Source organism: Harpegnathos saltator, unplaced genomic scaffold (assembly GCF_003227715.2).
Source record: "Harpegnathos saltator strain DR-91 unplaced genomic scaffold, Hsal_v8.6 scaffold839, whole genome shotgun sequence".
Taxonomy (NCBI): domain Eukaryota; kingdom Metazoa; phylum Arthropoda; class Insecta; order Hymenoptera; family Formicidae; genus Harpegnathos; species Harpegnathos saltator.
In genome coordinates, this window is record NW_020230692.1 from 338801 (window position 1) to 410889 (window position 72089).

General features: G+C 37.6%; 7 protein-coding genes across 14 annotated transcripts in view; 1 reads left to right on the plus strand and 6 right to left on the minus strand.

The window, feature by feature from the left end:
- LOC105185999 (myrosinase 1) overlaps positions 1-236 on the plus strand; it is an 89976-nt gene extending 89740 nt beyond the window's left edge. For all 4 annotated transcript variants that reach the window (XM_011145917.3, XM_025307207.1, XM_025307205.1 and 1 more), the window contains one exon: positions 1-236. This exon is cut by the window's left edge and continues 166 nt beyond it. The gene's annotated coding sequence lies outside the window, so the exon portion shown is untranslated.
- Positions 237-9863: 9627 nt separating this feature from the next.
- LOC105186001 (UDP-glucuronosyltransferase 3A1) lies at positions 9864-13171 on the minus strand. The gene is made up of 5 exons (XM_019842732.2): positions 12333-13171; positions 11580-11950; positions 11286-11505; positions 10963-11182; positions 9864-10409 (listed from the first exon to the last, which is right to left on the minus strand). Exons 1-5 carry the CDS (start codon positions 12820-12822, stop codon positions 10109-10111), a joined length of 1602 nt encoding a protein of 533 aa, XP_019698291.2. The 5' UTR covers positions 12823-13171; the 3' UTR covers positions 9864-10108.
- A 10344-nt stretch (positions 13172-23515) lies between these two features.
- On the minus strand, positions 23516-29034 carry LOC105186006 (UDP-glucuronosyltransferase 2B9). Of its 3 annotated transcripts, none has more exons than XM_025307222.1 (6): positions 28936-29034; positions 28196-28844; positions 27413-27783; positions 27119-27338; positions 26785-27004; positions 23516-24636 (listed from the first exon to the last, which is right to left on the minus strand). In XM_025307222.1, the coding sequence occupies exons 2-6, from the start codon at positions 28674-28676 to the stop codon at positions 24336-24338; spliced, it is 1593 nt and encodes a 530-aa protein (XP_025163007.1). In that variant the 5' UTR covers positions 28677-28844; positions 28936-29034; the 3' UTR covers positions 23516-24335. The 3 variants fall into 3 exon arrangements, with proteins under 3 accessions (XP_025163007.1, XP_025163008.1, XP_025163006.1); XM_025307223.1 differs by having other exon boundaries at positions 28196-28609; positions 28680-29034; XM_025307221.1 differs by having other exon boundaries at positions 28196-29034.
- Positions 29035-32385: 3351 nt separating this feature from the next.
- LOC105180583 (UDP-glucuronosyltransferase 2B9) lies at positions 32386-36130 on the minus strand. Its single transcript, XM_025307213.1, has 5 exons — positions 35290-36130; positions 34528-34898; positions 34234-34453; positions 33912-34131; positions 32386-33368 (listed from the first exon to the last, which is right to left on the minus strand). The coding sequence occupies exons 1-5, from the start codon at positions 35768-35770 to the stop codon at positions 33068-33070; spliced, it is 1593 nt and encodes a 530-aa protein (XP_025162998.1). The 5' UTR covers positions 35771-36130; the 3' UTR covers positions 32386-33067.
- A 1935-nt stretch (positions 36131-38065) lies between these two features.
- Positions 38066-41967, minus strand: LOC112590505 (UDP-glucuronosyltransferase 2B9-like). Of its 3 annotated transcripts, none has more exons than XM_025307210.1 (6): positions 41869-41967; positions 41129-41777; positions 40346-40716; positions 40052-40271; positions 39730-39949; positions 38066-39186 (listed from the first exon to the last, which is right to left on the minus strand). In XM_025307210.1, exons 2-6 carry the CDS (start codon positions 41607-41609, stop codon positions 38886-38888), a joined length of 1593 nt encoding a protein of 530 aa, XP_025162995.1. In that variant the 5' UTR covers positions 41610-41777; positions 41869-41967; the 3' UTR covers positions 38066-38885. The 3 variants fall into 3 exon arrangements, with proteins under 3 accessions (XP_025162995.1, XP_025162996.1, XP_025162994.1); XM_025307211.1 differs by lacking the exon at positions 41869-41967 and having other exon boundaries at positions 41129-41542; positions 41613-41858; XM_025307209.1 differs by lacking the exon at positions 41869-41967 and having other exon boundaries at positions 41129-41858.
- A 14545-nt stretch (positions 41968-56512) lies between these two features.
- LOC105186051 (UDP-glucuronosyltransferase 2B9) lies at positions 56513-60566 on the minus strand. The gene is made up of 5 exons (XM_025307212.1): positions 59768-60566; positions 58984-59354; positions 58690-58909; positions 58368-58587; positions 56513-57824 (listed from the first exon to the last, which is right to left on the minus strand). The coding sequence occupies exons 1-5, from the start codon at positions 60246-60248 to the stop codon at positions 57524-57526; spliced, it is 1593 nt and encodes a 530-aa protein (XP_025162997.1). The 5' UTR covers positions 60249-60566; the 3' UTR covers positions 56513-57523.
- A 1487-nt stretch (positions 60567-62053) lies between these two features.
- LOC112590506 (UDP-glucuronosyltransferase 2B9-like) lies at positions 62054-65854 on the minus strand. Its single transcript, XM_025307214.1, has 5 exons — positions 65069-65854; positions 64285-64655; positions 63991-64210; positions 63669-63888; positions 62054-63125 (listed from the first exon to the last, which is right to left on the minus strand). The coding sequence occupies exons 1-5, from the start codon at positions 65547-65549 to the stop codon at positions 62825-62827; spliced, it is 1593 nt and encodes a 530-aa protein (XP_025162999.1). The 5' UTR covers positions 65550-65854; the 3' UTR covers positions 62054-62824.
- Positions 65855-72089: the final 6235 nt, after the last annotated feature.

A 72089-nucleotide genomic window follows, 5' to 3' on the forward strand; every position in this document is an offset into this window, starting at 1 on the left:
GACCAGCTCGGATGTCGCTGCACGTAACGTTGTGTGATAGAGAAGTCGTTTGCGTATATATTTCCTATATTTCTGCGTATATATATTTTTCGTACAAGCTAGTGTTCCGTAACGGCAACCGCCTAAGGTATTTTCTAATTAATTATTTAAATGAGATATATTGATTTTTGCTCATGTCCTCTGATTAATATAATTGTGTCATGATTACCAAAAGAATACATTGAAATAGTATTATTGTTGTCGTTGTTATTATTATTATCATCATCATCATAATCATCACCATCATCATCATTATGTATGATCATGCAAAAACATTTTGTATATGAGCAAAAAAATTCGTTTTAATTTTTCTTATAGACACATATACTCTCTCTCCCCTTCCCACCTTCTCTCTCCTTCTCTCCTTCTCTCCCTCTCTCTCTCTCCTTCTCTCCCTCTCCCCCTCCCTCTCCCTCTCCTCCCCATCTCCCCACCCCCTCTCCCCCTATCTCCCCCTCTCTTCCCTCCATCACTACCCCTCTCTCCCTCTCTCTCCTCCCCCCTCCCCCTCTCTCTCTCTCTCTGTACATCTCCCTCTTTCTCTCGGGTAAGAAAGCTGTATTGCATTCTAATATTACAAAAGATGTGAACAAATACCAGGGTATAAAAGAGGATAAACTGTTCAAATAATATTACATCTCTGGTAATATACATGATACGTACCTATTAACATTTGCATTCGCCCAAATCACAAGGAGCATCGGGGAGTAACCGTAGCGATCGCGATTCAAGAAATAAACGAGCCGCCGGTTTGCAAAAAGGAATAATCGTATGCTATTACTCTCGGGAAATATCTTTCGCCACGTTCAAAGCGAAAACCTTGGCAAAGTAACGAGAGCGTTCCCAGCGAAACGAAGTAACTCATTATAGTATACGGGCTGCTATTTTTATTCGCGCGAGCCTTCAATCCGATGAATTATTTCAGACAAGCGCATTCCGGGCGATGCGAGAAATGGAACATTTTAAAGAGAAAGAGCAATTAAAATTAATTTATCGGATCCGGAAGTCAATATCGAATTCATGGGGGAATGAGGGCTCTTGCGTTTCCGTCAATGCACGATGCAATATATATATAAATAACGGCGATTGCAAAATGATATTTATTTCTTTCGCTATCGTTTATAACAGCGTGATATTTTTTTCCTTTTTTTTAACTGAGTGCAACAAAGATACGAATGAGCTAGTTTTTTGTTCAGTATAGCTATCGAATTTACTGAAAAGTTATGTAGTGAAATATACACACACACACATACGTATTGGACGCACTGTATAATTTGATGAAAAAACAATTCGTTCGATCACTGATAAGATTTTTCGCCATTCACAACTTCGCACCTCACATGAACGGATGATCGATACATTCCCTCGAGCTTTAGACCAGTAAACATCCAATGAATTTTTATGTAAGGCTCGCCTATAGAAAATGCGTAATTTTATTTGTACACGCTTAATAGCGCCTTGAAAATATATACCACCATAAGTTTCTATCGCCTCTCCGGATGTTCTTTCGTAGCCGGCTTTCGCCGGCTTGGAAATGTGCTGTCGGCACTGAAAATTCTATAAAGAAAATCATTAAGGCCTCTGGCGTTTCTCAGCAGCCGCTATCGCCGAGGAAACGAACTTTGGCGGCGATAAAATCTCCGATTGATTTTGCGACTTTCGCCAGTGGCGTGCACGGTGGCACATCGAGGAAAATCGAAGCTTGAGAAATTGTATTCGCTCAGCTTAGCGGGGTTAGGTCTTGCGGGTCTAACGCGTTTGCCAGATTACCTCTCGTCTCTTATAACAGACGTAAGATGCAAGGGACGGCCGGTGATGGTGGCAAACCGCAATAGAAACAGCAGCAGCAACAGTTGAGGAAGATTGCTGACCGGCAAGCAGCGTCCAGGCACGCGCAATAACTCGAGAAAAAAATACCGCTTCGTCTTCGTTTAATCCGTTGTCTTTTACTCCGCGCCGGCTTATTCGCTCCGGCCAGATCGAATAGCTAGCAGGTGAGATAAGGCGTTGAACAAAAGGGCGCAGCGGCCGGGCCGGCGAAGGGACGACGCCGCGAATGCCTCGGCACCTATCTCGTTTATACAGCTTTCTATGCGCACCGACCTACTGGCTAGCGAAAAAGGCGGCTCGGGAATAATAGTCAGCGCTTCGGCAAGCAGAATCTCGCATAATTACGCGGAGCACCGCTGCGTCACGCACACGCTTAGCATATCATATCGCGCGTTTGTCGATGCTGTTCGCGGATAATAGTGGACGCACTCGAAATGCCCCGTTCGCGACGCGACAGGTTAAAAATATATCTTCGGGCTCGCGATTAATATCGGACTTGCATTATGGGCGAGTTGCAACGCGAGATATGAAGCGAAAACACGCGCTACGCACGACTCGCACGACGCACGAGCAAAAAATTGTTAGAGCCATCCTCATGAAGCGTAAGGCCCCGATAAGGCTAAAAGTAGGATACCCTGAAAAGGGATATCTCATTATTACCACATCAGGCCGCGAGATGGATTTTTTAGGAACACCTTAGATTTTACGAAATAAGGCATTGATAGGAAAAACTGAGAAGAGCCTTAGAAGGATTTTTAAGGGATGCCTTAGAACTAATAAATAAGGCTTTGATAGAGGAAAAACTGATAAGGGTCTTGGAAGAATCCAGTAGGGATGCCTTAGATTTTACGAAATAACGCTTTAACATAAAAAACTGATGTGAGCCTTAGAAGAATCTTAAGAAAGAGAGGATTGCTCTAGATATACAAAATCAAGTTTTGTTATAGAAAATTAATAAGATCTGAAGCATATAATAAAATTGTCATTGTTTAATATTGTTTTAGCAGGTACGCTCTACCCGAGCAAAAAATTGTTAGAGTCATCCTCATGAAGCATAAGGCCCTGATAGGGCTGAAAGTAGGATGCCCTAAAAAAGGATATCTCATTATTACCACATCAGGCCCCAAGGTGGATCTTTTAGGAATATCTATAGGTTTTACGAAATAAGACTTTGGGGAAAACTGAGAAGAGTCTTAGAAGGATTTTTAGGGATGCCTTACATCTAATAAATAAGGCTTTGATAGGGAAAGCTGAGAAGGGCCTTAGAAAGATTTTTAAGGGATGCCTTAAATCTAAAAAATAAGGCTTTGGTAGCGAAAGCTGAGAAGAGCCTTAGAAGGATTTTTTTAGGGATGCCTTAGATTTTACGAAATAATGCTTTAACATGGAAAACTGCTGTGTGCCTTAGAAAGATCCTTTAAGAATACTTTAAATATACAAAATCAAGTTTTGTTATAGAAAATTAATAAGATTTGAAACGTGTAATAAAACTGTCATAGTTTAGTATTGTTAGTATTGTTAGTATTGTTAGTAAGTATGCTCTCTATCTAGTTCTTTTAAAGATTTTTCTAATTATACCGTAATTAAAAACACATTTTATTAGTTGCCATATTCATTAGTTTCTTCTAAGGATTTTTCTAGTATTGCCTTCGTTTTGAAACGCAGCAAATTTTAATAAAAACAGTAGCAGGATTTTTACGTGTAAAGAATGGTATATTTTATTGTAAAGTATGCTATATTTTTAAAATAAAAAGTTCTTGTTGTATACTAACAAGGTTATAAAGAAATAAAGAAATTACAATCTAAATTTCTCGGAATGAAAAGAATATTTTCACGAATATTTTTACTCAAGCAATAATAATATAAGGCCCTCATAATATTGCCTTATAAGGACCGTTAAACCATTTGTTACACATTTTGCAGGGCCCTTGTCTTTCTATTCCTACTGCAGGGCCCGATTAATGTTAGGGATCAATAATCAGGCTCTTACCAAAGCCCTATTAATTTTTCTACTCGGATCCCGGCAGCGCTGAAATCATCGATCTCGTTGTTGCGCGCGAATTAGTAACGATATCGGCGCGAAGCACCAGCCGATTAACATTATCGGTTATTCGTCAGCGTTCTCGAGCATCTTTGATCGTCCGATATCGGCTTTGCCGGCGTTAATCGCGATCTGGACACGATGCGCGCACCGCATCATCCCCGTGCATACAATAATTTACGCGTAATTGGTATAATTTGGATAACTCGCGCTATATCAAATTGTGCCGTGTAAACATGCGCGCGTGCGTGCGCGCACATAGTCGGTGACTCGATAATTATGTATTTGTAAGCATATATATATATATATATATTATATAAATATAAACGCGCTCGCGCGTTTCCAAGCGGATTCGACGGTTTCGACGGGGCGCGCTAAGGGACGTTTGAAGCGGGATTTCAGCGCGCGCGAGTCGCAACAACTCGGGCTGCTTGAGGATAGTTTGCATTCTAACGTAAATATTGTACGCGTACAATATACGTGCGCAGACCGGAAATCCGTGCCGCAGAATCGCACAGGTGAGATTAGTCGGGTATGCGCCACGCGGAAGAGGCCGAACAGATTTGCGGGAGCCGGCAAGGCGAGGCGAAGCGAGGGCGCGGACTTCCGCGCCGTTTTCTCACAGGTAATTTTATCGGTCTAAAATGAGTGATCGAATGGGAGATACTCGGCCGGCGGCGCTTAACAAGGGAAACGACGGGGTAATGACGGGGGATAGCTTAGGAGATAAGTGAGATTTACTTAGAAATCTCTCCGTGGGATCTATCCCTCTGCGCGGCGCGCCGGTCGGTCTTCCTTTTAATGCTCGTCCAGCTGAATTTTTTATCTCGGAAGCACAAAGATAAGGTGTCTTTGACGTGGGCCCTGAGTAAATAACCGGGATTCCGAGCGGATCATCTCGCGTTGAACGAATATCTCGGGAGGACCTGAATTTACGTCGCCGGACGAGCGACGGCGACGGCGTCGTGCGCGCGCGATTGTTAAAAGAATACTTGACAATGCGGTCGCTTAGGGTCCCTCGCGCGCATGGAGCAGGAAGAAGGTTTCCTCTTCGTCCACGGGGGGAAGGGAGACAGGTGCGGCGGGGCAGGACAATGGTCGTCTCGCGAATCGCCGATGTGTTTCCATCGCTACCGTTGAAAACAAGTGACTTCGAGCGTAATGCGTTTAATCATCAAGCAGTGCTCGACGAATCGCGCTCTCCTTCGTACGCCACTTACCATCCATTCTCACTCTCCTCTCGCGGTTACTCCTCTCCTCTCGCGCCGCTCGCGACGCCTCACGTTGATGGCGCCTCACCGAAGAACGCGGAAATATCGCGAGAACTCTGAGGAAAGTGGCGGGAATAAGGAACCGTGACTCTCTCTCTCTCTCTCTCTCTCTCTCTCTCTCCCCCCCTCCATTTTCTCCCTCACCCTCTTTCACTCTCTGTGGCTCTTTCTTCTCCACTCCTTCACCTCTCCCTCTCGTTCAGAAATCTCCCGCGAGCCCCGGACAATCCGGGTGGGTCGGTACGCCACGACGGACGGCAAGCGCTTTTGTGCCCCGGGGGAATGTCGCCCGGGAGCGGGGGAGGAGAGAGGGACCGGCGGAGCCGTGAGAGGCGAATCCGCGCAACGACGTCGGCGTAATTGTGTAACTTGGTGGTCGCGACGTACGAAACAATAACCGCCGGCAAATCGCATCAAACAATACCACGGCAGATTGCATCTTCCCGGGCGCGATGTGCTGGCGCGCGCGCACGCGTTTCCTTTTTTCGCGCTGATCTCCTTTGTCGTCGGTCCTTGAGTCGACTTTGCCGGGTCCTCCCGACAAATAACTGGGCGCCTCTATCGTGCCGCGACATCGTGATTGTCAAAGACTACCGCCCTCGGTGAATCGCGCGCCGGTGAAGCGTGCGTAGGAGAGACGGCGGGTGAAACGCGTTATCGGCTACAGAAACGATTACGTCTCTTGACGCGCGCGCGAGTCTCGAACGCGAGGGAGGGCGAAAACGGAAAGAGAGACAGCGGCAGACAGAAACAGGGGCGCGCGAAAGGGTCCTCGACGAGAGCAAAATGTCCTTTCCTATCGCTTTCTGATAACCTCTGGGGGACGCCGCCCTCGTGATAAAAAAGAAGAACGTCTTCGCGATAATAACACGAGGAGGGGGGGCCGGGGATAGGAGGCGGAAAATTCTCATATGCGCACATTCGCTGGTCACTGTGTGATCGAATTTACGTGAGCATCGTACGACATGCCGAATATCATCGACGCGAGAATAGGGATGCCGATTTTTTCTCATACAGATCGATTTAAAGATCGATTCGAATCACGGAGAAAAGAATCGATCTTTAAAAAATCGGTTTGTAAAGAATCGATTTCAGCAAATCTATTTGAATCGATATGCATGTATAGAGTGCCACCACTGATTAAGATTAAAGTATACCATCCGTCCAATTTCTCCTCTCTAAATGAGACCTCATGTAATTCATATAAAGTTTAATATGAATTAAAGAAATTAAACACATAGTACTCTTTTGGTTGTGTTGTGTGTGTGGCCAGAACAAGGTAGAAAAAGATCTTTAAATCTTCATGCTAAGGATTTAATTAGTTTGATTAAACGTCAATCAAGAGTTATTAAATAAGAAACCACATTTACTATTATATACATATGTACACAATGTATACTATTATATGGAGTGGCTGTGATTGGTTTCGTTTCGCGCGTTCCGTTCCGCTGAAAATTTTCGTTCATGTGACATCGGCCTAAAGGCAACGTAATGTGCATTGCGCAGCCATTGAGTAAGTTTAAATGTTACAACTAAAAGAATTAGAAAAAGCTATATTACTAGTAGAAACTGAAAAAATCGTTTTGGCGATTTTCAAAACTTACAGATCGATCCTTGAATCGATGCAGTCCCAGAAAATCGATTTGAAATCGATCTTCTAGGCTTTCATTAATCGATCTTCGATTAAATCGATTTAAAAGCAGCGTCTCAACCGGACGGACAATCGCGGTTATGTTTCAAAGTTCAAGCGGTCGCCCAGGTGAATTTTCCAGGTTGAAGAATCAATCCGTACGTGCCAGGTTTTGTATGCTCTCTATAAAATAGCCCTGTAATATTCAGATTATCTGCGAAGAACATACATATGCAATGTTATATATTCTGTTCGTCGAAGGTGGAAGCTACATGAATTATTCTGTCGCCGATGTCACCAGCGATTGCAATCCGTTATCGGCAGTGCGTCGCATTAGTATTACAATGATAACGCAAAATATTGTTTAACGTTATTTTGAAGGTCGGTTAGTTCTCATTGGCACGCGAAGATACACGTCGCGTGACCTTCGACTTGAAATTGACACATCGGTAGCACGCCGCTCGCATCAGTCATATTTATGCACAAGCGGCGAAATTAGTTGTGAGAAATTTCAGCAGGACAAAAATCCGCTTTAAATTGTAACCGTAGGATTGGTTGTTTTTTCTCGGCTGTATTGTAGATTTCGCTGTACGTATCGCTGTACGTAAAGCTAAATTTCAACGAATAATTTTCCTGCAAAACACGTCCCGTTTGAAGATTTGTTATCTAAGTTGCCATTTTCCATGAAGCTTTCGCGTCGTTTCTATCTTATAATCATCAAATATGTCGTTGTGCTAGACTCAGACGAGCGGTTAGCACTATAACAATACAATTATTTAACGCGACATCGCGTTTCATTCGCGACAGCCATTTTATCGGCGACAGCAGTATGAAATTAAACTTTTACGGTCTGAACGTTGCAATTGCGCGCAGTGTTACTCGTACGGCCGACGACGAGCAGCAATTTGCTATAAATTTTCCAATCCTTAATGGAACGTGCACGGGAATAACGGGGGAAGGCTAATTAATCATTAGTTTGTCAACAGTTTATTCATTGTTGCATATAAAGATCTCTTAAATATTTCAGAAAGGTTAATGAATGATAAAAAGTCGTTACAACAGTACCGATAGTATATAAACTGATGTATTTAGTTACCCGATTTCGTAGTACCACACTTGATCCGCTTAATATTTTCGTCTGACATAATACGACGTATTTTGAACGCAAAACTTTGCATTTTGTCTCGGTTGTTTCTGATAATGACAATCAGTAATAGCAATCGATGCGACACAAGTATAATATGCAACTTATTTACCACATCATAAATAAATATATTATACGCCATTCATTATACATCAGACAGAAAGGTAATTTTGAATATTCATGCTTGCAAACGTTATATTCGTTCGGCTTGATTTAAGTAAGATACAGTGGCGTGCAAAAGTTTCGAGCCATAGTGTCTTTTTAAGATACATGACAATATATTGATTTGCTCTAAAAATTAATTATATAAAATAGTTGATATAACATTCTTACAAATAAAGGTACAAAAAAGAGTACAGTTACAAAATTTCGAAATTACATAGTTTCTAATTATTTAGTTATATAATATTTACATGTGTTCAAAGGTATTGAGCCGTGTTCTTGTTGTGACTTTATGAGCCCGATTTCTTTACGTTTCTTATGAAACTCCTTCGTAAATTTGTTTTAACTAAGTTTCAGTCTATTGTCTACCGCAATGCCAAAATATACAAGCCTTCAGTTACGCAAAGCCGTGATTAATCTTTCTCAACAAGGAAAGGTTTCTCGCGAAATTGCTGATTGTTTATTAATTGATAAAAGTACTGTAAATAGGATTATTGCTAAATAATATAAGTTGACGAACTCTCTAACTGATAAACCACGAAACGGTAGACCTTGCAAAACTACAAAGCGCGTCGATAAAATGATTAAAAGAAAGTTGATAGCAGATGTTAGAAAAACTGCCATGGATATTTCTCGAGAACTACGAAAAGAAAATCTTGCTGATATTAGTCGAAGTACAATATCTCGACGTCTAAAGGAAGTAGACCTTTTAGGACGTGCTGGCCTAAAAAAACCATTAATTAGTGCAAGAAATAAGAAAACTCGATTAGATTTTGCAAGGAAATTTGAACATTGGACTGAAGTTGATTGGCGAAAAGTACTTTTCTCTGACGAGTCAAAGTTCCAGTTATTCGGAAGTGACGGCAGAAAGTATATACGACGTCCAACAGGCACAAGATATAATTCAAGATACCAAATTTCTACCGTAAAACATGGTGGAGATAACGTGATGGTTTAGGGATCATTTTCTTATAATGAAGTTGATCCATTGGTTGAGATCACGGGTACTATGGACGTTATACCATAATGTATCGAGATATATTGATACAGCATATGCTGCCATATGCAACTCGAAACATGTCACGTGGTTGGATTTTCCAACAAAATAACGATCCCAAATATTCATCAAAACTAATAAAAGAATTTTTTATCGTGAAAAAAATGCGAGTTCTTGACTGGCCCTCGCAATCGCCGGATTTGAATTCTATTGGGCACTTGTGGCAAGAATTCAAACTACGTACAGGAAATAAGAAACACTCCAATAAAGCTGAATTGTGGCAAGATTTGCAAACTCAATGGCAAAATTTACCTCAAGATCGCATTTCTAATTTAATAGTATCAATGCCTTGCCGTTGTGTTGCAGTGATTGTTTCTAAAGGCATGGCAACAAAGTATTAAGTTTAAAAAAACATTTTCTGTTATTATTTTTCAATAATATTGGGGACTTGAATAAGTTTTATATATATGTGTAAAGTTTTTAGCGCTCATTATGAAATGAATATATAATAATAATTGTGTGGCTCAAAAGTTTTGCGCGTCACTATATGTGCTCCGAAGTACAACACAATGAAATGAGATCGTAACAACAATTTCTGAGCCGAAAAACGACGTCTTATAAGCCAAATTAAATCTAACATAATAATTTATAACAGAGTTGTCTAATTAGACCAAATAATTGCGAACGCGTTACGTTTTGTGTCTTTTTTTATACGAGAGAAGATACAGAAAGAAAGAAAAAGAGAGAGAGAGAGGGAGATCAATCGCTCACGCATGTTTTATTAGATGTATAAAAGTTAAATAACTTCGTTACATATCAATAAGATATAACAAAACTGGAAATACAGGAAAAATATGAAAACAATACAGATGAAGACGAAAAATTCATACGAAATTCTAAGAAAAAAAAGATTAAAAGCGAAACATATGTTGAAGTGTTATTGAAATATTGAACGCATTCGGGCACAATTGTGATTAATTGCGCTACGTTAACGTTAAGTAGTTTTTTCCTTAATATTAATTACCTTTCTCGTGTAGAAACATTTCATTGTGATTTTTAACAGTTTATACATAAGCACCAACGAGCACACTGATATTACAAACGTAGCGATCGATAAGACTGCTATAACGTCCATGTCGTACCTCTCGTACCAAGGATCATGTTTGATACTGGTGTGAAGATGAGAAACATCCTTGTGACGAATCACATACTCGATCCACCAAATTACATGATTCAGCATGTCGTAAGGCTTATCATTGCTCAGTACCTTAACATTGAGCATTCTCTGTTTGTATCTGAAAAGAATAGACAAAAGTTGATGCGTCTTGGAAATAATTAACAGTTATTCCTTAATTGTGCCTTAACTTTGAGCACGTGAACTACTTAATATGCATGTAGGAATGGCCGTCATCGAGTCCGTATGTTACCTGTTGGTCGACATTCTATAGCCAGAAAGTTTTTGTTTTTTCAAAAAATGCGATGACTAAGAAGCGCGCGAGCGAATATGGCGTGCAGGTACAGTTGGTCGTTAGATAAGATATAGCGTACATTATTTAACGGATTATACTTTTATATTTAACCTTCTTCATTGGGAAATTACGTATGCCAGATATATTAATACTCGGGAGTCAAAATTGTTCAGCACGTCTGAGGCTTGTGATACGCGTATATATTTTTCTATTTTTTATTCTATCTAAATGCGTTTTCATTTAAATTATATTTCAATACAGAAGATTAAAATTTCTACACACACACACACACACACACACACACACACACATATATATATATATATATACATACATATATATATGTATGTATATTTCGATGATAGAGAAATGATATTACCTTTTATCTGTTAAAATATCCATTATAGATGTGTTCAGTTTCTTTACCGAAAAATTAGTAATATCCAGACTTTTTGCGACGCCAAGAGATACCATTCTATTTACATTAGAGTACTGATCGGACAACATTGGTATCCCTAAAAGTGGCACTACGTGATGGGTAGCCTCTTGCGTGCTTTGAAATCCGCCTTGATACACGAACAGTTTAATGTTCGGATGAGCTGGGAAGAACAAGAGACTGAATAAGAAATGATACGACTAGCGAACGTGGTTACGTGAAAATATGTTTGTATGATTTTTCATCACGATTGTGTCTCGACTTACCGAGAATGCTCTGTTGAGGGAGCCACGTAGCGGTGAAAATATTGTCAAATTTGTCTGGCAATTGTCCATTAAATTTCCACACTATTTTATACGGCAAACTTGCAAACACTTCGTAGAATACACGTAGCACATATGACGGAAAGGACGTCATTTTTACGTTTGTGCCTAGACTCACATAGATGAATCCATTCGGCGCGTCGTCCAGAAATTGTTGCAAATCCTGAAACAAGACGATTGTGCGGCATCTATTCTGAGAGAGAAATGCCATCGTTTGAGGCGTTGCGCAATAATTACGTTTGGCAATGGTGCGGGATTCTTCATTATATGTAAACCTCCGAATTGTATCAGATTCGGTGGTAGTGGTCTGACGAACGTGGTAATCTCCTCTTGATTGACCAACATAATACTCATATTCTTCTCCATTTCATTTACATTAGGTATACCTTTGCCCAAGTATTTTTCCGCTATTGCTTGCTGTCGCTGCATATAATGGTTAAGTACGTAATGTATATATCGCCACAGTCGAAAAAAGTTCTTTATCCTGCCCCACAATGACAGATTAAAACCTGTAGTATACTCCATTTCCCAAGTCGAAGGATGCGATGACAAAATGGGTGCACCGAGATGATAATACGATCCACTTTGCAACGGTAACGATGATATACCTACAAACGAATGCAAAAGTATAGTACAAAGAATGTGCGACTCTCGAAGCGAGGTACGCGTTTCTAAATTTGTGCAAAAACTGTTTATTTTCAGACAGAAGAGTGTATGTAAATTTGGTGGCAACTATATTCGTCATTGTGTAAAGGTTATGCTTCTTACGAGTTCTTTATATGATGCGCGTATTTAGAATGACCAAATGAAAGTACAGATAAAATTATCACAGATTTTATTTGCAGTAACATATCGTATAGAAAATGTGTCCTGCCTGACGACAGGCTTTTTTATTGTTTAGGACGACTGCGCCGAATTGTCGAACAGACTCAATATTCAATTCAATACTGATGCGCAGTGTATACAATAAATTGCCATAGCGACTCTTACCAATTAGAGGGGCATTAAATCTATGCGCCAGAGCATAGAGACCATGTGACCCTATTATTTCAGCAAGTACTACGTCGAATTTTTCGCCGCTATTCGGTGCGTACAGTTTACGTACTTTCGGATGTTTGAAGATTTCCTCTACTGTTATCTGCATATTGTGCTCTAAAATATCCTGTACTAGGCTCGGCCAATTATGGGTGAATCTTAATTTGGCAAAATCCACTTTCTTAAATATGTTTACTTGAGTGTATATATGTCGGAAATCAATCTGCGTCAAATTCGTCAAGCTCGGGTCATCGATCGGATTCGTCGTGAAGAGAACGACTTGGTGTCCTCGTCGACTGAGAGTGGCCCATATCGGATGAAACGCTATTTCGTGACTATAGGACGGCACTGCGACCATCGCCAAGATCCTCGCACCTTCCGTGAGTCTAACACCGCTCAGGAAATTCGTTAGCCAGAATCCGAGAGATATTGCAGTGAACTTCATTGCGCCCCCGATGTGATGGGTAATGTAAGCAGTTACGATGTTGATGATATCCGGGTCGAGCGTCTTTGCGGAGACGGCAAAATACAGGTCGACGATATAGAAATTATTTTATATTTTTATCGATATATTGGTTCTTCAACTATCCAAGCATCAACTGAATATTCGTATGTCTGATGACAAAGAAACGGTGTAAACTGTAAAGTAACGACACAGCTGTGCAGTGTTAAATAATACCGTGTGTCCTCACACTCTATCACTCACTGCTGCGCTTTGATTCGCGGAAGTCTAAATTTCATCGTGACTGTGGATAACGTGCGCATCACGGCGCCAACACAAGTCAACTGTCACTTTTTGCCAATATAAAGACGTTTTTCGTGTGCTTTTTTCCTCCTCGTATTATATGCGAGCTGTATATGTATATATATTTCTATGTATCTTTCTACGTGTTTTCTATATGAACATGCGATAAACACCTATTAATATTGCATAGAAATGTCGTATGCGTACTTCTTACCGATGGACTTTACGATTTAGATGCAGCGGATACCTTTCTGCACGTTAAATGCGCATTATTATATATCGTTTTACAGGGTTACAAAAGTGTGGAAACCATTAAATAATTTTTGTAAAAATGAAAATATCAAAAAACGATAAAACACATATTTTGATTTTTCAAAAAAACTACCCTATGACATGGATACCGATCATTTCTCACTTCCTAATACGTGGGAATAAAAGGGGGAAAAATGAAATTGGACTAAGGATCGAGTGGGGGCTCATTTTCAAGGTCTTTTCATAACAAACACACAATTAAAATTTTAAGTCACTACGACCCCCCTATTAATAATGGTGGCCGTTCAAATTTCGAAATTTCATGCACTTAGTGTTATCCAGTATCAACCGGCTACTTAAAATCAGTTGTTCTCACTGCTACTTAAATTCAGTTGTTCTCACGGCTACTTAAAATCAGTTCTCACATCTTAGACAGATCTTAGGCAGATTAAAAATTAAATATTTTAAGAATGGCTGGCGAATTGTCGGAACGTGAAAGAATCACTATCCTCATTATGTGTGGATAGGATGATAACGAGCGGTCGTACGTTGCTGTCGCTCAATTATTTAATGAGACGTATCCGAATCGTCGAATTAATAAGTCCACTGCCTTAAAAACAATGGAACGTTTCAGAGAAACTGATAGCGTAAACAATCGCCCTAAATCAGGGAGACCTGCCATTAACGAAGAAAAACAACTTGATGTTCTGCAGACATTTATTGAAGGTCCCAATTCTACTATTAACAGAGCCGCTCAAACTCACGATATTGCTCCCAAATCCGTTTGGAGAATTTTAAAGAAAAACAAGTTCCATCCATATAAATTACAATATGTTCAAGAATTGCAAGACGGAGATGTGGAGCGTCGTATAAGTTTCTGTGAAAGAATGATGGCACTAATAGATGTCTGGCCCATGTTCCCTTATCAAATTGTTTTTACAGGCGAGGCAACTTTCACGTTAACGGGAGAAGTTAATAATCAAAATTTTCGTTTCTGGTCAGATGAGAATCCGAATTGGGTGCGGGAAACACACAATACTCACAAAAAATAAATGTATGGTGTGTAATAATAAATGGCTACTTAATAGGACCGTTTTTTTTCTTTTGAAGAAAATCTGAACGCTCAAACGTATGACAGATTGCTTGTAGATCAAATAATTCCAGCCATACGAAATATTTTTCCATAATAATTTCGAAGAAATATGGTTTTAGCATGATGGAGCTCCTACTCATTTTGGTTTAGGACCACGTCAAATTTTAAATGAGACTTTTCCATTACGATGGATAGGAAGAAGAAACAGAAATGAAGAAGGAGAGGATTGGCCATCTCGGTCACCAGATCTAACTCCTCTTGATTATTATCTATGGGGACACCTGAAGAATAAGGTTTACAAAACAAAACCTGAAAGCATCCAAGAATTGATACAGCGAATAAGGGATGAAATAGATTTGATACCTTTTGAGACGAATCGTAGAGCCATTTCTGCATTCTATCAAAGATTGGCATATTGTCAGGAAGTAAATGGCAGCCACTTTCAGCATTTACTTTAACACACTGAGTAAAATTTATTTTAAATCACGGAGTAAAAGGTTTTGAATCATTAAAAAGAGATGACAGTTTTCAATCGTCTGTTTTGCAACCTATCACGACCTTTCATACAACACATTCACACTTGTTTAGCCACACGCACGGACACACATACATAGGAACGCACGCACGCACGCACGCACACACACGCACACGCACGCACACGCACGCACGCACAAGCACACGCACGCACGCACACGCACACGCACACGCACACGCACACGCACACGCACACGCACACGCACACGCACACGCACACGCACACGCACACAAGGGATCAGATTCATGCCACTTCCACGCAGTTGATCCTGGATAACACTAAATGCATGAAATTTCGAAATTTCAACGGCAGCCATTTTTAATGGGAGGGTCGTAGCGACTTAAAATTTTAAGGGTGTATTTGTTATGAAAAGACCTTTCAAATGAGCCCCCACTCGACCCTTAGTCCAATTTAAAATTTTCAACCCCCATTTTACCCCCGCGTACCAGTGGGTGGGGAATGATTAGTATCCATGTCATAGGATAGCTTTTTTGAAAAATCAAAATACATGTTTTACCGTTTTTGGATATTTTCATTTTTACAAAAATTATTTAAGGGATTCCACACTTTTCACAAACCCTGTATACCCCTTGATTGATCGCATATAAACAAAGTGATACAATTATAAGATTGAAAACCCGCAATTATTGTAGAAAATAATATTTTTTTCCTTTCGAAGCAATTAGAGTTACTTCGCCAAATATATATTTTTTTAGTGTAATTTTATCAATATGCAAATTACAATACATATTCTTCTGCAGAGATAATTCGAATCTTACGTATTTAGGACGAGACGTGTATGTATGTATGTATATTAGATTTTAATGATGCAAAAATATATGATACGATAGATAATGAATTAATGTGAACAAATGAATTAAATTTCTGACGAAATATCTATTTGAGATCAACGTAATGAGTCAAGATGATGTAATTACACATTAGCTTTGATATGTAAAATAATTACTAAAATTCTTTTATTAATTTTTTCGTAAAAAGATAGGTATTAATACATTATATCTTGACATTGTAATAATTTTCAGACCTTTCGGAGAGTTTGACAATAATGTAATCGACATCATTACCACATAACATAATAAAATATTTAATTTGCACTAAGTCATTTTATATTCAAAGATTACTCAGAATGAAATACTTTAGGCTGTCGTGCAGTAAATGATGAAAAAAAAACTTTGAAAAATGAAAACAGCACCTTGTGATAAGAGAAATTCTATTTATAATCATCGATAACAGATATGTAAAAATAATATAAACTAACCGTATAAATATATATGTAGTCATATAAATGCAAATATTTATCGTTGCAGTTGATAACTGTTGCTAATGTGATGAGTATAAATAAAAGAGAATGCATAATATATTCGTGCACATTTACAGTCCACGCCGATCAAGAGGCACGATAGTGCCTCGCGCCAAGTTCAAGCGCAACGAAGTTGCGCCCAAACGGCGCGAGGCACACCGTGCCTATTATACGCGAAACTGTGAGTTGAAACGAGGTGAGATATTTATATCTCAGCAATGGCTGAACCGATCGAGGTTTTTTTAGTCCCAATCAATTCGGTCTTAAAAAGTAGGAAGAAAATGTTGTTGTGATTTTTGTGTACGTTGTCTCTAAGTGGAACTATTTTAAGTAAAAGTCCGAATCACGGAAAATTTCGATTCAGTAAGAAAGTAAGAAATTTCGGACGCATAAGAGTAGGGATATGTGCATCTCGCTTTTCCGACACCAGGGGCGCTACGAGAGCGCTGAACAAGCAGACAGCAGCGAATGCGAGCGTGTAAGCGAGGGATATGCTATAGAATACAATATAAGACAAGAATATAAGACGAGAGAGAAAGTGAGATAGAAGAGTGAGAGAGAGAGAGAGAGAGAGAGAGAGAGAGAGAGAGAGAGAGAGAGAGAGAGAGAGAGAGAGAGAGAGAGAGAGAGAGAGAGAGAGAGAGAGAGAGGATGAAGAAGAGTGTGAAGGAGTGAGAGAGTGAGGGAGTGGGAGAATGAGAGAGTGAGATAGTGTAAGATATACGTATACACATACGTACATACATACAATACATTCGTACATACACACGTACATAAATACATACGTACTACGTACATACGTATCTACATAGATAGATATGTACGTATGTACATACGTACATACATACGTACATATATACATACATAGGTATATACGTATGTACATACGTACACACGTATATAAATACATACATACGTACATATAAATGTTCATACATACGTAAATATTTACGTACATACGTACATACGTACGTTCAGATGTGCGTAAATACTTACGTATATACGTATATACATATGTACATATATATACGTACATACGTACATAAGTATATTTTAGGTATTGTACGCGTCCACGTCTACGTGTACGACAATATTTGCGAATCGCTTAGCTTTTTCCAGCATTTGTGTCTCTTGGTATATATGTTTATATATTCGTAATAACATACATATACACGTATATTATTATGAGAGAAGAGTGAGAGTGAGAGAAAGAGAGAGACCATAATAAATCGATATTTATGACTTACAATAATCGAAACTGAAAAAAGAAATGTCAAAATAGATAGTGCCCTACTATAATTATTAACACATAATATTCATACGTTAGATATAATTTATTGCACACGACAAAGAGAGAGGAAAGAGAGAGAGAGTGAGAGAGAGAGAGAGAGAGAGAGAGAGAGAGAGAGAGAGAGAGAGAGAGAGAGGGAGAGAGAAAGAGAACGGGAAAGAGAGAAAGTGAGAGTATGTATGTATGCATGTATGTATATATATGTATGTATATATATATATATGTATATATATATATATATGTGTGTGTATATACATATATATATATATGTGTATATATATATATATGTGTGTGTGTGTGTGTGTGTGTATATACATATATATATATATGTGTATATATATATATATGTGTGTGTGTGTGTGTGTGTGTATATATATATATATATATATATATATATATATATATATATATATATATATATATATACACTCATGTACATATACATATACATATATATGTATATAAATATATATATATATATTTTATTATTTCATTGTATATGTTATATGTATATGTATATACATACCCTGTCACTTAACTCTTTCATAAAATATATTATGTATGTATAAAATATTATTTGCTATAGTTATTATTTGCTATAATTATTATTTGCTATAATTATTATTTGCTATAGTTATATGAGAATGGTTTCAAATTATCTTATTTGTACAACATACATACATACATACACACATATATATATATATATATATGTAGATATATGAGATATATATGTAGATATATGAGATATATGTAGATGTATGAGAGATATATGTAGATATATGTAGATATATGAGAATACTGTTGGTATGCGTCACGGTATGTTATGACGCACGTCATTTGATTGCCGATCAGCTGATGCTGAGCAGACGATGTGATGAGATATGCCACCGAAAAATCAATACCGGTGCTTATTGACGCGTCGTCCAGGGAAATTGCTCTTCAATTTTAAGGTCTACTTGATACAATTTATAACGCAAGTAGTGCAGGTAATACGCGAATTAGATGAAGATCATTTACAAGTATAAATTCGTATAAAATTACAAGTATAAAATCGTGCTGCATCTATTCTGAGAGAGAAATGCCATTATTTGAGGCACTACGCAATAATTACGTTTGGCAAAGGTGCGGGCTTCTTCATTGTGTGTAAACTTCCGAATTGTATCAGATTCGGTGGTACTGGTCTGACGAACGAGGTAATCTCCTGTTGATTGACGAACATAATACTCATATTCTTCTCCATCTCACTTACATTAGGTATATCTTTGCCCAAGTATTTTTCCACCATTGCTTGCTGTCGCTGCATATAATGGTCAAGTACGTAATGTATAAATCGCCACAGTCGAATAAAGTTCTTTATCCTGTGCCACAATGACAGATTAAAACCGGTACTGTACTCCATTTCCCAAGTCGAACGATGTGACGGTAAAATGGGCGAGCCGAGATGATAATACTGGCTACCCTGTAACGATAACGATGATATACCTGCAAACGAATACAAAGTATAATACAAAGAATGTGCGTTTCTCGAGGAGAGGTACAGGTTTCAAAATTTGTGCAAGCAAAATTCGGTTTATTTTAGATAAGATAAACGTACCGAATTGCGCCATTGACCCGAATTACGTTTACTTTGCTTGTTCTACATGCGTAATAAAACACAGCTCAGTAAAAGTATTTAAAAATTGCGGGAAAGCAGTTGTAATAGCGTGTCAAATGGCTCCGCTAAAGTAAAAATATACGAAAATATAATGTAGTTTTCCAAGAAAAGCAAATTCAATAGCTTATATCGGAGACCTATTACTTTTGTCTACTTTCGACTGAATTTGCTTCTAAATGATTATTAACCTATGAAGTGACATTGTACCATTGTAACTATAATATGATAAAATGAGATATTTTTGGGTAGTAATAATAAATGTTTTGTTTTGTACGATTAAGATATAATAAATGATGATAAAAAGATAAAATATTATAAAGTTGTATGGTTTATATAATATAATATAGATGGCGGATTTATGTACACACAAAAAATATCATGCACATAAATTCGCCATGGATATATAATGCTGTTTAATTACTCATAAAATTAATAATTATAAATAGTGTTAGTATTAGATAGTAGTCTCCCATTAAACAATCCCGAACTTCATAATAGAAAAGTTGCATATGAATAAATTAAGTTTATTTATTAGCATTTACGATTATATATTAGATAATATTCATAATTAAATTGATATCCTATGAAAACATTATACATTTATTACAACATAATGTTTTCACAGATGAATGACATGAAAAACCTGCACAGTAGCAAGAGAAATAACGAAATGCAGAAGAAAAAGTTGTTTCGCAAAAAGCTGCGTGATGAAAAAAGTAAGGAACAACATTAAACCAAAAAAGAAACAAAAAAGCAAGTTCAAATTAAATTTAAATGCTTAATTTTTTAAATAAATAATTCAAAAAGTTATATCTGACAAACCAAAGTTTAAATATTAATATATGAAGAATTATATTAAATTATAATAATAATATTAAATTATAATAAATGTGTTTAAATAAATAACAGGTGCAAATATTTAATTTCTTCATTAAACATATTATAATTACTTATGTTGAAAAAAATAGATGAGATAGAGTGGCGTCATTTGGTGCATAATTAGTGGCGTAAATTGAGATATCCTACAATTTTAGTAAGCGTAATTCGGGCGTAACACTTAATTCTTTTATAGAAATAAATAATCTTATTTATTTCTAATTTGTGTATGTGTTTTCGCTAATTTACAATTATAACTTTTAATAAGATTCATAGTCTTACCTAGTATTACTTTACTTTTAAAAAAGTAAACACTTAAAAATTATTGCTTGAAGTGATGTTTATCTTAGACGTGCGTATGCAAAGTTGGCGATGACTGTATTCCTCAAAATATAAAGGTTATGCTTCTTACGAGTTTTTTACACGATAGTCGTACTTATCAGAATGATCAAATGAAAGTACAGCCAAATCACAGAATTTATTAAGAGTATCATATGGAAAATGTGATCTGCCTAACGACAGGTTTCTCGTCGTTAGACGAAAGGACGACTGCGCCGGTTTGTATGCAATAAATTGCCATGCCGACTCTTACCAATTAAAGGTGCATTAAATCTATGCGCCAGTGCGTAGACACTAGATGCCGCTATTACTTCAGCAAGTACTACGTCGAATTTTTCACCACTGTTTGGTGCATACAATTTACGTACTTTTCCGGATGCTTGAAGATTTCCTCTAATATTATCTCCATATTGTGCTGCAAAGTATCCTGCACCATGTTCGGCCAACTATGAGTGAATCTTAGTTTAACAAAATCCGTGCTCTTGAATATATCATATGTATGTCGGATGTCGATCTCTGTCAAATTCGTCAAGCTAGGGTCGCCGATCGGGTCCGTCGTGGAGAGAACGACTTGGTGACGTTGGCTGAGAGCGGCCCATAGCGGTTGAAACACTATTTGGTGACTGTAGGACGGCACTGCAACAATCGCCAAGATTCTCGCACCTTCTGTCAATTTAACGACACATAGGAAACTTGCTAGCCAGAATCCGAGAGATATTGCGGTGAACTTCATTACGCTTTCGATATGACGGGTAATGCAAGCAGTTACGATGTTGATGTTATGATGTCGAGCGTACTTGCGGAGGCGACAAAATACAAGTTGGACGATACAAAAATTTTTTTATACTTTTGTCGATATATTGGTGTTTTAACTATCCAAGCATCAACTAATGTGTCTGATAACAAATAAATAGTGTAAAATAACAACACAGCCGCACAATGTTGAATAATCCGTGTGACCTCACACTCTGCTGCTTACTGCTACGCTTTGATTCGCGGAGGACTAGATTTTATCTTCACCGTGAATATCGTGCGTATCGCGGCCCCAACAGAAGTTAATTGTCACTTCGTGGCAATATAAAGACGTGCGCGGTCTTCTTCCTCGTGTTACATGTGTGCTCTTTATATATACATTACTCTATATATTTCTCTACGTATTTTCGATATGTACATATGTACGATAAACTCCATTAATATTGTATAAAGTTGTCGTATGCATATTTCTTATCATTCGACCTTACGATTTAAATATGATGGACATCTCTATGCACGTTAAACGTTGCGCATCATTATATATCGCATGATTGTCGCTCATAAACAAAGTGATGCAATCATAAGATTGAAAGTCCCCCGATAATTGTAGAAAATAATATTTTTTCCTTTCGAATTCATTAGAGTTACTTGGACTAAATATATATATATTTTTATTGTAATTTTATCAATATGCAAATTACGTAGTCTCCTGCAGAGATAATTCGAATCTTACGTATGTATTTAGGACGATGCGTGTATATATGTATATGTATATGTGTATATTAGACTTTAATAATGCAGAAATACAATAGACATACAATATATGATACAATAGACAATGTATTAATCTGAACAAATGAATTAAATTAAATTAACCACGGAACATCTATTTGAGATGAACGTATCAAGATGATGTAATTGCATATTAGCTTTGACATATAAACTATTTAGACAAAATCTTTTTATTAATTTTTTCGTAAGGATACATTATGAAAAAAAATTTAGTATCTCTAACAAAACTGTTTAGTTGAGGCATTTTTTAACAGCAGCCAAATATCTCGTTTTAAATAACAAAATATTTAGTTGTCTCAACTAAATATATTTTTCTGCTTTGTTCTCTGGACCAAATGATTTTGTTCTTAGACTACATATATAAAAATTAAGCATTTTAGTTATCTTATCCATAAAAATTACATAATAATGAAATATTATTTTACATTAACTAAAATAATGCCCAACGGATACTACACGTATTTTGTCTTTCTGTGCACTAAAATTTAGATTTTATATATTAAGAAAAAATTATAGTATTTTTAACAAAATTCATATACGTAATTAAAGCTTTATGGTTGCTATAACAAAAGTATTACATTATACGAACAAACCGTAATCAAACAAAATATTCGTTTACAGGAACTAAACAGCTTTGTTGGGCATATTTTAACCAAATTATTTTGTTGTTACAAAAAAATTTTGGTTCACGCAACAATACATTTTTCCTAGTGTAGTAATACATATATTATATTATATCTTAACATTGTAATAATTTTCAGACCTATCGGACAGTTCGACAATAATCGACATCATTACGAGACGACATAACAAACTATTTAACTTACATTAAGTTACTTTATAGGTCGAACATTGTTCAGAATAAAATATTTTGGGCTGTCGCGCGGTAAACGATGAAAGGAAAAATAATTTTTTGGAAAATGGAAAACAGCGCCCCTGGATAAGACAAATTCTATTTATAAATATCGATATAAAATATGTAAAAATAATATAAATTAATCATGCAAATGTATACATAATCATATAAATACAAATATTTACCGCAACATCTGAAAACTGTTGCTAATGTGAAGAGTATAAATTAAAGAGAATGTTTAGTATACTCGCATGTATCTACAGTCCACACCGATAAAATTTTACAAGAAAAGAGTAGTCTTTTACAAAAGACCACACCTCATGTATTTTATGTCGATACATGTTATGACCCAAATGATAAGCAACTGAACATAATTAGACATAAAATTTCGAAACTTTAAATCGATATATTTGAAGAATTATATGTGCGATTCATGTGATTCAAAGTGTAGAAATGACTTAAGATCCCGAGTCATTTTTTCTACGATAGCAGTATCAAATTAAAATTCTACAGCCCGAACGCTGCAATTGCGCGCAGTGTTACTTGTATGGTCGATGACGAGCAGTAATTTACTATAAATTCTCCAATCTTTAATGTAACGTACATCGGAATAACGGAGAAAGGCTAATTAAGCATTATTTTGTCGACAGTTTATTCATTGTTACATATAAAGATCTCTTAAATATTTTAGACAGGTTAATGAATGATAAAATATCGTTACAATAATAGCGATAGCTTATAAAATAATGTATTTATTTACCCGTTTTCGTAGTATTACACTTGATTCGCTTGATATTTTCGTCAGACATATGGCCCGCTTTGAATTTTGAACATCACGTTTTGTCTCGATTATTTCTGATAATGACCATCAGTAACAGCAGTCGCCGCGATTGCAAGTATAATATGCATCTTATTTACCACGACGTAAATACATTCATTATACGCACAACTTATAAGCGGTAACTTTGAATATTCATGCTTGTAAACGTTACATTTGCTCAGCTAGATTTAAAAACATTAAATATGTGCTTCGAGGTACCACAAGGAAATTAGATAATAATAACAATGTCTGCACCGAACGACAGCGTTTTCCGAGCCAGTTTAAATCTAACGTAATAATTTACAACAAAGTTGTCCAATTAGACCAAACAATTGCGTCACGCATTGTACTTTCTTTTACGCAAGAAAAGAGGGAGAATGAGATCAATCGCTCACGCCTGTTTAACTAGATGTACTTTCGTTGTATAAAAATTAACTAACTTTCTCACATATGAATAAGATATATCAAAAATGAAAATATAGGAGAAACACGGAAATAATAAGAGGGACGAAAAATTCATACAAACTTCTAAAGAAAAGAAGAGATTAAAAGCGAGACTTATGTTGAAGTTATATTGAAATGTCCAACGCATTCGCGCATAATTGTGATTAATTGTGCTATGTTAACGTTAAGTAGTTTTTTCCTTAATATTAATTGTCTTTCTCGAGTAAAAATATTTAATCGTTATTTTTAGCATTTTATACATAATCATCAACGCGCACATTAATATTACAAATGTAACGATCGATAAGACTGCTATAACGTCCACGTCGTACCTCTCGTACCAAGGATCATGTTTGATACTGGTGTGAAGATGAGAAACATCCCTGTGACGAATCACATACTCGATCCACCAAATTACGTGCTTCAGCATATCATAAGGCTTATCATCGTTCAATGCCTTAACTTTGAGCATTCTCTCTTTATATCTGAAAAGAACGGACGAAAGTTAATGCATCTCGGAAATAAGTGACATGTGTCACTTATTAATAATAAGTGTATTCCGCAATTGTACTTTAACTTTGATCACGTGAGATTCTTAACCAGTTCACTAGTGAGTCGAAATCAACGTTTTGTGTCAAAACTAGTAAGAGCGAATACTGTCGTATTTTATACCGTCTGTGTTGCAGAAAACGCACTCGACGCTGCAAAGCATCCGTGCGGCAAAACACACACGACACTGCATAGCGCACTCGACGCTGCAAAGCGTCCGCACTATCAAAAGTAAAACATAATCGACGCTGCAAAACGTCCGCGCTGCAAAGCGCACGCAAACGATTCTCGTGTGGAATGGCCGCTGTCCCCACGATACACCTGCGAGGACGTCCCGACGCAAACATTCGGGACACAAACCTCACCGGGAACTAACAAGGTGCCACTAAGATCGGGACATTCAGGACTCGCCGACTTCAACAAGAGGAGCCTACAACAATCTCACCTGAATGCGGCCACATGACGTCACATCCGCAGAAACACATTACAATGCCTAATACTGACACAATAAACCGCTGTATATAGTCTCATAATATATTTTAAAAATGTTCCTGTAATTGGCGTCCACATTCATTCTCCTTTTCCTCTCCGATCACAAGAACAACGACACACGCAACTCACAGTGATTAACTTTGTTATTCTATTATGAAAATGTATTATACTCAATATGATTTTTTGGTCGCAGATAACGGATTAGTTCAAGACATTCAAACTTTATTTTATTTTGACTATGCACTTAAGACTGGTATGATATCTGTTCCGTACGGCTACAAAAAATAAAAAGCAAAGAAACAAAAAATTGAAATTAAGGAAACAGAAAGAAATAGAAAAATAGAGTGTAAAATCCTACCGTAACCTTCACGTGATGCACTCTGGAGTCGTGATATTTCACCTAATGATATTTCAGCTACTACAGAGGTAAAAGTATATATAATGAAATACCGTTAGTCACTAGAAGCAAAAATATTGGTCTGCCGTTGACATTGGATCCGACATTTCGAATTTCTCAAATTTGACTCCAAATTCTTAGTTAACAAGCCAAACACTTTGGGAGTACCGAATTGTATGCAAATCCGTTGAAAATTGGTAAAATTATTCAAGATGGACATACTTACATGTATATGGACTATTATCAGAAGTGTCACTGCTTTTTTTGGACATATATGAGCCATTACCAGCAAACTGGTTAACACATTGCATGCGGGTATATTTCGCCGCGGACTTACGCGTATAACGCGCGTTTTTCCCTGAATTTTGCGGGAGTTTAGTCATTCAGTAAAATCGCAATAAATCGATAACTACTTCGTTTTTCTCAACGAAATTTTTTTATTTTACACTCAAATATATGCTCTACGATTATTAAAAAAAACATTTTTTTTAACAAATAAATATAGAATAGTGAACTAAAAATGAAAGGAAAATAGACAATTTTTAATTTTACTGTTTATTCAAAAATATTTTTTCATAACAACAAGTAACTAACAAACTAAAAAAAACTAAACTTCTAGAAAGAAACGATGGAAATCGTTGCCTAGCAACACAAATACTATACACACTTACAATGCCCATCATATTTATACGATACCCGCTCTCCAGCACAAATCTACTAAATACGTACTTTTACGTGACCCGCGCTCTAGTGACAGACTGCAAAAAACGTAAAAGTACGTTTCCCGCATGCAAGGTGTTAATATGCGTGTAGGAATTGTTTCTGTCTTCTCGAGAGATTCGGCAACTAAGAAACGCGCGAGCGAATATGACGAGCGAGTAAAGACGGTCGTTAGATAAGATGTAGCGCACATTGTTCAAGAGATTATACGTTATTTATATTTAACCCTCCGCATTGGAAAATCACGTGTGCCAAACATTTGAATATTTAGGAGTCAAAATTGCTCATCACGTCTGAGGCTCGTGATAAGCGCTTATACGCTTCTATTCTTTATATTTTCTAAACATGTATGAGGGACACGCATGTTCATTTAGATTAAATTCTAATACAGAAGATTAAAATTTTCACACGCGTACACATACATATACACATATACATACATATATATATTTTGGTGATAGAGAAAAGAAATTACCTTTTATCTGTTAAAATATCCATTATAGATGTGTTCAGTTTCTTTACCGAAAAATTAGTAATATCCAGACTTTTTGCGACGCCAAGAGATACCATTTTATTTATCTGACTATACTGATCGGCGAACACTGGTATTCCAAAAAGTGGCACTGCGTAATGAACAGCCTCTTGCGTACTTTGAATTCCGCCTTGATACACGAACAGTTTAATGTTCGGATGAGCTGGGAAGAATGAGAGACGGAATGAGGAATGATACGACTAGCGAACGTGGTACGTGAAAATACCATATGTTTGTTCGATTTTTCATCACGATTGTGTCATGTGTCTCGATTTACCGAGAATGCTCTGTTGAGGGAGCCACGTAGCGGTGAAAATATTGTCAAATTTGTCTGGCAATTGTAAATTAAATTTCCACACTATTTTATACGGCAAACTTGCAAACACTTCGTAGAATACACGTAGCACATATGACGGAAAGGACGTCATTTTTACGTTTGTGCCTAGACTCACATAGATGAATCCATTCGGCGCGTCGTCCAGAAATTGTTGCAAATCCTGAAACAAGACGATTGTGCGGCATCTATTCTGAGAGAGAAATGCCATCGTTTGAGGCGTTGCGCAATAATTACGTTTGGCAATGGTGCGGGATTCTTCATTATATGTAAACCTCCGAATTGTATCAGATTCGGTGGTAGTGGTCTGACGAACATGGTAATCTCCTGTTGATTGACCAACATAATACTCATATTCTTTTCCATTTCATTTACATTAGGTATACCTTTGCCCAAGTATTTTTCCGCTATTGCTTGCTGTCGCTGCATATAATGGTTAAGTACGTAATGTATATGTCGCCACAGTCGAATAAAATTCTTTATCCTGTGCCACAATGATAGATTAAAACCGGTAACTTCCTGCATTTCCCAAGTCGAAGGATGCGATGGTAAAATGGGCGAACCGAGATGATAATAATGGTTATTCTGCAACGGTAACGATGATATACCTACAAATAAATGCAAAAGTGTAATGTGAACAAGTTCTTACGTGCAACTCTCGAAGCGAGGTACGAGTTTCTAAATTTGTGCAAGCGAAAATCTGTTTATTTTCAGATGATTGTATGTGTAAATTTGGTGGCGACTGTATTCGTCAATGTGTAAAGGTTATGCTTCTTATGAGTTTCTTACATGAGGGTCGTATTTATCAGAATGACCAAGTGAAGGTACAGAGGAAATTATCACAGAATTTATTAAGAGTATCGTATGGAAAATCTGCCTAACGTATCGTATCGTATGTGATTCGCCTAACGACAGGCTTTTTTGCAGTTTAGGACGACAAAAAACTGCGCCAGCTTGTCGAACAGACTAGTTCAATACTGACACGCAATGTATATAGTAAATTGCTATAGCGACTCTTACCAATTAGAGGAGCATTAAATCTGTGCGCCAAGGCGTAGAGGCCATGTGCTGTTACTACTTCAGCAAGTACTACGTCGAACTTTTCACCGCTGTTCGGTGCATACAGTTTACGTACTTCCGGATGCTTAAATATTTCCTCTACTATTGCCTCAAAATTATCCTGTAAATAATCCTGCATTATGCTCAGCCAATTATGGCTGTATCTTAGTTTAGCATAATCTATCTTCCTGAGTATATCGTATGTATGTCGAAAGTCGATCTCCGTCAAATTCGTCAAGCTGGGGTCGCCGATCGGATCCGTCGTGAAAACAACGACTTGGTGTCCTCGTTGGCTAAGAGCGGCCCATAGCGATTGAAACGCTATTTGGTGACTGTAGGAGGGCGCTGCAACCATCGCCAAGATTCTCGCACCTTCTGTCAATTTAACGACACATAGGAAACTTGCTAGCCAGAATCCGAGAGATATTGCGGTGAACTTCATTACGCTTTCGATATGACGGGTAATGCAAGCAGTTACGGTGTTGGTGTTGTGCGGTTGAGCCTATTTGCGGAGACGGTAAGTTACAGGTTGACGATATAGAAATTTTTTATATTTTTGTCGATATATTGGTATTTCAACTATCCAAGCATCAACTGAATACTCGTATGTCTGATGAGAAAGAAACAGTGTAAACTGTAAAGTAACGACACAGCCGTGCAGTGTTAAATAATAACGTGTGTCCTCACACTCTACCACTCACTGCGCTTCGATTCGCGGAAGTCTAGACTCCCTTGTCGACAGCGTGCGCATCGCGGCGCTGACAAGTTAACTGTTATTTTGTGCCAATAAAAGGAACTTTTTCGTGCTTTTTCTTCCTCCTTGTGTTATTTGGGAGCTGCACATGTAGATATTTCTCTACGCATTTCTCTACATATTTTCTAGATAAGCATCCATTAATATTGCATAGAGTTGTCGGACCTTTACTTCTTACCATTCGACTTTACGTTTTAGATGTAGCAGATACTTTTATATACGTTGAACGTATCACATCATTATATACCCTTACATATCGCATGATTGTTCATATAAACAAAGTGGTACAATTATAAGATTGAAAGTCCCCCAATAATTGTGGAAAATAATTTTTTTTCCTGTCGAATGGATTAGAGTTACTTGGGCTAAACATATATATCTTTACTGCAATTTTATCAATATGCAAATTATGTATTCTCCTGCAGAGATAATTCGAATCTTACGTATTTAGGACGATGCGTGTATATATGTATGCGATAGGATGTGCGTGTATTAGATTTTAATGATACAAAAATATATGACGATAGACAATGAATTAATGTGAACAAATGAATTCCGGCGAAACATCTATTTAAGATGAACGTATCAAAATGATGTAGTTACACATTAGCTTCGACATATAAAATATTTACACAAAACTTTTTATTAATTTTTTTGTAAAGAGGTAAGCAGTAATACATTATATCTTGACAGTGTAACAATTCTCAGACGTATCGGAGAGTTCGACAATGATGTAATCGATATAATTACCACGACGTGGTATAACAAACTATTTAACTTACACTAAGTATTTTTAGGTAAAAAATTGCTGAGAATGAAATACTTTGGGTCGTCACGCGGTAAATGATGAAAGAAAAAATAAGTTTCCGGGAAATGGAAAGCAGCGCCCCGGGATAAAAGAAATTTTATACATAATCATCGATTATGAATAATATGTAAAAATATATAAAATTATGTAAAAATAATATAAACTAACCATACAAATGTATTGGGTTGGCAAATAAGTTGGTTCGGTTTTTGTTTTAGTGTAAATTTCATGCTGATTCGCTTTTCTTTTCTCAACGCTATCGTGCAAATCGAATACACATTTGAAAGGTTATGTTTCACTATTTATATTGTGCTGCGTTTGGTTTGGCTAACAACAGTATTGTGTGTGCTGCGTAGCTGTGAACATAGGAATAAATAACGTGCATTATCGCCACATTTTGCTCTATTATTTTAAAAAAAGCAAACGAGTTGCGGATGCTCATAAAAAGATATGTCGTGTGTATGGAGATGATGCCTTAACAGAACGCGTATGCCAAAAGTGGTATGCCAATTTCCGTTCCGGAGATTTCGACGTCAATGATACGCCCCGCTCCGGTCACCCGACCGAGATTAATTCAAGTGACATTAAGGCTATAATCGAAGTAAATTCATCCTAATCGGTACGAGAGATTGCTACGACATTGAATATATTCCACACAAGCGTAGAAAAGTATTTGCGCCAGCTGGAATATGTTTCTCGGCTTAATATTTGGGTGCCGCATCAATTAACCGCTAACTTGACCACACGTATATCCATTTGCGATCTGTTACGGAAACGCCCTATTTTTTAAACGAATGATGACGGATGACGAAAAATGGGTCGTCTACGATAATGTAACGCGTAAAAGATCATGGGGGCACAGCAGCGAACTACCGCAAACAAACTCGAAGGCGGGTTTGCATCCGAAGAAAATAATACTCTCCGTATGGTGGGATTTCAAGGGTGTCATCTATTATGAACTGTTACCGTCAGGCAAAACGATTGATTCAACTGTATACTGTTCGCAATTGACGAAAATTGAACCAAGCAATCCACATAAAACGTCCAGAATTGGCAAATCGCAAGGGTGCCGTCTTCCACCACGACAACGCCAGACTTCATACGTCATTGACCACTCGGAACAAATTGCTTCAGCTTGGCTGGGATGTTTTGCCTCATCCTCCGTATTCACCGGATCTTGCACCTTCCGATTATCATTTATTCCGGTCGCTGCAGAACTCTATGAACGGGAAAACCTTCAAGGATGAAGAGGTCGTTAAAATCCACCTGGGTTGATTTTTCGCCGAGATGTTTTACGAACGCGGATAATGAAGTCGGTGGAAAGATGGCAAGAGGTCATCGAAAAAGATGGCCAATATATAATTGGTTAAAATTTATCTTGTGTATAAAAAAGTTGTGTTTTATTCTACTCTAAAAAACCAAATGAACTTATTTGCCAACCCAATATATACATATATAATCATGTAAATACAAATATTTATCGCAACAGATAATATGTTTGTGCGCGTCTACAGTCCATAATTCACACTAATAAAATCCACACTAATAAAATTTTACAAAAAGAGGGTAACTTTTTACAAAAAATTTCACCTCATATATTTTATTTTAATATATATTATGACCAAAATGATAAACACAATTAGATACAACGCAATTTGATATAAAATTGCGAAACTTTAAATCGATATACGAGGTATATCCAGAAAGTAAGAATACAAGGGCTGTGTAAGACGTAGGAATTTTTTTGTTGCAAACGGGTTGGCACCCGTGACGTGTAGAAGGGTTCGTAATGGTCAAAATAAGCCATCGAGCGCCTCAGTCAGTTACGAAACGTCGTCGCAGCAGCCTAATACGTCAACCAGTGCGTCCTACGTTCACTCCATCTACAGCAGGTGTGAGATTTGTTCAATCATTCGGTTCCTCACTTCAGTCTCATTCTCTTCAGTCTCAGTATGACAGTCTCTGCAGTGGCGCCATACCCATTCTCCATCCTCCAAAAGTTCAAAGTTCAATCTTCAGAGAGGAAAATCATGGCGTCCGTGTTTTCGGACCGGAAAGGGCTTTTGTTGGTCGATTTCATGCCCAAAGAGACCACCATCAATGCTGCTGCATATTATGAGACTCTAAAGAAGTCTGAGAAAAAAAAATCGAAAACAAAAGGAAGGAAATGCTGACTCGTGGTGTGTCCCTCCTTCAGGACAACGCCAGACCCCATACCGCCCGGTTCACTCAAGACCTGCTCGTGTCGTTTGGATGGGACATTGTGACTCCCCCACCCGACTCCCCTGACCTGGCACCCTCGGATTACCATCTTTTCAATAAATTGAAGGAGTTCTTGGGTGGACAGCGGTTTTCGAACGATGAGGAGGTCATGCAGACTGTGACAAAGTGGCTTCAGGAGGTGGAGCGAACGGTATACAACGAGGGTATACAAAAGCTGGTACCCAGGCTTCAAAAGTGCATTGATCTCAACGGCGATTATGTGGAGAAATAATAACATATTTTGGCACATACCATGTAAATTTCAATAAAATATATTCATTTTTCGATTTTAAACAATTATTGTATTCTTACTTTCTGGATGTACCTCGTATTTGAGGAATTACATGTGCGATCCACGTGATTTAAAGTATAGAAATGTCTCAAGATACCGAGCCATTTGAGTGACGTCAGCAGTGTGAATTTAAAATTCTACGGTCCGAACGCTGCAATTGTATGGTGTTAGTCATACGATCGACGACAAGCAATAATTTGCTATAAATTCTTCAATTTTTAGTATAACGTGCACGGCAATAACGGGGGAATGCTGATTAATCATTATTTTGTCGACAGTTTATTCATTGTTGCATATAAACATCTATTAAATATTTCAGACAGGTTAGTAAATGATAAAATATTGTTACAACAGTAGCGATAGCGTATAAACTGATGTATTTACTTACATGTTATTGTACCACACATGAACCGTTTAATATTTTCATCTGACATAGTACGGCGTACTTTGAACGCTAAACTTTTCCTTTTATCTCGGTTTTTTCTGATAATGACTATCAGTAACAGTTATCGCCGTTACGCAAGTATAATATGAAACTTATTTATTACGTAAATACATTCATTATACGCCGAACTAAGGAACGGTAACTTTGATTATTCATGCTTGCAAACGTTACATTTGTTGTTACGTTGTTCGTTTGCGAGACGTATGTTGAAATATAATTTGAGATGTCCAAAATATTCGCGCATAATTGTGATTAATTGCGCTATGTTAACGTTAAATAGTTTTTTCCTTAATATTAATTGCCTTTCTCTTGTAGAAATATTTCAACGTTATTTTTAGCATTTTATATATAATCATCAATGCGCACACTAATATTACAAATGTTACGATCGATAAGATTGCTATAACGTCCATGTCGTACCTCTCGTACCAAGGATCATATTTGATACTGGTGTGAAGATGAGAAACATCCCTGTGACGAATCACATACTCGATCCACCAAATTACGTGCTTCAGCATATCATAAGGCTTATCATCGTTCAATGCCTTAACTTTGAGCATTCTCTCTTTATATCTGAAAAGAACGGACGAAAGTTGATGCATCTCGGAAATGCGTGACAGCGTTATTCCGCAATTGCACATTAACTTTGAGCACATGAACTCCTTAATATGCGTGTAGGAATGGCCGTGGGTGTATCCGTGTGTTACGTGTTGTGTGTGTGGTTAGCATTCTATAGCCGGAACGTTTCTGTCTTGTCGAGAAATGCGGCAACTAGGAAGCGTGCGAACGAATACGGCGAACGGGTAGAGTCGGTCGTTCGATAAGATATAGCGTATATTGTTTAACGGATTATACGTCTTTTATATTTAACCTTCCGTATTGGGAAATCACGTCTGTCGGATATTTTAATGTTCGGGAGTCCAAATTGTGTAACACGTTTGAAGCCGCTCGTGATACGCGCGTAATTATACTTTTCTCTATTCTTTATCCTTTCTAAATGTCAATTTAAATGAAAGCGCGGGTTCCGCAGCGCGTTCATTTAAATTAAATTTCAATACAGAAGATAAAAATTTCCACACATACACATATATTTGGATGATGGAGAAACAGAATTACCTTCCATCTGTTAAAATATCCATAATAGATGAGTTCAGTTCCTTTACCGAGAAATTAGTAATATCTAAACTCTTTGCAACGCCAAGAAATACCATTCTATTTACATTACCGTACTGATCGGACAACATTGGTATCCCTAAAAGTGGCACTGCATAATGGATAGCCTCTTGCGTGCTTTGTAATCCGCCTTGATACACGAATAGTTTAATGTTCGGATGAGCTGGAAAGAACAAGAGACGGAATGAGGAATAATACGACTAGCGAACGTGCTATGTGAAAATATGTTTGTTTGATCTTTCATTACGATTGTGTCTCGACTTACCGAGAATGCTCTGTTGAGGGAGCCACGTAGCGGTGTAAATTTTGTCAAATTTTTCCGGCAATTGTCCATTAAATTTCCACACTATTTTATACGGCAAACTCGCAAACACCTCGTAAAACGCACGTAGCACATATGACGGAAAGGACGTCATTTTTACGTTTGTGCCTAGACTCACATAAATGAATCCATTCGGCGCGTTGTCCAGAAATTGTTGCAAATCCTGAAACAAGACGATTGTGCGGCATCTATTCTGAGAGAGAAATGCCATCGTTTGAGGCGTTGCGCAATAATTACGTTTGGCAAAGGTGCGGGCTTCTTCATTGTGTGTAAACTTCCGAATTGTATCAGATTCGGTAGTACTGGTCTGACGAACGTGGTAATCTCCTGTTGATTGACGAGCATAATACTCATATTCTTCTCGATCTCACTTACATTAGGTATATCTTTGCCCAAATATTTTTCCGCAATTGCTTGTTGTCGCTGCATACAATGGTTATGTACGTAATGTATATATCGCCACAGTCGAATAAAATTCTTTATCCTGTGCCACAATGATAGATTAAAACCGGTAACGCCCTCCATTTCCCAAGTCGAAGGATGCGATGGTAAAATGGGCGAACCGAGATGATAATAATGGCTACTCTGCAACGGTAACGATAATACACCTACAAACGAATGCAAAAGTATAATGCAATTACCTTCTTATATGCGACTCTCGAAGCGAGGTACGAGTTTCGAAATTTGTGCAAATGAAAATCTGTTTACTTTCAAATAGACGAGAGTATGTAAATTTAACGGCGACTGTATTCGTCAATGTGTAAAGGTTATGCTTCTTACGGATTCTTTAAACAATAGTCGTACTTATCAGAATGTCTAAATGAAAGTACAGACAAATCACAGAATTTATTAAGAGTATCATATAAAAAATGTCACCTGCCTAACGACAGGTTTTTTTGTCTTTCAGGACGACTTCACTTCGAATTACTTGTCAAACAGACTAGTTACACACAATATTGACGCGCAATGTACACAGTAAATTATCATTGCAACTCTTACCAATTAGAGGCGCATTAAATCTGTGCGCCAGGGCGTAGAGGCCAGGTGTTATTACTGCTTCAGCAAGTACTACGTCGAACTTTTCACCGCTATTCGGTGCGTACAATTTACGTACTTCCGCATGCTTGAAGATTTCTTCTATTATTGCCAAGGATTTGTATTGTAAAATACCCTGCTGTAAAGTCATCCAATCATAGGTATATCTTAGTTTAGCATAATCTATATTCTTTATCACGTCGTATGTATGTCGGAAGTCGATCTCCGTCAAATTCGTCAAGCTAGGATCGCCGATCGGATCCGTCGTGAAAAGAACAACTTGATGTCCTCGTCGGCTGAGAGCGGCCCATATCGGATGAAACGCTATTTGGTGACTATAGGAGGGCACTGCAACAATCGCCAAGATTCTCGCACCTTCTGTCAATTTAACGACACATAGGAAACTTGCTAGCCAGAATCCGAGAGATATTGCGGTGAACTTCATTACGCTTTCGATATGACGGGTAATGCAAGCAGTTACGATGTTGATGTTATGATGTCGAGCGTACTTGCGGAGGTGACAAAATACAAGTTGGACGATACAAAAATTTTTTTATACTTTTGTCGATATATTGGTGTTTTAACTATCCAAGCATCAACTAATGTGTCTGATAACAAATAAATAGTGTAAAATAACAACACAGCCGCACAATGTTGAATAATCCGTGTGACCTCACACTCTGCTGCTTACTGCTACGCTTTGATTCGCGGAGGACTAGATTTTATCTTCACCGTGAATATCGTGCGTATCGCGGCCCCAACAGAAGTTAATTGTCACTTCGTGGCAATATAAAGACGTGCGCGGTCTTCTTCCTCGTGTTACATGTGTGCTCTTTATATATACATTACTCTATATATTTCTCTACGTATTTTCGATATGTACATATGTACGATAAACTCCATTAATATTGTATAAAGTTGTCGTATGCATATTTCTTATCATTCGACCTTACGATTTAAATATGATGGACATCTCTATGCACGTTAAACGTTGCGCATCATTATATATCGCATGATTGTCGCTCATAAACAAAGTGATGCAATCATAAGATTGAAAGTCCCCCGATAATTGTAGAAAATAATATTTTTTCCTTTCGAATTCATTAGAGTTACTTGGACTAAATATATATATTTTTTTATTGTAATTTTATCAATATGCAAATTACGTAGTCTCCTGCAGAGATAATTCGAATCTTACGTATGTATTTAGGACGATGCGTGTATATATGTATGTGTATATGTGTATATTAGACTTTAATAATGCAGAAATACAATAGACATACAATATATGATACAATAGACAATGAATTAATCTGAACAAATGAATTAAATTAACCACGGAACATCTATTTGAGATGAACGTATCAAGATGATGTAATTGCATATTAGCTTTGACATATAAACTATTTAGACAAAATCTTTTTATTAATTTTTTCGTAAGGATACATTATGAAAAAAAATTTAGTATCTCTAACAAAACTGTTTAGTTGAGGCATTTTTTAATAGCAGCCAAATATCTTGTTTTAAATAACAAAATATTTAGTTGTCTCAACTAATATATATTTTTCTGCTTTGTTCTCTGGACCAAATGATTTTGTTCTTACACTACATATATAAAAATTAAGCATTTTAGTTATCTTATCCATAAAAATTACATAATAATGAAATATTATTTTACATTAACTAAAATAATGCCCAACGGATACTACACGTATTTTGTCTTTCTGTGCACTAAAATTTAGATTTTATATATTAAGAAAAAATTATAGTATTTTTAACAAAATTCATATACGTAATTAAAGCTTTATGGTTGCTATAACAAAAGTATTACATTATACGAACAAACCGTAATCAAACAAAATATTCGTTTACAGGAACTAAACAGCTTTGTTGGGCATATTTTAACCAAATTATTTTGTTGTTACAAAAAAATTTTGGTTCAGGCAACAATACATTTTTCCTAGTGTAGTAATACATATATTATATTATATCTTAACATTGTAATAATTTTCAGACCTATCGGACAGTTCGACAATAATCGACATCATTACAACGAGACGACATAACAAACTATTTAACTTACATTAAGTTACTTTATAGGTCGAACATTGTTCAGAATAAAATATTTTGGGCTGTCGCGCGATAAACGATGAAAGGAAAAATAATTTTTTGGAAAATGGTAAACAGCGCCCCTGGATAAGACAAATTCTATTTATAAATATCGATATAAAATATGTAAAAATAATATAAATTAATCATGCAAATGTATACATAATCATATAAATACTAATATTTACCGCAACATCTGAAAACTGTTGCTAATGTGAAGAGTATAAATTAAAGAGAATGTTTAGTATACTCGCATGTATCTACAGTCCACACCGATAAAATTTTACAAGAAAAGAGTAGTCTTTTACAAAAGACCACACCTCATGTATTTTATGTCGATACATGTTATGACCAAAATGATAAGCAACTGAACATAATTAGACATAAAATTTCGAAACTTTAAATCGATATATTTGAAGAATTATATGTGCGATCCATGTGATTCAAAGTGTAGAAATGACTTAAGATCCCGAGTCATTTTTTCTACGATAGCAGTATCAAATTAAAATTCTACAGCCCGAACGCTGCAATTGCGCGCAGTGTTACTTGTATGGTCGACGACGAGCAGTAATTTACTATAAATTCTCCAATCTTTAATGTAACGTACATCGGAATAACGGAGAAAGGCTGATTAAGCATTATTTTGTCGACAGTTTATTCATTGTTACATATAAAGATCTCTTAAATATTTTAGACAGGTTAATGAATGATAAAATATCGTTACAATAATAGCGATAGCTTATAAAATAATGTATTTATTTACCCGTTTTCGTAGTATTACATTTGATTCGCTTGATATTTTCGTCAGACATATGGCCCGCTTTGAATTTTGAACATCACGTTTTGTCTCGATTATTTCTGATAATGACCATCAGTAACAGCAGTCGCCGCGATTGCAAGTATAATATGCATCTTATTTACCACGACGTAAATACATTCATTATACGCTCAACTTACAAGCGGTAACTTTGAATATTCATGCTTGTAAACGTTACATTTGCTCAGCTAGATTTAAAAACATTAAATATGTGCTTCGGGGTACCACAAGGAAATTAGATAGTAATAACAATGTCTGCACCGAACGACAGCGTTTTCCGAGCCAGTTTAAATCTAACGTAATAATTTACAACAATGTTGTCCAATTAGACCAAACAATTGCGTCACGCATTGTACTTTCTTTTACGCAAGAAAAGAGGGAGAATGAGATCAATCGCTCACGCCTGTTTAACTAGATGTACTTTCGTTGTATAAAAATTAACTATCTTTCTCACATATGAATAAGATATAACAAAAATGAAAATATAGGAGAAACACGGAAATAATAAGAGAGACGAAAAATTCATACAAACTTCTAAAGAAAAGAAGAGATTAAAAGCGAGACTTATGTTGAAGTTATATTGAAATGTCGAACGCATTCGCGCATAATTGTGATTAATTGCGCTATGTTAACGTTAAATAGTTTTTTCCTTAATATTAATTGCCTTTCTCTTGTAGAAATATTTCAACGTTATTTTTAGCATTTTATATATAATCATCAATGCGCACACTAATATTACAAATGTTACGATCGATAAGACTGCTATAACGTCCATGTCGTACCTCTCGTACCAAGGATCATATTTGATACTGGTGTGAAGATGAGAAACATCCCTGTGACGAATCACATACTCGATCCACCAAATTACGTGCTTCAGCATATCATAAGGCTTATCATCGTTCAATGCCTTAACTTTGAGCATTCTCTCTTTATATCTGAAAAGAACAGACGAAAGTTGATGCATCTCGGAAATGCGTGACAGCGTTATTCCGCAATTGCACATTAACTTTGAGCACATGAACTCCTTAATATGCGTGTAGGAATGGCCGTGGGTGTATCCGTGTGTTACGTGTTGTGTGTGTGGTTAGCATTCTATAGCCGGAACGTTTCTGTCTTGTCGAGAAATGCGGCAACTAGGAAGCGTGCGAACGAATACGGTGAACGGGTAGAGTCGGTCGTTCGATAAGATATAGCGTATATTGTTTAACGGATTATACGTCTTTTATATTTAACCTTCCGTATTGGGAAATCACGTCTGTCGGATATTTTAATGTTCGGGAGTCCAAATTGTGTAACACGTTTGAAGCCGCTCGTGATACGCGCGTAATTATACTTTTCTCTATTCTTTATCCTTTCTAAATGTCAATTTAAATGAAAGCGCGGGTTCCGCAGCGCGTTCATTTAAATTAAATTTCAATACAGAAGATAAAAATTTCCACACATACACATATATTTGGATGATGGAAAAACAGAATTACCTTCCATCTATTAAAATATCCATAATAGATGAGTTCAGTTCCTTTACCGAGAAATTAGTAATATCTAAACTCTTTGCAACGCCAAGAAATACCATTCTATTTACATTACCGTACTGATCGGACAACATTGGTATCCCTAAAAGTGGCACTGCATAATGGATAGCCTCTTGCGTGCTTTGTAATCCGCCTTGATACACGAATAGTTTAATGTTCGGATGAGCTAGAAAGAACAAGAGACGGAATGAGGAATAATACGACTAGCGAACGTGCTATGTGAAAATATGTTTGTTTGATCTTTCATCACGATTGTGTCTCGACTTACCGAGAATGCTCTGTTGAGGGAGCCACGTAGCGGTGTAAATTTTGTCAAATTTTTCCGGCAATTGTCCATTAAATTTCCATACTATTTTGTACGGCAAACTCGCAAACACCTCGTAAAACGCACGTAGCACATATGTTGGAAAGGACGTCATTTTTACGTTTGTGCCTAGACTCACGTAGATGAATCCATTCGGCGAGTCGTCCAGAAAGTTTTGCAAATCCTGAAACAAGGTAACTGTGCGGCATCTATTCTCAGAAAGAAATACCGTCGTTTGAGGCGTTGCGCAATAATTACGTTTGGCAAAGGTGCGAGTTTCTTCATCATATGTAAACATTCGAATTGTATCAGATTCGGTGGTAGTGGTCTGACGAACGTGGTAATCTCCTGTTGATTGACCAATATAATACTTATATTCTTCTCCATTTCATTTACATTAGGTATACCTTTGCCCAAATATTTTTCCGCTATTGCTTGCTGTCGCTGCATATAATGGTTATGAAAGTAATGTATATATCGCCACAGTCGAATAAAATTCTTTATCCTGTGCCACAATGATAGATTAAAACCGGTAACGTCCTCCATTTCCCAAGTCGAAGGATGCGATGGTAAAATGGGTGAACCGAGATGATAATAATGGTTATTCTGCAACGGTAACGATGATAAACCTACAAATAAATGCAAAAGTGTAATGTGAACAAGTTCTTACGTGCAACTCTCGAAGCGAGGTACAAGTTTCTAAATTTGTGCAAGCGAAAATCTGTTTATTTTCAGATGATTGTATGTGTAAATTTGGTGGCGACTGTATTCGTCAATGTGTAAAGGTTATGCTTCTTATGAGTTTCTTACATGATGGTCGTATTTATCAGAATGACCAAGTGAAGGTACAGAGGAAATTATCACAGAATTTATTAAGAGTATCGTATGGAAAATCTGCCTAACGTATCGTATCGTATGTGATTCGCCTAACGACAGGCTTTTTTGCAGTTTAGGACGACAAAAAACTGCGCCAGCTTGTTGAACAGACTAGTTCAATACTGACACGCAATGTATATAGTAAATTGCTATAGCGACTCTTACCAATTAGAGGAGCATTAAATCTGTGCGCCAAGGCGTAGAGGCCATGTGCTGTTACTACTTCAGCAAGTACTACGTCGAACTTTTCACCGCTGTTCGGTGCATACAGTTTACGTACTTTCGGATGCTTAAATATTACCTCTACTATTGCCTCAAAATTATCCTGTGAATAATCCTGCATTATGCTCAGCCAATTATGGCTGTATCTTAGTTTAGCAAAATCCATCTTCCTGAATATATCGTATGTATGTCGAAAGTCGATCTCCGTCAAATTCGTCAAGCTGGGGTCGCCGATCGGATCCGTCGTGAAAAGAACAACTTGATGTCCTCGTCGGCTGAGAGCGGCCCATATCGGATAAAACGCTATTTGGTGACTGTAGGAGGGCACTGCAACCATCGCCAAGATTCTCGCACCTTCTATCAATTTAACGACACATAGGAAACTTGCTAGCCAGAATCCGAGAGATATTGCGGTGAACTTCATTACGCTTTCGATATGACGGGTAATGCAAGCAGTTACGATATTGGTGTTGTGCGGTTGAGCCTATTTGCGGAGACGGTAAGTTACAGGTTGACGATATAGAAATTTTTTATATTTTTGTCGATATATTGGTATTTCAACTATCCAAGCATCAACTGAATACTCGTATGTCTGATGAGAAAGAAACAGTGTAAACTGTAAAGTAACGACACAGCCGTGCAGTGTTAAATAATAACGTGTGTCCTCACACTTTACCACTCACTGCGCTTCGATTCGCGGAAGTCTAGACTCCCTTGTCGACAGCGTGCGCATCGCGGCGCTGACAAGTTAACTGTTATTTTGTGCCAATAAAAGGAACTTTTTCGTGCTTTTTCTTCCTCCTTGTGTTATTTGGGAGCTGCACATGTATATATTTCTCTGCGCATTTCTCTACATATTTTCTAGATAAGCATCCATTAATATTGCATAGAGTTGTCGGACCTTTACTTCTTACCATTCGACTTTACGTTTTAGATGTAGCAGATACTTTTATATACGTTGAACGTATCACATCATTATATACCCTTACATATCGCATGATTGTTCATATAAACAAAGTGGTGCAATTATAAGATTGAAAGTCCCCCAATAATTGTGGAAAATAATTTTTTTTCCTGTCGAATGGATTAGAGTTACTTGGGCTAAACATATATATCTTTACTGCAATTTTATCAATATGCAAATTATGTATTCTCCTGCAGAGATAATTCGAATCTTACGTATTTAGGACGATGCGTGTATATATGTATGCGATAGGATGTGCGTGTATTAGATTTTAATGATACAAAAATATATGACGATAGACAATGAATTAATGTGAACAAATGAATTCCGGCGAAACATCTATTTAAGATGAACGTATCAAAATGATGTAGTTACACATTAGCTTCGACATATAAAATATTTACACAAAACTTTTTATTAATTTTTTTGTAAAGAGGTAAGCAGTAATACATTATATCTTGACAGTGTAACAATTCTCAGACGTATCGGAGAGTTCGACAATGATGTAATCGATATAATTACCACGACGTGGTATAACAAACTATTTAACTTACACTAAGTATTTTTAGGTAAAAAATTGCTGAGAATGAAATACTTTGGGTCGTCACGCGGTAAATGATGAAAGAAAAAATAAGTTTCCGGGAAATGGAAAGCAGCGCCCCGGGATAAAAGAAATTTTATACATAATCATCGATTATGAATAATATGTAAAAATATATAAAAATATGTAAAAATAATATAAACTAACCATACAAATGTATTGGGTTGGCAAATAAGTTGGTTCGGTTTTTGTTTTAGTGTAAATTTCATGCTGATTTGCTTTTCTTTTCTCAACGCTATCGTGCAAATCGAATACACATTTGAAAGGTTATGTTTCACTATTTATATTGTGCTACGTTTGGTTTGGCTAACATCAGTATTGTGTGTGCTGCGTAGCTGAACATAGGAATAAATAACGTGCATTATCGCCACATTTTGCTCTATTATTTTAAAAAAAGCAAACGAGTTGCGGATGCTCATAAAAAGATATGTCGTGTGTATGGAGATGATGCCTTAACAGAACGCGTATGCCAAAAGTGGTATGCCAATTTCCGTTCCGGAGATTTCGACGTCAATGATGCGCCCCGCTCCGGTCACCCGACCGAGATTAATTCAAGTGACATTAAGGCTATAATCGAAGTAAATTCATCCTAATCGGTACGAGAGATTGCTACGACATTGAATATATTCCATACAAGCGTAGAAAAGTATTTGCGCCAGCTGGAATACGTTTCTCGGCTTAATATTTGGGTGCCGCATCAATTAACCGCTAACTTGACCACACGTATATCCATTTGCGATCTGTTACGGAAACGCCCTATTTTTTAAACGAATGATGACGGATGACGAAAAATGGGTCGTCTACGATAATGTAACGCGTAAAAGATCATGGGGGCACAGCAGCGAACTACCGCAAACAAACTCGAAGGCGGGTTTGCATCCGAAGAAAATAATACTCTCCGTATGGTGGGATTTCAAGGGTGTCATCTATTATGAACTGTTACCGTCAGGCAAAACGATTGATTCAACTGTATACTGTTCGCAATTGACGAAAATTGAACCAAGCAATCCACATAAAACGTCCAGAATTGGCAAATCGCAAGGGTGCCGTCTTCCACCACGACAACGCCAGACTTCATACGTCATTGACCACTCGGAACAAATTGCTTCAGCTTGGCTGGGATGTTTTGCCTCATCCTCCGTATTCACCGGATCTTGCACCTTCCGATTATCATTTATTCCGGTCGCTGCAGAACTCTATGAACGGGAAAACCTTCAAGGATGAAGAGGTCGTTAAAATCCACCTGGGTTGATTTTTCGCCGAGATGTTTTACGAACGCGGATAATGAAGTCGGTGGAAAGATGGCAAGAGGTCATCGAAAAAGATGGCCAATATATAATTGGTTAAAATTTATCTTGTGTATAAAAAAGTTGTGTTTTATTCTACTCTAAAAAACCAAATGAACTTATTTGCCAACCCAATATATACATATATAATCATGTAAATACAAATATTTATCGCAACAGATAATATGTTTGTGCGCGTCTACAGTCCATAATTCACACTAATAAAATCCACACTAATAAAATTTTACAAAAAGAGGGTAACTTTTTACAAAAAATTTCACCTCATATATTTTATTTTAATATATATTATGACCAAAATGATAAACACAATTAGATACAACGCAATTTGATATAAAATTGCGAAACTTTAAATCGATATACGAGGTATATCCAGAAAGTAAGAATACAAGGGCTGTGTAAGACGTAGGAATTTTTTTGTTGCAAACGGGTTGGCACCCGTGACGTGTAGAAGGGTTCGTAACGGTCAAAATAAGCCATCGAGCGCCTCAGTCAGTTACGAAACGTCGTCGCAGCAGCCTAATACGTCAACCAGTGCGTCCTACGTTCACTCCATCTACAGCAGGTGTGAGATTTGTTCAATCATTCGGTTCCTCACTTCAGTCTCATTCTCTTCAGTCTCAGTATGACAGTCTCTGCAGTGACGCCATACCCATTCTCCATCCTCCAAAAGTTCAAAGTTCAATCTTCAGAGAGGAAAATCATGGCGTCCGTGTTTTCGGACCGGAAAGGACTTTTGTTGGTCGATTTCATGCCCAAAGAGACCACCATCAATGCTGCTGCATATTATGAGACTCTAAAGAAGTCTGAGAAAAAAAAAACGAAAACAAAAGGAAGGAAATGCTGACTCGTGGTGTGTCCCTCCTTCAGGACAACGCCAGACCCCATACCGCCCGGTTCACTCAAGACCTGCTCGTGTCGTTTGGATGGGACATTGTGACTCACCCACCCGACTCCCCTGACCTGGCACCCTCGGATTACCATCTTTTCAATAAATTGAAGGAGTTCTTGGGTGGACAGCGGTTTTCGAACGATGAGGAGGTCATGCAGACTGTGACAAAGTGGCTTCAGGAGGTGGAGCGAACGGTATACAACGAGGGTATACAAAAGCTGGTACCCAGGCTTCAAAAGTGCATTGATCTCAACGGCGATTATGTGGAGAAATAATAACATATTTTGGCACATACCATGTAAATTTCAATAAAATATATTCATTTTTCGATTTTAAACAATTATTGTATTCTTACTTTCTGGATGTACCTCGTATTTGAGGAATTACATGTGCGATCTACGTGATTTAAAGTATAGAAATGTCTCAAGATACCGAGCCATTTGAGTGACGTCAGCAGTGTGAATTTAAAATTCTACGGTCCGAACGCTGCAATTGTATGGTGTTAGTCATACGATCGACGACAAGCAATAATTTGCTATAAATTCTTCAATTTTTAGTATAACGTGCACGGCAATAACGGGGGAATGCTGATTAATCATTATTTTGTCGACAGTTTATTCATTGTTGCATATAAACATCTATTAAATATTTCAGACAGGTTAGTAAATGATAAAATATTGTTACAACAGTAGCGATAGCGTATAAACTGATGTATTTACTTACATGTTATTGTACCACACATGAACCGTTTAATATTTTCATCTGACATAGTACGGCGTACTTTGAACGCTAAACTTTTCCTTTTATCTCGGTTTTTTCTGATAATGACTATCAGTAACAGTTATCGCCGTTACGCAAGTATAATATGAAACTTATTTATTACGTAAATACATTCATTATACGCCGAACTAAGGAGCGGTAACTTTGATTATTCATGCTTGCAAACGTTACATTTGTTGTTATGTTGTTCGTTTGCGAGACGTATGTTGAAATATAATTTGAGATGTCCAAAATATTCGCGCCTAATTGTAATTAATTGCTCTACGTTAACGTTAAATAGCTTTTTCCTTAATACTAATTGTCTTTCTCGAGTAAAAATATTTAATCGTTATTTTTAATAATTTATACATAATCATCAACGCGCACATTAATATGACAAATATGATGACCGATAAGACTGCTATTACGTCTATATCGTACCTTTTGTACCAAGGATCATGTTTGATACTGGTGTAAAGATGAGAAACGTCCCTGTGACGAATCACGTACTCGATCCACCAAATTACATACTTCAGCATGTCGTAAGGCTTATCATCGTTCAATGCCTTAACATCGAGCATTCTCTTTTTGTATCTGAAAAGGACGGACAAAAGTTGATGCATCTCGGAAATACGTGAAAGCGGTATTCCGCAATTGTACTTTAACTTTGGTCACGAGAGATTCTTAACCAGTTCACTAGTGAGTCGAAATCAACGTTTTGTGCCAAAACTCGTAAGAGCGAATAATGTCGTATTTTATATGTAAGCCAAAACTCGTAAGAGCGAATAATGTCGTATTTTATATGTAAGCTTACCTATAAAAGGTTTTTTCAGTTACTGATTATAAATCCGAAGTCGAAATTTTTAAATTTTAAATGGCAGATCCAATATGGCGACTTCAAATGGCTAACTTTGATATGATATTATGGATATATATCAAACTCGGCATATGCATGTTTTATCGGTCATAAATAACAAATGCAGAGTCGAAATTAAAAAAAGTAAAATGGCGGATCCAACATGGCGGCTTAAAGTGGCTAACTCTATTATTCTAATATGAAAATGTATTATATACTCAATATGATTTTTCGCAGATAGCGGATTAGTTCAAGACATTCAAACTTTATTTTATTTTGACTATGCACTTAAGACTGGTATATTTGTTCTGTACGGCTACAAAAAATAAAAAAGTAAAAAAACAAAAAAATTGAAATAAAAAAAATAAAAAATATATAAAAATAGAGTGTAAAATTCTATCGTAGCTTCCATGTGACGCATCCTGGGGTCGTGACATTTCTCCAGCTAATACATAGGTAAAAATATACAGGATATCCCGGAAGGAAAGGTCAATATTTCGTGGGGGTATGGAATGGGGGTATGGAATGAGGTAATACAAGGTAAAAGTGTTATATAAACATGATGTCGTTTATTACTGGTTTTCGAGATACAGCTATGTTAAATTACGTCGGAATTGTCTAATATGAGTTGAAGTTTACTGCAATTACATTATAATACATCTATCATAACAAATTTTCGAATATTTCGCCCCGTACTTCGATACATTTGTCACATCTTATGAGAACGTGGCGGGTTGCGCACCGGAGGGCATCTTCACGGCCCCTAATTTGGTCAACAGCGGTTATTACACGTGCAATAAGTTCACCCTGTGTATTCATTTTAGTTTTATATACCTCGCACTTTAACCAACCCCACAAGCAGAAATCCAAGGGAGTTAGGTCGGGTGATCTTGGTGGCCATTGCACTGTTCCACCGCGACCGATCCAGCGATGTGGAAACACTGCATTTAAGTGTTCTCTCACAAGATATGTATTATGAGGAGATGCTCCGTCGTGCTGAAAATACATTGTTCTTCGTGTAGTCAGAGAAATATCTTCTAGTTGTTGTGGAAGCGTATTTTATAAAAAGTCGAGGTAACTCTATCCTGTCATACGATTTTGTAAAATAACGGGACCAATCAGCATTCCATCAAGCATGCCACACCATACGTTGACGGAGAAACGAACTTGGAAATTCTGTACAACAATGGCGTTAGGGTTATCTTGCGACCAACGATGGGTGTTACGCGTATTATTTATGCCATTACGCATAAATGTTGCCTCGTTAGTGAAAAGTATGACGGGAATCAATTCACGATAATTCTGTAGCCACTGGCAAAACTGTAGACGTGTGGCTCCATCTCTTTCATGGAGATTTTGTACTTGTTGTGGATGAAATGGGTACATATGTTGGTCATGCAGTATCCGCCAGATATGTGTCCAAGGAACACCAGTACGTACAGAGACCCTTCTTGTACTAGTTGTAGGGCTCCTTTGTACTATTTGAAGTACATTTTCTTCTTCTTCAACATTTCTCTCAACTCTACGTTCAGATGTAATGTGAGCACTGGGAAGTGTACCATTTTCACGTAAGCTGTTAAACACGTTTGAAAATACTCTTCGGTCTGGAATACGGCGCATCGGAAAACGACTATGATATTTTTCAACGGCTGCGCGAGCACTGCCATTACAATACCCATAAACATAAACCATATCTGCGTACTTTACATTAGAAAACACGTGCGGCATGTTTGCAGTGTGTCACAAACAGCAGGACAGATCACCAGGTGTGTTTCGCTAACCTTTCCAACTGATACATAGCCTGCAGCGCTCCGTTATGGTGAGGAATGAAATCCCAATGACGCGCCAACTTTAAATTCCGACGTGTAATTTAACATATCTCGGAAACTAGTAATAAACGACACCATGTTTATATAACATTTTTGCCTTATATTATCTCATTCTATACCCTCACGAAATATTGACCTTTCCTCCTGGGACACTCTGTATACAGGGTCCTCAAAAAGTCTGGGAACGCTAAAATATTTCGAAAAATATGAAAGATACAAAAAAATGTTTGATACAAAAGTTATAGGGCTTAAAAAGGTCTATTTAGTAGTTATATCAGTTTGACCATAGGTGGCGCTGCTAAGGTCATATGAAAGTCAACTTTGTCTTTTTAAACGGAACCCTCATTTCTTATTAGAAATTCTTATAGCTTATCTCGAGTGCTTTCCAAAACACTATAATGAGTCATTTTTTATTAAGTTCTTTCTAAGTTATGACGCTTGCAAGTTACAGTACCGTCGGCATTAGCATTACCCAAAATGTACCGTAGCGGAGGTTGCACGGTCGGATTTACACCTCGCACGCGCGCGCGTGTGTGTGTGTGTGTTACTATAGAGATCAGGACTTTACGGTTTGTTACTCCCGCATTTTAACCTCTTGACTGTGGATGACGTGTATAGCCACATGAAAAAGTCGTGCCACCAGTGTGGATGACGTGTATACACGCATCGAAGAAAAAAAATAGTAACACTATTGTTTTTTGCATACAGGTGGGTATCTACATGTTTTTGGAGTCGCTGAATCTGAATTTTAAATCAAAATTTCGAAATTCAAAATGGCGGATCCAACATGGCGAGTCAAAATTATAAAAATAATGGGATTTTTATGAAAGTGAGTAACTAAATGTTTTTGGGGTCACTGAATCCGAATTTGATATCAAAATTTCGAAATTCAAAATGACGGATCCAACATGGCGAGACAAAATTATAAAAATAATCGGATTTTTATGAAAGTGGGTATCTAAATGTTTTTGGGGTCGCTGAATCTGAATTTGATATCAAAATTTCGAAATTCAAAATGGCGGATCCAACATGGGGAGTCAAAATTGTAAAAATCATGAAAATCTGATTTTCAAAATTTAGATCTGCTATTTTATAATTTTAAAATTTTGATATCAAATTTGGATTCAGCGATCCCAAAAACATATAAATACCGACTTTCATTAAAATCTGATTATTTTCATAATTTTGACACACCATAGTCGACCCGCCATTTTGAATTTTGAAGTTTTAATATCAGATTCGGATTCAGCGACCCCAGAAACATATAGATACCCACTTTCATAAATATTCGATTATTTTCATAATTTTGATCCGCCATATAGGATCCGCCATTTTGAATTTCGGAATTTTAATATCAAATTTGGATTCAGCGACCCCAAAAACCCTTTTTATAAAAATATAAAGATAATTCGACATTTTTTCCAACACAAAAATGATACGACTAGTACATTTCTGCCTCCACAGTCAAGGGGTTAAGACTCCAAACCTTCTCCGTAGTGTGTGTGTGTGTGTATGTGTGTGTGTAGGTAACATTTTTCAAGCTATTGGTTTTTACTTTTTCAATTAATCAAATATCTTCCATTCAAAATGTCTTCCTCCTACTATTTGGCAATGAGCTAAATGTTCATAGAAACTATTGATCACATGGCTTATTTGTTCTAAAGTGATCAGAGATCCTTTAGCATCCTTCCTGCATTATTTGATTCTTCAGCTCTTCCAGATTACATGGTTTCGTCGCATAGGCCTTACTTTTGATGTGTCCCCAAGAGAAGACGTCATGAGGAGACAGATCAGGTGATCTAGCAGGTCACTCAATGGCACCTCTCTTACCTATCCATCGATTAGGAAAGGAACGGTTTAAAAATTCTCGAACTCGTGCCGCAAAATGAGGTCCTGCTCCATCTTGCTGGAACCAAATGTTTTGCATGTTTGCGTTAAATAAATTTTCAATTTCAGGTATCATATAATCTCGCAATAAATTTTCATATTTTTCAGCATTTAAATCACCATCTATGAAAAATAGGCCTACAATACCGCGATTACAGATCCCTGTCCAAACATTCAATATTTGTGGATATTGTGTGCGAAGATCACTCATCCAATGTAGATTTTTGTCACTCCAATATTTACAATTGTGGCGATTAGCAGCACCATTTATTTGAAATGTGGCTTCATCAGAAAAAATAACAAAATTCAAAAAGTTAGCATTATTATCACACCGATGCATCAGTTCTTCACAAAACTGAATTCTTCTATCAAAATCATCTTCCATAAGTTCTTGAGCGATAACAATTTTATACGGATAATATTTATGCTTTTTTAAAATGTTAGAAATGTTGCCTTCACTGATATCATGAGCTTGTGCTATTTTTGATATGGACAAATGAGGATTTTCCTGAAATGATTGGAGAACATCCAAAGTCTTATCATTAGTTGCGGATTTTGGCCTTCTACTACGAGATCGGTCCATAACTGTTCAGAAAAACGAGTCACTATTCTGCAAACGGTGGATTTAGAAATAGCATCGAGATCAGGATGTGTAACATTGAATAGATCAGCTATTTCTTGATATGATCTAATACGGTCACTTTATAGTATATCTGGTTAAAACGTGCTAGGATCAAGGACGAACTAAGAGTCTTTGTTATCTTTGTATGTTTATTAAGTATTGAGAGAAAGAGATAACCAGTGATGTGTCTACAATACATCTTCCTGAAGTAATAGGTTCAAGGCGATCTAGAGACTGAAATAGGAAGAGAAAGAGAGACGCAGTATGCGTCCTCACCACCTCACCCCGCAGGAGTTTATAGGCGAGCTTGAGGTTAAGAGAGAGAAGGAGGGACGTTAAGAATCGCTCTCACCACCTCACCCTGCAGGGGTTGTTCACAGGCGAATCTCAAGCGCCTAAGAGAGAGAGAAAGAGAGAGACGCAGTATGCGTCCTCTGCACTTCACTCCGCACGAGGGGTTCATACGCGAGCCAGAGGCTTAGAGAGAGAAAGAGAGAGACGCAACATGAGTCCTCACCACCTTACCCCGCAGGGGTTCACAGGCGAGCCTGAGGCTAAGAGAGAGAAAGAGAGACTCACCACCTCTTTCTTGTTGCGTAAGAAAATTATATTTGGCCGTGATTTTGTTGTAGTATGCGTTCCCTCTTTTAATCGGGATATCGAAAACACCTCCTGATTAGGAATCGTAATGATATAAAGGAAACGAGTAAACTTTGCCGAACAACGATCACCACTACGTAACAATGCTCGTCAATTGAGATAATTCCCTTAAACAGATGGATTGCAATGCGACACACAAAGACATGTGTCGACGCGGCCGAGCACGGACTACAACAACAACACGATCTTCTTTTTACTCGTCTCTCTATTGTTCTCACCATAGACATATATAGATAGACTGCGCGTCCCGTGAGAGGACTTGAAGACAACATTAAAGTGAGAGGAGCGATAGCTGAGTGAGTGTGCCTCTGTCGAACATGTGTCTTGGTGGGGCAAGCCGAAGAGGAGAATAGGAGGACAGTTGTACGAGCTGTACGAAGGTTATGGTTCATAAGTCAATTGACCTTGCTAGATTTAAACTCTGGTTGTTTTAATCACTGTTACGGCTTATCTGAAAAATAGAATAGAACAGAGAAACACTTCGAAACATTTGTAGCGGTCGCTGGACCGCATCCGACGTTACTTTTCCCCTTGTGTCGTTTTCACCCCTCTTCTAACATAGAGCGAGCGAGAGAGAGAGAGAGAGAGAGAGAGAGAGAGAGAGAGAGAGAGAGAGAGGAGAGAGCCTGCCTCACATAATAGCTCTGTCCTCTAATGTAGTCTTCAGCGCACCCATAAGGATGCGCAGTCTATCTATATAAGTCTATGGTTATCACGTTCTTGCGCACGCATACCCTTATAGATGCGCCGCCTAGCGTCTGACTCACGAGACTAGAAGTTCAGTTCTTTCCGACGTCGGTACCTAGAGCGAGTTTGCTCTTGACATAATAGTCACCAAATCCTCGATAAATAAGTAGCAATATTCTTTCTTTTTCGATCAACATTTTTGAGAGAAAAATGTGATATTATAATCGGAAAAAGAAACAAAAGAGACAAAGAGCGAGATACGAGTGAGCGCAACTCGTTTTTAAAATATGTGGACCGAGAAGCATCTCTGATCGCACCTCCGCGCGGTACACTTTGGGTAATGCTAATGCCAGCGGTACTGTAACTTTCAAACGTCATAACTCAGAAAGAACTTAATAAAAAATGACTTCATTATAATGTTTTGAAAAGCTCTCGAGATAAGCTACAAGAATTTCCAATAAAAAATAAGGGGTTCCATTTAAAAAAACAAAGTTGACCTTAGCAACGCCATCTATGGTCAAACTGATATAACTACTAAATAGTAACTTTTTAAGCCCTACAACTATCGTATCAAACATATTTTCGTATTTTTCATATTTCTCGAAATATTTTAGCGTTTCCGGAGTTTTTGAGGATCCTGTATAATGAAATACCATTAGTCACTAGAAGTAAAAATATTGGTCTGCCATTTCGAATTTCTCAAATTTGACTCCAGATTCTTAGTTAGCAACCCAAATACCTTGGGAGTACCGAATTGTATACAAATCCGTTGAAAATTGGTAAAATTATTCAAGACGGACATACTTATATGGGCCATTACCAGAAATGTCACTGCTTTTTTTGGACATTTATGTCCAATGGACCATATATTATTGGGTGAGTGTAAAAGTTCGTGCGGAGTTTCAATAGATGGAGTTATAAGCGTCGTAAAGTGTTGTCATTAATACTTCCATCTACATATTATATAACGTTGGAAAGGTGACGTCTTCAGCTGTTATTAAAAAAAAATCATTTGTTTTCATACAAACTGCTTCGAGAAATATCACTTTAAAAATGAGTATCGATAAGGTGCATTTACGGCATGTTATGCTTTACGAGTTTCGGAAGGGAATAAACGTTGCCGCAGCCGTAAAAAACATTCAGGATGTTTATCAGGATGAAGCACCAGCTAAACGAACTGTGGAAAAATGGTTTGCTAAATTTCGGCGCGGAGAATTTAACCTTGAAGACGAGCCACGCTCTGGTCGACCTTCTGACATTGATGACGATGTTTTGCGTACTTTAGTGCTCAATAATCCGCGAATTTCAACAGAAGAAGTTGCTACAGCACTAAACGTTGACCGATCAACCGCTTTTCGGCGTTTAAAAAAGATGGGATTCGATTTAAAGTTCGATATATGGGTGCCCCATTTGCTGACCGAGAAGAACAAAATCAAGCGAATTTCTGCAGCCGTTTCTTTAATCGGGCGGCTCAATAACGAGTCGTTTTTGGATCGACTAGTGACGGGCGATGAGAAATGGGTCCTCTACAACAATGTTCAGCGCAAACGGACATGGAAACAATCAGGTGAGCATGGTGACGCAATGCCAAAGGCCAGTTTGAACCCGATGAAGGTGATGCTCTTTGTTTGGTGGGATTGCAAGGGCATAATCTATTTCGAGCTTCTCCCCGCTGGCGAAACGATTGATTCGGACAAGTACTGTCGCCAATTAACCAATCTGAATCGAGAAATAAAAGAGAAACGTCCGATTTTGTCAAATCGCAAGGGAGTCGTCTTTCATCACGACAACGCCAGACCACACGTTTCGAAAAAGACGCTGCGCAAACTGAAGAGCCTGAAATGGGATGTCTTAACGCATCCACCGTATTCTCCTGATATCGCACCATCTGACTATCACTTGTTCCGGTCATTGCAAAATTATTTAAATGGAAAAAACTTTGACTCTTTGGAGGCCTTAAAAAACGGCGTCTCTTCGTTCTTCGAATCTAAACCGCGCAGTTTTTATGATCGAGGCATCCGTATGCTGCCAGAACGTTGGGAAAAGATTATAGAAAACGATGGAGAATATATCATTGATTGAATAAAGATTTTTGTTTGCCTAATCACTGTGTGACTTTTACTCACAAACTCCGCACGAACTTTTGCACTCACCCAATATATAGCCCATTACCAGCCAACTGGTTAATATGCGTGTTGGAATGACCGTGAGCGTGTCCGTGTTTCTGTCTTCCCGAGAGATTCGGCAACTAAGAAGCGCGCGAGCGAATATGACAAGCGAGTAAAGACAGTCGTTAGATAAGATGTAGCGCACATTGTTCAAGAAATTATACGTTATTTATATTTAACCCTCCGCATTGGAAAATCATGTATGCCAGACATTTTAATATTTAGGAGTCAAAATTGCTCAGCATGTCTGCGGCTCGTGATTTTGAGGCTCGTGATAAGCACTTCTGCGCTTCTATTCTTTATATTTTCTAAACATGCATGAGGGACACGCATGTTCATTTAGATTAAATTCTAATACAGAAGATTAAAATTTCCACATGCGCACATATACATATACACATATACCTACACATATATATTTCGGTGATAGAGAAGAGAATTTACCTTTTATCTGTTAAAATATCCATTATAGATAAGTTCAGTTCATTTATCGAAAAATTAGTAATATCCAGACATTTTGCGACACCAAGAGATATCATTTTATTTATCTGACTGTACTGATCGATGAATACTGATATTCCTAAAAGTGGCACTGCGTAATGAACAGCCTCTTGCGTACTTTGAACTCAGCCTTGATACACGAATAGTTTAATATTCGGAGCTTTAATATTCGAATAGTTTAATATTCGGACGAGAGACGGAATGAGAAATGATACGACTAGCGAATATGTTATGTGAAAATATGTTTGTTTGATTTTTCATCACGATTGTGTCATGCGTCTCGATTTACCGAAAATGCTGTGTTGAGGGAGCCACGTAACGGTGTAAATATTGTCAAATTTGTCTGGCAATTGTCCACTAAATTTCCACACTATTTTGTACGGCAAACTCGCAAACACCTCGTAAAATGCACGTAGCACATATGTTGGAAAAGACATCGTTATTACGTTTGTGCCTGGACTCACGTAGATGAATCCATTCGGCGCGTCGTCCAGAAATTTTCGCAAATCCTGAAACAAGACGATTGTGCGGTATCTACAAGGTGCGGCGCCAAAATCCGGACAAAATTCAATTTGAATTTCCCGCCGTTGTATACCATTTCGACAGGTCGCGATTCGCGTCCAAATAGCTTGACATATGTACTAAACATTCATAACCTCCAAACAGTCGCAATGTTGAAACCAAGTGCGGAGTATAATCGAAGAGCCGCAATTATCGAAAGTGTTCGCGCTGGGCGCTCAGCGACAGAAATCATTCGATTCTTCGGGTACTCAAGATCGACTGTGTATGATGTCGTCGCGAAGTATAACGAGTCGCAGAAGTTCAACGAAAGTTTTGCAACACTGGCAAGGAAAACTCAAGCGAAGGAGCACGTTGTCGAGACGCCCGAAATCATTCAACGGGAGCTCAGGAGCGGATTCTACTTTATTTATAAATTAGCTTTGACATATAGAATATTTACACAAAATCTGTCAATTAATTTGTTCGTAAGGAGAGAAGTAGTAATATATTGTACCTCGACATTGTAACAATTTTCAGCTCTGTCGGAAACGATAATGTAATCAACATCTACGAAATAACATAACAAAATATTTAACTTGCGCCAAATTATATTATAGGTCAAAGTTTGCTGAGAATAAAATATTTTGGGCTGTTGTGCAATAATGAATGAAAAAAAATAACTTTTAAAAAAATAAGAAGCAGCGCTCTGAGATGAGAGAAATTCTATACAAAATCATCGATAAAAAGTACATAAAAATAATATAAATTATTCGTGCAAATGTATATACAACGATATAAACACAAGTACTTATTGCAACAGTTTATAACTGTTGCTACTCTGGAAAATATAAAGCAAAATGAATGCATAGTATGCTCGTGTGCGTCCACAGTCCATGTCGATAAAATTTTACAAAGAAAGAGTAACAGTTTACAAAAATTATGCCTCATGTATTTTATTGTGATACCTATTATGCCAAAATGATAAACAACTGAATACAATTAGACATAAAACTACGAAACTTTAAATCGATATATTTAAAGAATTACATGTATGATCCACGTGATTCAAAGTATAGAAATGACTCAAATCGCGGGTCATTTTATCGACGACAGCAGTATGAAGTTAGAATTCTACGATCCGAACGCTGCAATTGCGCAGTGTTACACGTGCAGTCGACGACGAGGAGTAATTTGTTACAAATTATACAACCTTTAGGGTAACGGGGAAAGGCTGATCAATCATTATTTTACCGATACTTTATTGATTCTTACACATAAAGATCTTCTAAATATTTCAGACAGGTTAATGAATGATAAAATGTCGTTACAACAGTAGCGATAGCATACTGATATATTCAATTACCTGTTTTCGTAATATCACACTTGATCCGCTTGATATTTTCGTCTGACATAATATGGTGTACTTTGAACGCTGAACTTCATATTTTGTCTCGGTTGTTTCTGATAATGACAATCAGTAACAGCAATCGTCCCAACGCAAGTATAATATGCAACTTATTTACCACGTCGTAAATACATTCATTATACATTCATTATACATTCATTGTACATTCATTATACGCCAACTTAGAAGCGGTAACTTTGAATATTTATGCTTGCAAATGATACATTTGCTCGGTTTTATTTAAAAACATTAAATATGTGCTTCGAGGTACAACAACGAAATAAGACCGCAATAACAATTTCTGCGTCAAAGAACGGTGTCCTACGAGTCAAATTAAATCTAACGTAATAATTCGTAACGGATTTGTCTAATTTGACCAAACAATTGCGAACGCGTCATATTTTGCAACTTTTTTAAGCGAGAAGAGAGAGACCAATTGCTCGCATTTGTTTAACTAGATGTAATTTTGTTGTATAAAAGTTAAATAAACTTTGTTATATATGAATAAGATATAACAAAATTATATATGAATAAGATACAACAAAAATGGAAATATAGGAGAAATACGAAAGTAGAAAGGGTGAGGACAAAAAATTCAGACTAAATTCGAAGAAAAAGGAAAGAAAAATGAGACTTGTTAAAGTGTTTTTGAGGTGTCCAACGCAATTGCGCATAATTGTGATTAATTGCGCTACGTTAACGTTAAGTAGTTTTTTCCTTAATATTAATTGCCTTTCTCTTGTAGAAACATTTCAACGTTATTTTTAGCATTTTATATATAATCACCAATGCGCACACTAATATTACAAATGTTACGATCGATAAGACTGCTATAACGTCCATGTCGTACCTCTCGTACCAAGGATCATGTTTGATACTGGTGTGAAGATGAGAAACATCCCTGTGACGAATCACATACTCGATCCACCAAATTACGTGCTTCAGCATGTCATAAGGCTTATCATCGTTCAATGCCTTAACATCGAGCATTCTCTCTTTGTATCTGAAAAGAACGGGCGAAAGATGATGCATCTCGGAAATGCGTGACAGCGTTATTCCGCAATTGCACATTAACTTTGAGCACATGAACTTCTTAATATGCGTGTAGGAATGGCCGTGGGTGTATCCGTGTGTTACGTGTTGTGTGTGTGGTTAGCATTCTATAGCCGGAACGTTTCTGTCTTGTCGAGAAATGCGGCAACTAGGAAGCGTGCGAACGAATACGGCGAACGGGTAGAGTCGGTCGTTCGATAAGATATAGCGTACATTGTTTAACGGATTATACGTCTTTTATATTTAACCTTCCGTATTGGGAAATCACGTCTGTCGGATATTTTAATGTTCGGGAGTCCAAATTGTGTAACACGTTTGAAGCCGCTCGTGATACGCGCGTAATTATACTTTTCTCTATTCTTTATCCTTTCTAAATGTCAATTTAAATGAAAGCGCGGGTTCCGCAGCGCGTTCATTTAAATTAAATTTCAATACAGAAGATAAAAATTTCCACACATATACATATATTTGGATGATGGAGAAACAGAATTACCTTCCATCTGTTAAAATATCCATAATAGATGAGTTCAGTTCCTTTACCGAGAAACTAGTAATATCTAAACTCTTTGCAGCGCCAAGAAATACCATTCTATTCACATTACCGTACTGATCGACTAACATTGGTATCCCTAAAAGTGGCACTGCATAATGGACAGCCTCTTGCGTGCTTTGAAATCCGCCTTGATACACGAATAGTTTAATTTTCGGATGAGCTGGAAAGAACAAGAGACGGAATGGGGAATAATACGACTAGCGAACGTGCTATGTGAAAATATGTTTGTTTGATTTTTCATCACGATTGTGTCTCGACTTACCGAGAATGCTCTGTTGAGGGAGCCACGTAGCGGTGTAAATATTATCAAATTTTTCCGGCAATTGTCCATTAAATTTCCATACTATTTTGTACGGCAAACTCGCAAAAACCTCGTAAAACGCACGTAGCACATATGTTGGAAAGGACGTCATTATTACGTTTGTGCCTAGACTCACATAGATGAATCCATTCGGCGCGTCGTCCAGAAATTGTTGCAAATCCTGAAACAAGACGATTGTGCGGCATCTATTCTGAGAGAGAAATGCCATCGTTTGAGGCGTTGCGCAATAATTACGTTTGGCAATGGTGCGGGATTCTTCATTATATGTAAACCTCCGAATTGTATCAGATTCGGTGGTAGTGGTCTGATGAACATGGTAATCTCCTGTTGATTGACCAACATAATACTCATATTCTTTTCCATTTCATTTACATTAGGTATACCTTTGCCCAAGTATTTTTCCGCTATTGCTTGCTGTCGCTGCATATAATGGTTAAGTACGTAATGTATATGTCGCCACAGTCGAATAAAATTCTTTATCCTGTGCCACAATGATAGATTAAAACCGGTAACTTCCTCCATTTCCCAAGTCGAAGGATGCGATGGTAAAATGGGCGAACCGAGATGATAATAATGGTTATTCTGCAACGGTAACGATGATAAACCTACAAATAAATGCAAAAGTGTAATGTGAACAAGTTCTTACGTGCAACTCTCGAAGCGAGGTACGAGTTTCTAAATTTGTGCAAGCGAAAATCTGTTTATTTTCAGATGATTGTATGTGTAAATTTCGTGGCGACTGTATTCGTCAATGTGTAAAGGTTATGCTTCTTATGAGTTTCTTACATGAGGGTCGTATTTATCAGAATGACCAAGTGAAGGTACAGACGAAATTATCACAGAATTTATTAAGAGTATCGTATGGAAAATCTGCCTAACGTATCGTATCGTATGTGATTCGCCTAACGACAGGCTTTTTTGCAGTTTAGGACGACAAAAAACTGCGCCAGCTTTGTCGAACAGACTAGTTCAATACTGACACGCAATGTATATAGTAAATTGCTATAGCGACTCTTACCAATTAGAGGAGCATTAAATCTGTGCGCCAAGGCGTAGAGGCCATGTGATGTTATTACTTCAGCAAGTACTACGTCGAACTTTTCACCGCTGTTCGGTGCATACAGTTTACGTACTTTCGGATGCTTAAATATTTCCTCTACTATTGCCTCAAAATTATCCTGTAAATAATCCTGCATTATGCTCAGCCAATTATGGCTGTATCTTAGTTTAGCATAATCTATCTTCCTGAATATATCGTATGTATGTCGAAAGTCGATCTCCGTCAAATTCGTCAAGCTGGGGTCGCCAATCGGATCCGTCGTGAAAACAACGACTTGGTGTCCTCGTTGGCTAAGAGCGGCCCATAGCGATTGAAACGCTATTTGGTGACTGTAGGAGGGCACTACAACCATCGCCAAGATTCTCGCACCTTCTGTCAATTTAACGACACATAGGAAACTTGTTAGCCAGAGTCCGAGAGATATTGCAGTGAACTTCATTACGCTTCCGATATGACAGGTAATGCAGGCAGTTACGATGTTAGTGTTTTACGGTCGAGCGTCTTTGCGGAGATGGCAAAATACAGGTCGACGATACAGAAATTTTTTGTATATTTTTGTCGATATATCGATTCTTCAACTATCCAAGCATCAACTGGATACTAGCTTATGTGATGACAAAGAAATGATGTAACGTAACGACACTGCCGCACAATGTTGAAAATAATACCATGTGTTCTCACACTCTACCAGTCATTGCTACGCTTCAACTTTCGGGGGTATAGATTTCATCTTCACCGCGAACAGCATGCGCATCGCGTCGCCAACACGAATTAACTGTCATTTCGCGGCAATATAAGGACATTTATTGTTCGCTATCGTCCTCTTTGTGCTATATGCGTGCAGTACATGTATAAATTTTCTTATGTATCTCTCTACGTATTTTCTGTATGTACATACGATAAACTTCCATTAATATTGTATAAAGTTGTCGCAGGCATCTTTTTTACCTTTGGACATTACGATTTAGATGTAGTAAATATCTTTATGCACTTTAAACGCTGCGCAACATTATATATCGTTATATATCACGTGATTGGTCACATATGAACAGTGATGGGATTAGCTTGCAATAACTGTAGAGAATAATATTTTGTCCTTTCAAATCCTTTCAGGTTAGGATTACTTGGGCAAAATATAAATTTTTACTACAATTTTATCAATATGCAAATTACGTAATCTCGTGCAGAGATAACTCGAATCTTACGTATGTATTTAGGACGATGTGTGTATTAGATTTTAATAATACTAAGATATATAATACGACAGACAATGAATTAACGTGAATAAATAAATAAAATTTGCTACGAAATATCTATTTAAAGTGAACGTATTAAGATAATGTAATTACACATTAGCTTTGACATATAGAATATTTATACAAAAACTTTCAATTAATTTGTTCGTGAGGAGAGAAGTAGTAATATATTATATCTTGACATTGTAACAATTTTCAGCTCTGTCGGAGACGATAATGTAATCAACATCTACGAGATAACATAACAAAATATTTAATTTGCGTCAAATTATTTTATATGTCAAAGATTGCTGAGAATAAAATATTTTGGGCTGTGCAATAATGAATGAAAGAAAAATAGCTTTTTAAAAAATAGGAAGCAGTGCTCCGGGATGAGAGAAATTCTATTCATAATCATCGATAAAAAATACATAAAAATAATATAACTTATTCGTGCAAATGTATATACAACGATATAAATACAAGTACTTATTGCAACAGTTTATAACTGTTACTACTCTAGAGAATATAAAGCAAGACGAATGCATAGTATGCTCGTGTGCGTCCACAGTCCACGCCGATAAAATTTTACAAAGGAAGAGTAACAGTTTACAAAAAGTTATACCTCATGTATTTTATTGTGATACCTATTATGACCAAAATGATAAACAACTGAATACAATTAGACATGAAATTACGAAACTTTAAATCGATATATTTAAAGAATTACATGTGCGATCCACGTGATTCAAAGTATAGAAATGACTCAAGATCGCGGGCTATTTTATCGACGACAGCAGTATGAAGTTAAAATTCTACGATCCGAACGCTGCAATTGCGCAGTGTTACACGTGCAGTCGACGACGAGGAGTAATTTGCTACAAATTATACAATCTTTAGGGTTACGGGGAAAGGCTGATCAATCATTATTTTACCGATACTTTATTGATTGTTACACATAAAGATCTTCTAAATATTTCATACAAGTTAATGAATGATAAAATGTCGTTACAACAGTAGCGATAGCACACTGATATATTCAATTACCCGTTTCCGTATTATCACACTTGATCCGCTTGATATTTTCGTCTGACATAACATGGTGTATTTTGAACGCTGAACTTCATATTTTGTCTCGGTTGTTTCTGATAATGACAATCAGTAACAGCAATCGTCCCAACGCAAGTATAATATGCAACTTATTTACTACGTCGTAAATATATTCATTATACATTCATTGTACATTCATTATACGCCAACTTAGAAGCGGTAACTTTGAATATTTATGCTTACAAATGTTACATTTGCTCGGTTTTATTTAAAAACATTAAATATGTGCTTCGAGATACAACAACGAAATAAGACCGCAATAACAATTTCTGCGTCAAAGAACGGTGTCCTACGAGTCAAATTAAATCTAACGTAATAATTCGTAACGGATTTGTCTAATTTGACCAAACAATTGCGAACGCGTCACATTTTGCAACTTTTTTAAGCGAGAAGAGAGAGACCAATTGCTCGCATTTGTTTAACTAGATGTAATTTTGTTGTATAAAAGTTAAATAAACTTTGTTATATATGAATAAGATATAACAAAATTATATATGAATAAGATACAACAAAAATGGAAATATAGGAGAAATACGAAAGTAGAAAGGGTGAGGACAAAAAATTCAGACTAAATTCGAAGAAAAAGGAAAGAAAAATGAGACTTGTTAAAGTGTTTTTGAGGTGTCCAACGCAATTGCGCATAATTGTGATTAATTGCGCTACGTTAACGTTAAGTAGTTTTTTCCTTAATATTAATTGCCTTTCTCTTGTAGAAACATTTCAATGTTATTTTTAGCATTTTATATATAATCACCAATGCGCACACTAATATTACAAATGTTACGATCGATAAGACTGCTATAACGTCCATGTCGTACCTCTCGTACCAAGGATCATGTTTGATACTGGTGTGAAGATGAGAAACATCCCTGTGACGAATCACATACTCGATCCACCAAATTACGTGCTTCAGCATATCATAAGGCTTATCATCGTTCAATGCCTTAACTTTGAGCATTCTCTCTTTATATCTGAAAAGAACGGACGAAAGTTGATGCATCTCGGAAATGCGTGACAGCGTTATTCCGCAATTGCACATTAACTTTGAGCACATGAACTTCTTAATATGCGTGTAGGAATGGCCGTGGGTGTATCCGTGTGTTACGTGTTGTGCGTGTGGTTAGGATTCTATAGCCGGAACTTTTCTGTCTTGTCGAGAAATGCGGCAACTAGGAAGCGTGCGAACGAATATGGCGAACGGATAAAGTCGGTCGTTAGATAAGATATAGCGTACATTGTTTAACGGATTATACGTCTTTTATATTTAATCTTCCGTATTGGGAAATCACGTCTGTCGGATATTTTAATGTTCGGGAGTCCAAATTGTGTAACACGTTTGAAGCCGCTCGTGATACGCGCGTAATTATACTTTTCTCTATTCTTTATCCTTTCTAAATGTCAATTTAAATGAAAGCGCAGGTTCCGCAGCGCGTTCATTTAAATTAAATTTCAATACAGAAGATAAAAATTTTCACACATACACATATATTTGGATGATGGAGAAACAGAATTACCTTCCATCTGTTAAAATATCCATAATAGATGAGTTCAGTTCCTTTACCGAGAAACTAGTAATATCTAGACTCTTTGCAGCGCCAAGAAATACCATTCTATTCACATTACCGTACTGATCGACTAACATTGGTATCCCTAAAAGTGGCACTGCATAATGGACAGCCTCTTGCGTGCTTTGAAATCCGCCTTGATACACGAATAGTTTAATGTTCGGATGAGCTGGAAAGAACAAGAGACGGAATGAGGAATAATACGACTAGCGAACGTGCTATGTGAAAATATGTTTGTTTGATTTTTCATCACGATTGTGTCTCGACTTACCGAGAATGCTCTGTTGAGGGAGCCACGTAGCGGTGTAAATATTGTCAAATTTTTCCGGCAATTGTCCATTAAATTTCCATACTATTTTGTACGGCAAACTCGCAAAAACCTCGTAAAACGCACGTAGCACATATGTTGGAAAGGACGTCATTATTACGTTTGTGCCTAGACTCACGTAGATGAATCCATTCGGCGCGTCGTCCAGAAAGTTTTGCAAATCCTGAAACAAGGTAACTGTGCGGCATCTATTCTGGGAAAGAAATACCGTCGTTTGAGGCGTTGCGCAATAATTACGTTTGGCAAAGGTGCGAGTTTCTTCATCATATGTAAATATCCGAATTGTATCAGATTCGGTGGTAGTGGTCTGATGAACGTGGTAATCTCCTGTTGATTGACCAATATAATACTTATATTCTTCTCCACTTCATTTACATTAGGTATACCTTTGCCCAAGTATTTTTCCGCTATTGCTTGCTGTCGCTGCATATAATGGTTAAGTACGTAATGTATATGTCGCCACAGTCGAATAAAATTCTTCATCCTGTGCCACAATGATAGATTAAAACCGGTAACGTCCTCCATTTCCCAAGTCGAAGGATGCGATGGTAAAATGGGCGAACCGAGATGATAATAATGGTTATTCTGCAACGGTAACGATGATATACCTACAAATAAATGCAAAAGTGTAATGTGAACAAGTTCTTACGTGCAACTCTCGAAGCAAGGTACGAGTTTCTAAATTTGTGCAAGCGAAAAATCTGTTTATTTTCAGATGATTGTATGTGTAAATTTGGTGGCGACTGTATTCGTCAATGTGTAAAGGTTATGCTTCTTATGAGTTTCTTACATGATGGTCGTATTTATCAGAATGACCAAGTGAAGGTACAGATGAAATTATCACAGAATTTATTAAGAGTATCGTATGGAAAATCTGCCTAACGTATCGTATCGTATGTGATCCGCCTAACGACAGGCTTTTTTGCAGTTTAGGACGACAAAAAACTGAGCCGGCTTGTCGAACATACTAGTTCAATACTGACACGCAATGTACACAGTAAATTGTCATTGCAACTCTTACCAATTAGAGGCGCATTAAATCTGTGCGCCAGGGCGTAGAGGCCAGGTGTTATTACTGCTTCAGCAAGTACTACGTCGAACTTTTCACCGCTGTTCGGTGCGTACAGTTTACGTACTTCCGGATGCTTAAATATTTCCTCTACTATTGCCTCAAACTTATCCTGTATATAATCCTGCATTATGCTCAGGCAATTATGGGTGTATCTTAGTTTAGCAAAATCTATCTTCCTGAATATATCGTATGTATGTCGAAAGTCGATCTCCGTTAAATTCGTCAAGCTGGGGTCGCCGATCGGATCCGTCGTGAAAACAACGACTTGGTGTCCTCGTTGGCTAAGAGCGGCCCATAGCGATTGAAACACTATTTGGTGACTGTAGGAGGGCACTGCAACCATCGCCAAGATTCTCGCACTTTCTGTCAATTTAACGACATATAGGAAACTTGTGAGCCAGAATCCGAGAGATATTGCAGTGAACTTCATTACGCTCCCGATATGACGGGTAATGCAAGCAGTTACGGTGTTGGTGTTGTGCGGTCGAGCGTATTTGCGGAGACGATAAGTTGCAGGTTAACGATACAGAAATTTTTTGTATACTTTTGTCTATATATCGATTCTTCAACTATCCAAGCATCAACTAAATATTCGTACGTCTGATGACGAAAAAACAATGTAAAATAACGACACAGCCGCACAGTGTTGAATAATACCGTGTGGTTCACACTCTACCGCTCACTGGTACGTTTCGATTCGTGGAAGTCTTGATTTCATCTTCATCGCAAATAGCGTGCGCATCACGTCGCCAGCACAAGTTAACTGCCACTTCGTGGCAATATAAAGACATTCATGGTAAGCTATCTTTCTCCTTGTGTTATAATTATGCAATTCGTGTGTATATTTCTGTTGTATCTCTCTACGTATTTTCTACATATGGATACGATAAACTCTATTAATATTGCATAGAGCTACCGTACGCGTATTCTTACCATTGGACTTTTCGATTTGTATGTATCAAGATGATGTAATCATACATTAGCTTTGACATACAAAATATTTACGTAAAACCTTGTCATTAATTTTTCCGTAAGGAAATAAGTAGTAATACATTATGTCTCGACATCGTAATAATTTTCAGACCCACCGGAGAGTTCAGTATTAATGTAATCAACATCAATACCACGAGATGACATAACAAAATATTTTACTTGCACTATGAGCGCTCGTAAATCACTTTATAAGTCAGTGATTGTTGAGAATAAAATACTTTGGGCTGTCGCGCGGTTAACGGTGAAAGAATAAATAACGTTTTGAAAAATGGAAAGCAGTGCCCCGAGATAAGAAAAATTCTATTTATAATGAGGATGAGAAGTATGTAAAAATAATATAAATTAATCATGCAAATGTATATATATATATATATATATATATATATAGATATGTATATAACCATGTAAATACAAGTACTTATCGCAACAGTTGGTAATTGTTGCTAATATGAAGAGTATAAATCATAAAAAGAATGTATAGTACACTCGTGTGCATCTACAGTCCACGCCGAAAACATTTTACAAAAAGGAGTAACTTTTTACCAAAGATTTCATCTCATGTATTTTATTCTGATACATATTATGATACCAGAGTGATAAACAACTGAACAATTAGATATAAAATTGCGAAATTTTAAATCGATATATTACATGTGCGATCCCGCGTGATTCAAAGTATACAAAAGTCTCAAAACCCTGAGCAAGCATTTCGAATAACACATCAAAATCGAAGTAAGCCGCTCGTGAAATGTAACCTTGTGTAAATAATTGTCGAGGTGATATGAAATATACGTTTAATACGGAATAAAGTACGAATAGTTCAGATTGGGATTTACTGATAAAGTGAGAGAAAACTGTCACAATCAAGACATTCACTCTTTCTTCTTTTTATTGCACTTTGGATTCAGGTGAGACGGAATGTTGCGGAAAAATTGGAAAATCTGATAACTTGGAAACGCACGTGTAGACATCGAAAGACAAGAGATTTAATTTCCTATGAGAGAAGCATGACAATTTTTAGCGTTTCGCATCGTTGCATCGAGGAACAAAACTACGCTCGTTCATTATCCAAGGAGAGATTTGGAGAGCAGCTGAGAAATTCCAGGATACGAAATCGTGCTGTACATAACACGCCGCTGAAAAGTTCGGCGCGACAACTCGCAAACGTCGAGTTACGTTTCACAGTTGATATTCAGTTTCGACTTACGCGACTCGCCAACGCGAACATTTTCTTCTACGCTTTTCTGATGTTACGCGACTTCGAGTCACGTTCAGTTCGTTGCGTTTGGGCGGCGAGTGAAATTTCATTCGAAAGCAGCGGGATATACGTTGCGCTGCGTATGTATCCGGTGGACCGTGGCGGTTGAAAAACTCGGCAAAACCGATAGACCGAAGCCGTAGAGATTCGTTTCTTCCGCTCCTCGTCTTTTTCATTTCTCACACTGCCTACCTCTCTATCCGATCGCGCGCCCGGGGCCGCGTTTTTCTTCCCACCGCAAGAAAGTGAAATCTCTGGTTCTGTTGCCTGTCGTCATATCGCCGAACAATAGACTTTTTCAAATCTACGTAATGACGTAATTTCCGCAAGAGCAGTGTGCGTTAATTGAAATGTCATAAGCATGTAACGTGAGGAAGACAAGTCTGGTTTCACGGAGCGTACGATTATATACGTGGATCTGTATAAAATTATTCGCGCCTTATACAAGTAGCAACGTCTCTCGCGTCTTTTTTCGATGTGTATAAATTTTCTGAAATAAATTACGAGTTACGAGAGACAGTGCTTCGAACGTACTCCCTGCTGAATTTATTGTCCGAATTTAACGGCTTGATTACATGCGCGGAACAGGGCCATTCGTTTATTTCCACGTAAGGTAAATGTCCCAGTAACCGGACGTTTAAGCGTAGGTTGTCATAAAAGATACAATATATAATATTAAGATACAATATATAATATACAATATATAAAGATACAATATATAATATTAAGAATAGTTTCGATATCAATATTTGCATTTATTCGAAAACTTAAGATTCCCTTAATAGATAAATAGAGAAAAATGATTTAAACCAATGTATATATTTATTATTAATGAAATATTTAGAGAAATAATGAAGCGCATTAATGTACCAGTGACCGGATATTTGAAATAGGTTGTGGCCCAATGTTCGGATATATGTGTATTTGTCCCAGTGTCTGACTACAATTAGAAAATTAGTATGTGCTAACGGGAAATAATATAAATACAGATGCTTTTTTTAATGAATTTATTAACGATTAACCATTATTTTGCCAAACCATAGGTGTATACTTATTTAATTAATTTTTATTTTAACACAAAAGTATCAAATTGGATATATTTTTTTCCAACCAATCGTCAAATAATGAAGTTTTTTTACAATAATTATTATTTTCATTCATTATTGTTAAAATAAATAGTAAATATTTTCTTTCAAAGTGGTCGGATACTGCGTCCGACCATTGGGACATTTACCTTATAGATCTCCGAGCGAATGCAGGTGGGGCGCGTGACGCCGGTTAAAAAAAAGAAGAAAAAAAAAGGAGAACGATCGGAATCAGGGAACAAAGTGTAAATAAATTATGATGGGAGATGTTCCGGTTTTGATAGGTAAAATTGCCCGTGACATGCGCGTCAATGTGGAACTACGGAGCGCAAACGCTTATCGAGCTTGCGCTCACGCGCGCCATGTGATTCCTCCGATTATTGGAGCCGCACGGTCTGGTGCTCATTGGATTCGTCTGTCACGAACGCACAAAGTCTCGGTGACTTGGCAGAGCGTCGACGATCCCGTCCGTCACATTGAGAAGAAAGCTTTGTAATAATAATGATCGCGCGCGCGCGTCGAGCGACGCTCGCTAGTGTTTCGCGTATGCGCGTCGCATAATCGGCCATATACAAAGTAATGCAGTTATGCCGTCGAAAGCCTGCGATAATCGTTAAAAATAGCGCGGCGTTATTTAGCTTAACGTCCATTACTGATGGGCTTACTTTATTAACGATTCAATAGTGTCGTCGAATATCGAGTACATTTGACCTGATAATAGCTGTATTTAGTATTCACCATCGTTATTAACAACTCGGTAAATTAATGCCACAATACAAGACACGGAGGGACTGAGAATTGCGTCGGTAAAAAAAGTTCGAGCTTTTCAAAACGCCGCCTTCGAGTCAATCGTGTGGCGTTGACGTGCCTCCGTCGACCTCGGCGGAATAGTCCTGCGAGAAGAGTGGCTCAGTAAAATTTGCATAAGTATATTCGCTCGTAATGCGTGAGATATGAAATTCGACCATATTTAAGCATTGCGTGTAGCGTTTTGGATAAACATACAGATTACCAGTGTGTGTGCGCGCGCGCGCGCGCGTGTGTGTGTGTGTGTGTGTGTGCACTATTTCCTACGTTTTTGACCTTCACATGTATTATATAGAGGACATGGCTTTGACAAGTAACGTCCGGAAAGTTTCAGCTGACGCTTATTGTTCATTGTGAAAAGTTATTGACAAACGAGGTTAGGAATACGAATTAATCACAGGTAGAATGTGCATACAGTACATGTGTGAGTGGCCTTCTCCTACGTTTCAAGTACACTTTTTAACTGTTCGGACTCGGAATGCCAGCACAGCTGACATAAGCATTTATCCCAGCAATTCGGAATACCAGCTGTGCTGGCATGAAAAAGATTTAAAGATAGAAAGTAATAAAACAATAAAATGCGGCGATAACGTTATTAGGAAATAAAGATCCTTTTTTGTAGTTTTTGTAGTTTTTCTCCGAAGTTAGAAATTATGTTTATAATTATCGAGTTGATGGAAGGAAATGTGGAAATATATGTGGAGCATATTTTGAACATTATTTCCCCCCCGCGCTGTTATTGTAGTACAAACGATATACACATGAAAGAGGAATACGAGATAAACTATTTTTGGCCTTATTAACAATTTTAAATTGATCATTAAACCGGTGCGACGTAAAAAAGAAGCCACACATCTTCGTCTCGGCGTCTCGCGTCTTTCTCATTAATTATCGTCTGCACTGGGTTCGCATCGCCGCTGATAAGTCGGTGCTCCTTTAATTAGCTATTATGACTCCTTGCCATCCGTAATTCATGACAGATGAACGATTCATTCGTAACGACGATGGATGCCTATATCGAACACATAAATACTCTTGGGAGAAGTTACGGAGCCCCGCGTAACCTCCGATATTATTGAAGCTCCGTAATACTGACGAGTCGAGGATAAGTTCGATAATAACGATAGAAACGTTTTGGTGCGCGAGATAGCCTTTCCTCTGAGTTAGTGTCGTCCATAGAAGAGTCGTAATAATAAAATTCACATTAATCTTTCACGAAACTCGCTCGGGAAAGGGCGGGCTGAGAGGGGAAGTGGGAAGGAACGGGAGAGGTGCTCGTCGCGCTTCAGGCCGGAACTGCGGAACTATTTATGACTCCAGTCCATTTGTCGAACGTCACGAGGGATTTCCGGAAATTGCTTTAAACGTGTAATGGCACGTTCGCTTCCGTAGTTTACCGGTTAGGTTAGCAGCTGCCATAACAAAATCGTTGATATTGTCCGCGATGGCACCGCCGGCGTGCGTGACTATTGCGAATCGACGAAAACGATCAGCAGACGCCAGCGTAGATAGGCATTCTTTCCTACGACGCTCGGATGCAAAGCGATTTCCGGCAATTACACGCGAATCCTACGTCTCAAATAAATTCGGCCTCTCCCCGGTATTAAGTTCTCTTTCGAGCGTCCCGTTCGCCGGAACACAGAGATGAGCCAGCGGAATGCTCAGCGCCACAAACTGATACTTATATTTCACAGAATAAGAAATGTTATGAGTAACAACAATAATGAGTATTTTTATTCATATGGTTATAACGTACAAAGTTTTGACAGGCAATTTGTTTAAACACGAGACCAGCAACAGATTTAATCTCTCTCGATGTCGAGCTCATCTATCAATAAGTAAAAATAATGCTGAAAAATTTGTCACCTGTGTTGGTATCGCAAATTCTGAATGTTGTTGTTTCATCTTTCCCGGGCGTTTCTGATGGCGTTCTCGAGTACATTTGGCAATATACACGTTAAAAGAGCTAATAATTTTAGAAGCCAGAAGTGTCCGGTAAATTGAAGAAAGACGTCGGAATATATTAGAACGTAGAAAGCGGCAAACATAATAAGCAAGTATAATAGTCCGCTCTGTATGATAATTCTAAAAGATGCACGCGTGAGTGTTTAAACAATATTTATAATATTTAAACATCATATTCAAATCTCCGTAGAATGGTACTTCGGGATTGGTACTTCGGGTAAGCCGATTCTTCTGAAGGCCCTGCAGCGAAGCTTCCTTCCACCGTCGGGATTATTTTATACATAAGCCAGTCACAAAGCTAAAAACACGTAAATTGAGAACACTAATATCCAACGCAAGGGCGCACGCTCGCACTTAGCGCGGTAAGTTATTCGATAAGGGCGCGACCCTGAGGCAGCGCTGGTACCGCCGCGCCGGCTGAATTCTTCCGGAAGTTGGGCGCGCGCGCGTGCGCGGGCGTCTCAGCAGAGCTCAAATTATTAACCGCAACTCCCATATTGTGTCTCGTGCAGAACCGGCTGGCATAATTAAGAGGACTCCCGCTGTCGTTGGCTAGCACGTGACTCGACCTCGGTACGGCCTGGCACACACATTTTCAGACATGCAAAGCGGCGCTGCGAAGCCGGCGATGTGTCTTAGGTTCAGCCTTACCCGGCTATCTGGATCTAGTTACAACTTTGTATTACGGGACGAATCGTCAGGACTCGCCCCGCGAAATTCTCGCGGGCCGCATTCGCTCGGATCCGCTCGTTCGTGTCGTTTGTCGTTCGTCTCGGTGACGCGCGCATGGAACGCGAGGGCTCCGAGCCTCCGGACGGAAAATCATCTCGCGTTTGGGGAAGTCAAGTTAATTACTATTCAG

Bases quoted from the DNA above. Each gene is read 5' to 3' on its own strand.
- LOC105186001 (XM_019842732.2), bottom strand. From the start codon at position 12,822: ATGAAGTTCACTGCAATATCTCTCGGATTCTGGCTAACGAATTTCCTG. The intron at 11,951-12,332 runs GTAAGAGTCGCT...ATTCGTTTGTAG, and splicing joins ATTTAATGCCCCTCTAATTG to GTATATCATCGTTACCGTTG. The intron at 11,183-11,285 runs GTAAGTCGAGAC...TGTTCTTCCCAG, and splicing joins CCCTCAACAGAGCATTCTCG to CTCATCCGAACATTAAACTG.
- LOC105186006 (XM_025307222.1), bottom strand. From the start codon at position 28,676: ATGAAGTTCACCGCAATATCTCTCGGATTCTGGCTAGCAAGTTTCCTA. The intron at 27,339-27,412 runs GTAATTATTGCG...GTCTTGTTTCAG, and splicing joins ATCCCGCACCATTGCCAAAC to GATTTGCAACAATTTCTGGA. The intron at 24,637-26,784 runs GTAATTTCTTTT...CGTTCTTTTCAG, and splicing joins GATATTTTAACAGATAAAAG to ATATAAAGAGAGAATGCTCA.
- LOC105180583 (XM_025307213.1), bottom strand. From the start codon at position 35,770: ATGAAGTTCACCGCAATATCTCTCGGATTCTGGCTAGCAAGTTTCCTA. The intron at 34,132-34,233 runs GTAAGTCGAGAC...TGTTCTTTCCAG, and splicing joins CCCTCAACAGAGCATTCTCG to CTCATCCGAACATTAAACTA. The intron at 33,369-33,911 runs GTAATTCTGTTT...CGTTCTTTTCAG, and splicing joins GATATTTTAACAGATGGAAG to ATATAAAGAGAGAATGCTCA.
- LOC112590505 (XM_025307210.1), bottom strand. From the start codon at position 41,609: ATGAAGTTCACCGCAATATCTCTCGGATTCTGGCTAGCAAGTTTCCTA. The intron at 40,272-40,345 runs GTAATTATTGCG...ACCTTGTTTCAG, and splicing joins AACTCGCACCTTTGCCAAAC to GATTTGCAAAACTTTCTGGA. The intron at 39,187-39,729 runs GTAATTCTGTTT...TGTTCTTTTCAG, and splicing joins GATATTTTAATAGATGGAAG to ATATAAAGAGAGAATGCTCA.
- LOC105186051 (XM_025307212.1), bottom strand. From the start codon at position 60,248: ATGAAGTTCACTGCAATATCTCTCGGACTCTGGCTAACAAGTTTCCTA. The intron at 59,355-59,767 runs GTAAGAGTCGCT...ATTTATTTGTAG, and splicing joins ATTTAATGCTCCTCTAATTG to GTTTATCATCGTTACCGTTG. The intron at 58,588-58,689 runs GTAAGTCGAGAC...TGTTCTTTCCAG, and splicing joins CCCTCAACAGAGCATTCTCG to CTCATCCGAAAATTAAACTA.
- LOC112590506 (XM_025307214.1), bottom strand. From the start codon at position 65,549: ATGAAGTTCACTGCAATATCTCTCGGATTCTGGCTCACAAGTTTCCTA. The intron at 64,656-65,068 runs GTAAGAGTTGCA...ATTTATTTGTAG, and splicing joins ATTTAATGCGCCTCTAATTG to GTATATCATCGTTACCGTTG. The intron at 63,889-63,990 runs GTAAGTCGAGAC...TGTTCTTTCCAG, and splicing joins CCCTCAACAGAGCATTCTCG to CTCATCCGAACATTAAACTA.